We start from the raw sequence: 67,768 nt of genomic DNA on the forward strand, positions 1-67,768 counted from the left end.
ACAGGGTTCTACTTTTATTATACTCAATATGTTCCTGTCTTTCCTGATTTCCTTAGCAGATATGCCTTCTCTCCCTAAAAAAAAAATCTTATCTTTGTATATATTTTATATACAAAGTGTCCCAAACTCTTAGAACAATTTTAATGTTTTTTAATCACATGGTAGGTCAGTGAATGGGACAAGGAATCAGAAAGTTGATCAGCTGTCTCAGACTTTTTCATGATCCCATGCAGAGTTTTCTTGGCAAAGATAATGGAGCAGTTTCCCCATTTATTCCTCCAGTTTCATTTTCCAATAGAGGAAACTGAGGCAAACAAGATGAAGTGAACTGAAACAAAGAAGACGAAGTGTCTTGGCCACCCAACTAGTAAGTGTCTGAGATGAAGTTTGAACTGGGGAGGATGAATTTTCCTGATTCCAAGTCCAGCCCTCTTATCTACTGGGTCACCCAGCTGCCCATAGAGTTAGGAAGACCTGAGTTCAAATCTAGCCTCAGACACCTTATAGCTGTGTAACCCTAGGCAAGTCATTTAACCACTGTCTGCCTCAGTTTCCTCATCTGTGAAATGGGAATGACCTCCCGCAGTTGTTATGAAGATCAAAAGAGCTAAAAGCTATAAAGCATTCTCCATACCTTAACACCCTGTGTAATTGTCAGCTGCTATTATTCATTGTTCTGTTTATTCATTTCTTATTAGAATTCAATCTCATTGAGTCAAATCTTAGTCTCTGTTTCCCTGGGGCCTGGCATTGGTGACTAGCACAGAGTAAGTGTTTATTTCAGAAAGACTTGATGGATGGATGCCTGTCTCCCTATTAGAGTGTAAACCTCTCAAGGGTCGTTTGTATTCTCAGCATGGAGACCCAGTTCAAGTCCCTGCTCTGACTCCTCCTGCCTTTGAGACCTTGGCAAGTAATAAACATTTCAGATTTCAAGGCAGCTCAAGAGGCTAGCTAGCACTAATGGAGGGAGTTCTCCAAGAGAAAGAAATCCTAGGTCCGGACCTTCTCCTTATTTTGTATTTTCTTGTCTACGTCCATGTAATTTCCCCATTGGTTGAGAGATATTGTTTCTTGTTAGTCTGGGCAGAGTGCCAGTCACCTAGGATGGTGAGACCCTCTTCACTATGAATAATAAATCCTTCTCTGGAGGTCAAATGTATAGGGGCTTAATTTTTTAAAAATAATTTTTATTGCTATTTTCTGTTTCTTACATCACTCTAAAATGGAGATGTAAAATCCAAAATCACTAAAAATTAAGAAGAGAAAAAAGTAAACAAATCATGGCTATTGAATTTAAACCCAATCACATTGAGTTCTGTGACAAAAGACCCAAATGGAACAAAGGCAAAGGGGAAAGATCTGAACAGAAACTCCCCAAGAAAATCTGAGCCAGCTTAATTGGATACTTGTCGAATGGAACAGAAATAGATGAGACAGGCCGTGGAAAGAATCTTAAGAGATTTAGTGTGAGACCATGAGTTCTAATCCATCCTCAGACACTTACTAGCTGTGTGATCCTGGGAAGTCACTAGACCTTGTTTTCCTCAGTTTCCTCATCAGTAAAATGAACCGGAGAAGGAAATGGCAAGCCACTTCAATATCTTCACTAGGAAAACTCCCAAATGGGGCCATGAAGACTCAGACACAACTGAACGAACAACAAGCTCTAAAATGAACTTTGAAAGCCTGCCTTTCTCCAGAATACCTCTACCTGGGCCCCCGTGTTCCCAGGGATATGGAGCTTTGCAACATTCTTGCCTGGAGAGCCTCAGAGGGGGGCATTACCTGCCTCCTCCTTGGTCCTTCAGGCCGCACTGTCTCCTTGGTGGCTCTGAGCCAGGTCTCCCTGCAGGAAACAGGCTTGAATAGTGAAAATGCCTGCTCTTAGTGAGCCTCCTCCGACCTAATCTCATGTCTTTGATACCCCAAACTGTGTAAATAGGAGTTTGTAAAGAGAGACTGGAGTTTTCTGATAAGAAGTAATCTTAGCTCGTTCAGATTTTTTTAGACAATTTCTGTCCAGATCTTTCCCCTTCGCCTTTAGCCCATTTGGGTCTTTTATCACAGAGCTCAATGTGAATGGGTGTAATTCATCAACCCTGGTTTGCTTTTTTTTCTTTTTAATTTTTATCCATCTCTTGGGTTCCTTCATCACCTTCATTTTGGACTGCTTCCTTCCCATCCTCCTACTCAGGGAGCTGCCCCATATAACAAGTCAAGGAAGGGAAAGAAATAAGTTTTTCTATAGCTCCCAAGTGCTTTATAAGTATTATTTCATTTGGCTGATTAGAATAAGAATAAGAAAGACAGAGGAAGACAAAACAGTACAGAAAAACTAACCAGTTGTGGAAATGTATGCAATGTGTCATTTACATAGGCCCCACCTTTGCCAAGAAAGGAGGCACATTTTCTCTTCTCTACTTGGGGGGGGGGGGGGCAAACTGGTTACATTTTATTCTTTCAGTTATGTTGTTTGAGTTTCTTTTATTCCAGTCTTTTTTAGTTTTTGTTATAGGATAGAAGAGGGAGGAGAGATATATTTGGAAATGAAAATGTAAAAGCAAAAACTGTTTACAAAAAATACTAATAATAATTACCTGCTCTAGCACATATCTTTAAAAAAATGTCCATGAGCCAGATACTATAGCTCCTAAGGATCTTGGTGGTTATCATCTCCAACTCAGGCCTTTTTTCAGATGAGGAAACTGAGTCTTGAGAAATGAGAGTATCATAGGTTTGTAACTTTAGAGCTGAAAAAGATTCAGGGACTGGTTAATTCAACCCCTTCATTTTACAGGTATGAATGATTGTAGTGAGGAAGGGATAGAGCTGGGCTTGTAATAGAGACTTCCCTTACACTAAGCTTTGATTCTCTATGTCCTATTATGCCACCTTCCATAGTACACTCTGTTCATGGCTTATCTCTTCCCCCACCTAAAGAGTAGGGTGCTTGGATCCTCCATAAAGAGATAGAAGGAATCCCAAAGCCCAACTGTCTCATTTTACAGATGAGGAAACTGAGACTGATACAAGGTCACAGGACATGGCTGAGATTATAGCAATATAGCAGAGGTGAGCTTTGACCTAATAGTTTCTTTCTCCATTTCCAGCATTCTTTCTCAGAAGTTTTTCATCTTTCTCTCCCTAGAACTTAGGGAGCTCTTAGAGCCCCATTTGCCTGGAGGCGGCTTAGCCACTTATGTAATGAGATGATGGTGTGGGATTTTAGTGCCGGAAAAGACTTGGCAATGATCTAATTAATTATCTAAACACCTCTTTTCACAGAGGAAAGAGGCAGGTGACTTGTCCAGGGTCACACAACAGGTAAGTAGAGACAGCATTCAATGACACCAAGCATTGACTCATTCCATTAGTTCATGTTTTCTATAGTAGTAATACCTTAATAAATGGTGGCTGAATTATTGCTAAATTGATCTGCCTTTTGAAGAGCATTTCAATGTGTTTATTGTTTTTTAAGATTTGGGGGTGGGGGGATATGCTTCTTCTTAACAACAATAATCATTTTTTAAAAGCTGTACCAAATACTTTGTTTGAGAATAGCTGCATCTCCCCACAGGCCCAGAGGTCAGGACTCCTCCATCTTTTCCCAGACCACCTCTAAGCTTTCTCAAGGATAATTTCCCTCGCCCTTCAGGGGTGAGGCATAATGGAGAACATTTGCAATACTTTCTGAGAACTTAGTCCTGGAAGCTGCCAATAACTCTATTATGACTTGCACCCTGATGGTTTAAACCCCAGACCTACTGGGCTTCCAAACTAGGCCTTTGGCATCTCTGTGGGTATCGGGGCTGTTGGGGGCTAGAGGAAGAGAGGTACAAGAACTGACCTGGCAAGTAGAAAGCAAATTAGAGGCACAGTACTTGAGTGTAGCCTGGAAATTTAGAGATCATTGAACTAAGAATGTCAGAGCTGAGAGGGTCCTTAGAACACAATATGTCAGAACTGGGAGGACCCTTGGAACACACATGTTAGAACTGGGACAGCTCTTGAAATATAGTGTCAGAGCTGGGAGGGCCCTTAGAACCTAGAATGTCAAAGCTGGGAGGGTTCTTAGAACACAGGATGTCAGAGGTGGGAGGGTCCTTAGAACATAGAATGTCAAAGCTGGGAGGGTTCTTAGAACCCAGGATGTCAGAGGTGGGAGGATCCTTAGAATACAGAATGTCAGAACTGAGAGGATCCTTAGAACACAATGTCAGAGCTAGAAGGGTCCTTAGAACTTAGAATGTTAGAACTGGGAGAGGTCCTAGAACATGGAATATGTGAGCTAGGAGAGTCCTTAGAGCACAGAATATCAGCACTGGGAGGACCCTTCAAAAATTATTGAATTAATTTTACAGAGGAAAAACCTGCAGTGGAGCCCAGATGTCTAAAAACAAAGGGAAGGTGTCCCTCGTGTGATTTCATACTAGATGACTCACCACAAAAACTTTTAAGGGGAAGGAGGAGAAGGGGGAATGGGGAGGAGATGAGAAACTGAGCACATTTCACACAGACCTCATTTAAAATGCATGACTGAACTTTAAAGAGGAGCTGTTTTCAGAGTCACCTTGGATGTCAGGCCCCCCACTTCCGGCCAGCAGACTGGACGCTCCTTGAAGGAAAACCAGTTTGTTTTTTCTCTTGATATCACTAATCCTTAGAACAGTTCCTGATGACCAATAAACATTAAATTCATACAGAAAATTCATAGAATGAATTGGATAGTCAAAGAATCCCAGCAGCTTCTCTCTATGGGAGCAAAGACTAGGAAATGACATGGGGCTTCTCAATTAAGAAATAACTGAACCAGGGCAGCTAGGTGATGCAGTGGATAGAGCACCAGCCCTGGAGTCAGGAGGACCTGAGTTCAAATTTGGCCTCAGACAGTTAATATTTGCCTAGTGCTGTGACCTTGGGCAAGTCATTTAACCACATTGGCTAAAATAAATAAAATTTTAAAAAATATAAAAAAATAAGAAATAATTAAACCAACTCTGATATATGGAGGTCAGAGAATATTTACTGTTCTGTGAAAAATGGTCACTAGGAGGAATTCAGAAGAAGATGGAAAGATTGGTGTAGACTGAAACAGAATAAAATAAGCAGAGGGAATTGTGTTCATGCTGACTATAAAAATAGAAAGGAAATGATACCTAAAAGGCAGATGACCCCTGAGTAACTATGGAAGCAAATGATGGTTTGCAAGAAGAGATAATTCAGCATAATTCTTTCTTTGTGACAAAAAAAGGAGGCATTTAATAGGGTAGAAGAGATACCCACTGTCAGATCTATGACTATATCTGGTGTTTGGGCTTAATTGTATTTATTCACTCAAGGGGGACACTGAAGGGGGTGGGGGGAGGAGGTTCTCAGAAACACCTATGAAAGCCAGAAGACATCCAACATATTTAAAAAACACACACAAAAACCCCTAAAAATTAAAAAAAATAACAATGCATTCTTCTCTCTTGATAAGAAATTACTCAAAATTGGATTCTTGCTAACAGATTTATTGCTAATAGAGTTTCCCTAGCATTGTGATGAGTCAAATGTTAACTTCTGTCAGGTGTTGAGGGCTCAGAAAAGGAAATCTGCCACACAACAATAGGAGCCAACAGACTCTACATTAGGGAGGTGAGGGGTGTGAGCTAACAGTAATGGCCCCAGCTTCTCTCCCTGTGCCCAAAGATGTTCTGCCTTGACTTGCTGAGGATCTCAAAGTACCTGCTGCCATCTCATGACAATGAGCATTTTTAAAAATGCTTACCATACATTTTAAATGCACATATTTATTTACATGTTGTTTCTGCCATTGGAATATGAGCTTCTTAGGGGTAGGGACGTCACTGTGGATAGAAGACCAAGACTGAAGTCAGGAAGATTCCTCTTTCTAAGTTCAAATCTAGTCTACAGAAGTAGTAGTTCTAGGTCAGAGTAGGGGAGAGGAGTTCTAAGAGAGTAGGCATGTAAGAGGAGGGTGGTGAGGTGCTATATAGACTTGGATGAGGTTTGGATGGACTGGTTAAAGGAGGTGAGGGCCATCTTTCCCCTATCAGATGGCTCTAGAGGGTCTTTTATTTCTGCCTTGTGTGTATGCCCCTCTAGTCTGACCACATTTAGACTAAGTAACAATACTCAAGATCACACTTAGATATTTCAAAATAAAATAAAACTACATTTAATTCTCCTCCCCTTGTCCTTTTGGTTGCTTCATCAACCAAGAAACATTTCTAAAATACTTCTCATATACCAGGTGCCTCTCTAGGTTGTAAGGTGCTTGTGATACAAGATACACAGATGAGATTTGGATGGACTAGTTAGATGAGGGATGTGCTAGAGCCAGTTTAAACTGAGCAGAGTGTTGTTTTTGGTGGAAGCATTTACACTTTGGAAATCAGCAAAAGTTACACAATCAGGACTTGATTTATTGCTGTTGGTTATGTAGACTTAAGAAAGTGATGGTGGATGTTGTTCAGTCATGTCCAATCCTTTGTGACCCCATTTTGAGCTTTTCTTGGTAGAAAGCCACTTCATCTCATTGTACAGATGAGGAAACTGAGGCAAAGAGGCTCAAGTGATTTGCCCAGGATCAAATAAAAGTGTCTGAGGTCAGATTTGAACTCAGGAAGCTGAGTCTTCCTGACTTTAGGCCCAACTGTCTGTGCATTATAGAGCCACTTAGCTGCCCCAAGAAAGTGATGAAGAAAATGTAGCTTAAACTAGTAGGTGATTAAATATTAACCAGCACACCCCTGTTTCTGGGGCTATAAAGGCAAAAATAAAACAATCCCTGACCTCAAGGAGTTTACATCCAATTGGTTGGTGGAGACAACACATACACACAAAAGTGACTACAAAATAAGAACAAGTATTGGACTGGGATCAGGAGAGAAGCAGTAGCATCTGATTGATGAGGAGGGGCTGGGTAGCCCAGTGGATAGAGCACTGGTCTTGGAATTCAGTTGGAATACAGCCTCAGACACTTGACACTTACCATCTGTGTGACCTTGGGCAAGTCATTTAACCCTGATTGTCTCAAACTTCAGGGTCATCTCCCTGGCCATTGGACCCAGATGGTTTCTGAGGAGAGACGTGAGGCTGGTGACTCAGCAGCCCCTCACTCAAATCTAATTTATGTGCTTGTCATGGCATCACCTTTCTGATGTCATGGTCTTCTTTGAGAATGAAGGACCAAGCATCATCATTCTTATATAGGAGGTGGAATTGCTATTGTTCTCCTCGAAATACCACCTCCTTCATAAAGATCCTTCTGATCCCTTCCTCTCCCCATCCTCTCTTGCCTCAGTTTATATTTTGCATCTCCCTGAACACACAGCTTAGGAGAAACCTCTTGATTCACCCAACTGTAAACGCTCTCTTCCTCTTGAAATGACTGTTTCTTCATATACATACTTTGCATTTAATTCTTTAGCTCCTTCCTTGAGGGCTTGCCCATAGCAGATTCTTGTTCTGAATTGAATTATTAATAATAGTTCCCATTTCTGTAGTTTTTTCTACCAATTCTCACAACAATTCTGTGGGGGCAGGCAGCTGAAATGTCATTAACCCTCTTATATACACCAGACCTGACGGTCCCAGGATCACACTGTTAGGAATTGTCAGGGCTTGGGTCTCTTTCCCCAACATTCTACCTTCAAGGGCTGGGACCTCATCATAGAACTGTAGTGGCCTTATAAAACATATAGTTGGTAACCCTTATTTTAGAAAGGAAGAAATGGGTCCACAGAATTGAAATAATTTGACCAAAGTCACCATGTTAGAAAGTAAGAGAATGAAGAATAAACCCAGCTCTCTTGACTCCAGATCCCAATATTCTTTCCCTGATGCTGGTGACCTCCACACTAGGAGTAGATTAACCTACCAATCAGCAACCATAGATTGAACAACTGTTGTATACCAGACACTGTCCTAGGCACTGGGGATGCAGATAGAGGTTCTTTTTCTAGAAACTTGCATTCTCCTGAATATTTATATAGAATAAGTGAAGACTAGATCAGAGATAATTCTCCCAGCAGTTGGGAGGGGAATCTGACTTTGTGTCCCCTTACTAGGCTGGATAGAAGGCCAATCCTGGAGTCAGATCAAATTTGAACTGAGACACTTACTGGTTGTGTGATCTTGGGCAAGTCACTTAACCGTGATTGCCTCTAATCCAGAGTCATCTCCAGTTGTCCTGATTCATATCTAGCCACTGGACCCAGCTAGTTCAGGAGGAGAAAAGTGAGGCTGGTGACTTAGCACAGCCTCCCCTCACTCAAATTCAATACACTTGCATGTCATGGCATCACCTCCCGGATATCATGGTCTTCTTCAAGAACAAGGGACAAACATCAAACTCTCCATGACCCAAGGCAGGGCACCTGGGCACCTCTCAGTCCTAGGGGGTTCATTTAATATCCTTGGACCGGAAGTAGTTTATTTCACAAAGGGCCTCTCACCCTTAGTTTCTCTTCTCGGCTTCCCTCTGGGGATTAGTGAAAGGGAGGGTGGGGATTGTAAGATTAAACAGTTAAGGGACCTCAGAAGTTAGTACTCCAATCTCCCCCATCACCCACCCTTTTGAGGCTATGCAAAGAGAGGCCCAGAGAGGTTGTTTCACCCATTAGGATATGAGTTCCTTAGGGGGTAGTGACAGCACTGTGGAGAGAACACCCAGCCTGGACTCCTCTTCCTAAACTCAAATCTAGCCTACAGAAGACCCCAAATCCAGGGTAGTTCTGGGGAGAGCAGGCATGTAAGAGCAGGGCGGTGAGGCCCAAGACATACATGGATGAGGTTTGGATGCACTGGTTAAAGGAGGTGAGGGCCATCTTTCCCCTATCAGATGGCTCTAGAGGGTCTTTTATTTCTGTCTTATGTGTATGCCCATTCAATGTGATCACATTTAGACTGTGACAGTCCTCAAGATCACACTTAAATATTTCAAAATAAAGTAAAACGAGTTTAATTCTCCTCCCTTCCTGATTTGATTTGTTTCATCATACACAGGCAGTAAGCAATAGTTAAATTCGAACCCAGATCCTAGCCACTGCACCCGGTTGGGAGGAATCAAGGTCCCTAACCTTGATGCTCTTTTCCTTCTGCCCTTGAGATTCTGTAATTCAGTTTGTCTGGCAGCTCCCCCCACCCCTCCCCCACCTCCCATTGTCCCTCTCCCCTCCTCCTCCCCTCGCTCGCCAGCTCGCCAGCTCGCTGTCTCCGTCCTCCCCCTCCCCCTCCCTCCACCCCCAGAGGTTGCATTCCCCTTTAAAAGTCCCAGCACATGCTAAGATGCGGAGCTCCTGCAGGCTGGGCTGCGGCACTGGGGAACTCTGCTGAGCTGGGCAGTTCGCGCAGTCCGAGATTCCCAACAATGTCATTGTGTGCGGGCGGCGGGCGACGCGGCCACTGCACCAGCTGCTCAACTTTGCCGGAGCCCCCGAGGCCCGCTCGCCCCCTCTGCCTTCCGCTCCACTCTCCCGGGGGCGTCCTGCGGCGGAGCGACCCCAGCCCCGGGACGAAGCCTTGTGCCTTGGAGCCCCGCACGCCCTGGAGCCCCGTGCGCCCTGGAGCCCCGCGCGTCCCGGGCGGGTAAGCTCCTTCACCGCGGCGGGGTGGGCATCGGCCGCCGGTTCTCCCTGGAACCTTCACCCTGAAGGAGAAGAAAGCTAACCAGCCACCCCACCCCCCTCCCCTGCCGCAGCCGGGGTCTCCCCCGACCTCCTCCCGGGCTCTGAACTTGAGAGTGTGGAATAGACTTGAGAACTCGAGGGAGGGAAGGCTGGCCAGAGTTGGAGAACTCCCCGGGACAGCAGGTTCAAATCTCAGCTAGGTGACCTTGGACCACTCATTAACCTCTCGGGTCCTCCCCCCCCCCATGAAACGATGGGGCTGGTGACTTACCCTCCGCTGTCTGTGCCTTCCCCTTCAGCGCCTTATATTTTCACTTTTTCTTTTCTTTGACTCAAGGCCATTGGGGAAGGAAACAGACATTTATAAAGCACCTACTGTGTACCAGGAACCTATTCTGAGATTCCAAAGTCAATCGTGGAGTAAATTTTTATCCCTTTCCAGTGCGTCCATTAAACGCGTGTGTGTAAGGAGATGTGGGCCATACTACTCCAAGGACTACTACTACTATTACTACGAATAGAAGAGATTAATATTGCAGATTTGGAAACGCTTGTTAGGTAAACTAATTCTTTAGAAAATTCCCTTCTAGACGCGTGGGTAAATGAATAGGGAAAGGGCAATTTTTAAATAGAGAGGAAATTTGAGGTTTCTCCCCCCCCCCCCCCTTTTCCCCAGGATGGCAGTTCAGGACTTTCGGAAAAGTTCAGGTTTGAGGTTTGTTGTTTTTTTTTTTCTTTATGAGAGCCTCCTTTCCTCTGTAGCCGTGATGTGGGGGATCGGGGGAGGCTGGCCGTGTCTTCTGCTTCAGCCCTTGTGTCTGGGGCTCTGGGCCAAGGGCTTGGCCGCATTGGGTCTAGGTTGGGGAGCTGCGGAACCTCGTTCCTTCACCCAGGAGCGGAGATTAGGTAGGGGCGAGGGGCACCTGGGCTGGCCCCGAAGGCCAGATGCTGGGGAGGCGCCCAGGGGACCAGAGTTTGCCCTCTGCGCGCTGCCAAACCGCTGGGTCCGAGGGAAGGAAGATGAAGAGGTTGGAGAGGCTGCGATCGGGCCAGGAGCCATGAGTGGGCTCAGCGGGGCCGGGCCAGATCAATGGCTTGGGTTTGAACCTCCAGTTCTCGGGGCTGGTGGTTTCGTGATGTAATTGCTGCAGTATTCCTCTCGGTCGCCAGTTTTGCTTTTTCCAATCACTAACGAGTTGCGGGTTCCCTGCCTGCGCCAGTGACCCAGGCTTGAGGAATCCCTGCCTCCTTCTACTTTCACCACCAGCCTCAGCCCTCCCCCCCCATCCCTCCCCCACCCCCTCCCTGCTGCTGCTTCTCCTAGTGCGTCCAAGGGAGCTGCAGCCCGCCGCCACTCCTTCCCTCTGGGGCCGGGGCAAAGCGGGGGTCTGAATTTCCCCGGTCTCCAGACAACAGGCAAAAAAAGGTCTCCCTTCCCCGCCTCAGCAGCTGGGCCTGGGGAATGGGAAAGGAAACCTCATCTCGGAGGCTGTGCCTGGGCTTGCCTGGGCTTGTCGAGGCCTCTCCCAAGTACTGGGCAGATGGGGTGGATCTTCAGGGGAAGGAACCAAAAGACTTTGCAGTCTGGGCCCTGAGGCTCAGGGACTCGGGGTGGGCTTGGTGATGAGCCTGGGGGGGGGGGGGGGGGAGAGGAAGAGAGAAACTCTACAAAGTATCCAGTTCAGGAGAGAAAGCTACAAAGTATCCAATGCAAGCTAGAAAATACAAAGTATCCAGTGCGGGATAGAAAGCTACAAAGTATCCGATGCAAGGGAGAAACTACAAAGTGTCCAGGGCAGGAGAGAAAGCTACAAAGTATCCAGGGCAGGAGAGAAAGCTACAAAGTATCCGGTGCAAGGGAGAAACTACAAAGTATCCGGTGCAGAGGAACTGTGATCAGACTCCTGGTCAGTTTCGCTACTTAGAAACTTTGTATCTGTCTGACTCCTTTTGTACAAGCCACCTGGCTCAATCGGAGCAAGAAGAAAGCCCTGTACAAAAACTAGCAGAAGCCTCACGGCTGAAGGGAGTCAGATTAGGGAGAACTGGATTCCTGCCTCAGACTTGTGCCGACTGTGTGACCCTGGGTAAGTCACTTACCTCCATCTGTATAATGGATGGAACCTTTAGCAGCGACCAGGAGTGGGGTCTTGGTGGAAATGAGGTAAACTTTAGAAGGATACTTTGAGAGAAGGGGAGTGGATACCAAACTTGAAGTCAGCAATTGAGGCAGAATGATGATATAGCAGGAAAAATGCTGCGTTTGGAATACGTGATTCTAAGGAGTAGCCAGTTGGTGCAGCCTGTCCTAGAGTCAGGAGGATCTGAGTTCAAATATGACTTCAGAGCTGTGTGGCCTTGGGCAAAACACTTAACTCCGTCTGTGACATGGATGAGATCTTTAGCGATGACCAGGAGTAGGGTCTTTGTGGAAATGAGGCAAACTTTAGAAGGATATTTAGAAAGAAGGGGAGTGGATACCAAATTTGAAGGCAGGCATTGAGGCAGAATGAATGATTCAGTAGGAAAAGTGCTGGGTTTGGAACAAGTGATTCTAAGGAGTAGACTCCCTGGAGTCAGTAGGACCTAGGTTCAAATATGGCCTCAGAGTTGTGTGACCCTAGGTAAGTCATTTTAACCAGTCACCCCCTTCCAAACCTCCCAAATTCGGACTCTATTCCTTTCTACCTCTGTAACCATGGACATTGTGTTTTAGCCCTCTGGACCCCATCTATAAAATGAAAGGATTTGATGAGAAGGAAACTCTAATCTCCCTTCTAGCTTCAAGTCTATGATCCTATATCCTGGATTCAAATTCTGTCTCAGATTATTCCTAGTTAGCCTCTTTGTAATATTGCTTAATAGTTAGATTTCATGTAACATTTTCAGGTTTGCTCAGCAATTTATGTTAATGATGTGATCCTCACAGCAACCCTGGAAGGTTATTGTTCCCATTTAAAGCTGAGGTAACTGAGGAAGACAGAGGGCACTTTATGATTTCAGGTAAGTCATTTGAGCTTTCATTTCAGCTAATTCTAATATTACAGAGACAGTATATCACAGTAAAAAAAAATCCCTGCTTTGGGACCTTAGAAGAAAGAGTTAAGACTTAGTGACTGTGCCTGGAACTCAGTTCTCTGGGCCTTAGTTTCCCCAGCTGTAAAATTGAGGAGATGCAACTAGATGATCCTAGAGTTCCCTTCTCCCTCTAAATCTGTGATCCCAAGTTGGAGATCAGGGTGGAGGGAGTTTCTTTTCTAGGAATTACATACACCAATACAGTGTTTTGGCTGTACCCTAAAAACCACGATGAAGATAGTGTAGACTTAGCACTCTATAAAGAATTCCCAGCCCCGGCGTTCTTTGAACAATCTCTCAGGAGATGGGATTTCTGGGTTTTGTTTTTTAGTTTTACCCAGTGTGGGGGCTTTTCCTCAACCCCAGCACCCTCTGTAAATTTCATTCTATGGCACAATTTTCTGTCCCCTTGGTCTTTTGTGGCAAGTAATAAGTAGAAGAATGGGACTGTTGAGGGGCCAGTGGGTGACTGAGAAGTGTTCTTCCTGCCTTCAGGATGAATATTAGATAGGGAAGTGTGGAAGCTCTGCCATCTTTATCCAGTCCTTGGCAGGAGGATCTGAAGGGAGGGGGGGGCTGTGGGTTTTAGGGAAGCTGGGCTGGCCCTGGGTGCCCTGGCAGAGGGTACTCTGGACCCTTGCTGGGAAGCCAGGAGGCAATCGATGGGAGAATCGTGCCCTGTCTGATCTTTCTACTAGATTAGAATGGTGGCTGCAATTGGTGACCTTCTCTGCTACTGCTCTGTGAAGTGTGCCAAAGGTGGAGGGAATGGGGAAAGGGTAATCTGCTTTTGTCAAATGGAATTCATTTTAAAAAATAAGAAGCAGGGGACCATTACATTCACTGAGGAGGGACAATAATGATTCTGAGCAGAAACAAAAGAAAGTTCTCCTGCTTGCTGTTTGAAGTCAGATCTAGATAAGAGAGAGAGAGAGAGAGAGAGAGAGAGAGAGAGAGAGAGAGAATTCATCTTGAATTATATTTTTAAGAGAAATATCAACACTTTATTCAACATCAGATATAGCCCAATTATTGCCCCTAAAATGTTTTCTGAGTTGGGAAGTAAACCGTCAAAACTGAAGCAGATGTAAAACATGGTGGAGTATAAGAGTGATGATTCCTTATCACTTGATAAATCATTTATTAACCACTTGTCTGTCAGACACTCTGCTAAATATTGAAGATACAGAGAAAGGTAAAACACAGCCCCTGCCCTCAAGTTGCTCCCAGTCTCCTGGAGGAGACAACATGCAAACAACTCTGCACAAATAAGATAATAGAAAGGATAAATTGTCAATGATCAATAAAGACTATGCCCTAGAATGAGGAGGACTCTGGGAAGAAGCCAGGCCCTAGGCACTGGGGAAACAGATTGTGTCAAGACAAGACAGGAGCTAATGGTCTCATTCCAGTGCTAGCCTTTAGAACAGGTATGGAAAAAACCTTTTTTCTGAGAAGGGCCGTTTGAATATTTATAACATCTTTGGAGGACCATTTAAAATTATCTACTTAAAAATTAGCCTGCTGTATTTGGTCAAACATTTAATTAATCTGCCCCTTAAAAAATCCTAGATTTAGGGGCAACTAGGTGGCACAGTGGATAGAGCACCGGCCCTGGAGTCAGGAGTACCTGAGTTCAAATTTGGCCTCAGACTCTTAATAATTACCTAGCTGTGTGGCCTTGGGCAAGCCACTTAACCCCATTTGCCTTGCAAAATCATAAAAATAAAACCAACTCCTAGATTTATTGAATTTCCAGTGCCTCCTGTGATTGTGCCAGACCAAGTGATTTTGCGGGCCTTATATAGCCAATGTTTCCAGTCCTTGCTTTATAAGCTTTGAGGTCCTGAGCATATCTCTTCAATTCTAAGTTTATTTCTGGTAAAATTTGGGATTTCTGAGCATCTGGATGATCCCTGAAGTTCCATCTAGTCCTTTATGAGAATGATCCCCATAGCTAACATTTATAGAGTGCTTTTTGTTGGCAAAATGTGTTATAAGCTTCATAACAACTCTTAGAAGATAAGTGCTATTATTATCTCTACTTTAAAGATGAAGAAACTGAAGTAGGTGGTGGTTAAGTGACTTGCCCAGGATCAAATAGCTAGTATGAGTCTGAGGTCAAATTTGAACTTTTCAGGTCCCAAGTACTGTGTTTTTACAATGATCTTTTAAATTACATGACATGGTTGTACATGTATGGCTTATTTTAGATTGCTTTCTGACTGGGGAGGGGGGAGGGGAGGCAGGGAAAGAGAAAAATGTAAAACTCAAAACCTCGCAAAAAAAATGTTTGTTGAAAACTACCATTACTTGTAATTGGAAAAAATAAATAAATTTTAAAAATAAGACAGAAAAAAATTACATGGCAAGTATAGAATTTAGTTTATGTGTAAGAAATGATGTCAGTTGATCTTTATATAGGTTTTTCCTTATTTCCTTATCCATATTTGTTGTCCTTGTGTATATTTTTTTGAGACTTGGGAATATTTGTTTAAACTAAAATGTAAGATGTTAAGGGTAGGGACTGTGTGCCTTGCCCTGGATCAAGATTTGTGATAATTTCTGGGGTACAATACAAAAGGCATCAAGCCTAGATCCAGAAGTCCTAAGGTGAAATCCAGTCTCAGACATTTCCTAGCTATGTGGCCCTGAGCTAATTACTTAACTTCTCTGTGCCCCTGTTTCTTCATATCTATGATTTCTATGACTTGGCTGCAGCTTGCTAAGACAAAGGGGTAGTGCCCCCTACTTCCCCCAATAAAGAGACAAGCTTCCTGCCACCTTCTTTTTTTAATGTTATTTTATTTTTTCAGTTATAGGCTGTTAGGGTTTTAACATTCATCTTTTTTGCAAGCTTTTGAGTTCAATATTTTTCTATCTCCTTCCTTCCCTCCCCATGACAGCTAGTAATCTGGTATGGGTTATACATATTTGATTATTAATCCTCTCTCATATACAGGATACTATGCAAAACCATACTCAGGTGCCACACTAACTTATAGCTAGATCAGTCCTCTATCTCCCACTTTCTTGTCTTTGCACAGTCTGTCCTCCCTGCCTGGAATACCCTCCTTCCTCATCTCTGCTTCTTAGGATATCTAACTTCCTTCAAAGGTCAACTCCAATACCACCCCCTCCACAAGACCCTCCTTGATGCCCCCAACTTTTAGAGCCCCCTAAAATCACTTTGTTATTTCATGTGAGGTTATATGGACTGAGTTTTGCAAATGCTGAGGTGCCATATAAATGAGAACTACTACTACTACTACTACTACTACTACTACTACTACTACTACTACTACTACTACTATTATATTTTATTTGAATTTGTACATATGGATCCTGCTTTTCCAATAGAATTCAAGCTGTTTCAGGGAAGATAGAGGCTTTCCTTTTTGTCTCTTATTTACAAAACCTATTTCACTCCTTGACCCAGTTGGATGGGAAGATAGGTCTGTAATTTCATAGTGTAGGGAAGCTCCAATGAGTATCATCATATCAGTTCTTCCACCTAGAGAATTCCACATGCCTGGGTCATTGAAAGATCAACATCACAGGTTGCTAGAGAAGGCCCAGAGGGCACAAGAGTAGAAACAGGATTTGGACCCAGGACCTCAAGTCCTGAGCTAGGCCTTTTCCCAGGTCAATCATTTATGATTTGACCCAGGTCACACTGTGACTCAAAACCAACCCTTAAACACTTGGTGTCTTTCTGGACACTGATGATGCTGGATCTTATGTACACTGCCAAACCGCCTCTAACTTGGCACTCAGTAATTTCTTAATCAGAGTTTATTAACTGATTGTTCCTCAGAGTCAAAAAAATACAATGCCATCTTAAGGCATTGCTATGGGATCTTAAGGCAGCTAGATGACACAGTGGGTATATCACTGACCCTGAAGTCAGGAGGACCTGAGTTCAAATCTGACCTTAGATCCTCAACTAGTTATGTGACCCTAGACAGGTCAGTTAACCCTGATTGCCTCACATCCAGGGCTATCCCCACTTGTCCTAATTCATATTTGACCACTGAACCCAGATGGTTCAGGAGGAAAAAGCGAGACTTGTGACTTAGCACAACTCAAATCCAAGTCATGTGCTTGTCATGATATCACCTCCCTGGTGGCACGGTCTTCTTTGAGAAGGAAAGACAAACATCATCATCATCATAGGCTCATAGCTGAACTCATTTTTTTTAATGGCAGATCTCATTTCTTTGCTCTTTACCAAGACCCAGTCTAGTTTCTCATCATTATATATTTTCTCAGAATTTTTTTTAGGATTTTTTGCAAGGCAAATGGTGTTAAGTGGCTTGCCCAAGGTCACACAGCTAGGTAATTATTAAGTGTCTGAGACCTGATTTGATCTCAGGTACTCCTGACTCCAGGGCCAGTGCTCTGTCCACTACACCACCTAGCAGCCCCCTCTCAGAATGTTTTTGCATATCTTTTGTTTTTAATATTGGATGTGTTTCTTTTTAAGAAAGATTTTATTTATTTTGAGTTTTACAATCTCCCCCATTCTTGCTTCCCTCCCCCTACCCCCTACAGAAGGCATTCTGTTAGATGTGTTTCTTTTTAATCTTTTCTATTCACTGCCTGAGGAAGTGGTGGTGATAGTAGATGATTAGACATGCAAACAATAATTTAGCCTCATAGGCCTGGGATTTCCAATTTGATCTCTGCCATTTACTACTGATTATAAATTCATCAGGTCTCAGTTTTACCAAAGGAAGGAGGGGCTTGGAAAATGTGTTGGATTTGGAATTAGAAATCATAGGTTCTTACCACTTATTTTTTCAGTGACTTTGCATTCACTTCCCTGCGTCTCAGTTTCCTCATCTGCAAAGATGGTATAAGACTAGTTTGACCTCCAAAGAGCTACTGTTCTGTGGCTCCAGGTCTAGCCGTCTGGCTGCTACCTTCTGAGAAAAGCAGAGAGCAAGGACCATAGCCTTGGAAACATGATACCCACATTTCAAGGGCCAGATGGAGCCCTTGGAAGAGAAAGGAGATTTATCTTACTCTTAGACCAGAGGGAAGGATGCAAGGGCGGAGAGAATTTTTTGAAGTAGGGAGGAGAGTAGATAACGGATATATCCCAGGATGGACTGGGTCGTTTTGATGTTTTTTCTGTTAGGCTCTTAGTAGATGACTTCACCCCAAATTTGAGGCAAACAGGCCCCAGGCCAAGAGAATAAAAAGGATGCCTGGAATTTCTAACACCGCAGACAGAAGGCCTGATTTAGTCCCATAACATTCCTATGAAGTAAAGAAGAGGGAGGGAGCTCTCACCATTTTTCATTTGGGGAAAGTGAGGCTCAAGACTGGCCATGTGACATGGTCTTTTAGAAGGTGATATTTAGACAATGCCAGGAACAGACTTTATCTCTTTAGCCTAGGTCACAGATTAGTCCAACTAAATGTCTCTTTGGTTGTGGTTTGCTTCAGGGGTAGGTATAATCTGTTATATTTGGGTCAGAATAGATGAACCATAATAAGGGTAGTACACTGGGACTTTTGTATTGGGTTGCCAGCATCTAGGAGCACAATTCTTCCTTAGGGGAAAACTTCCTCCTTATCACAATTCACAACCTTCATAGTTCCTGCCTGGTTTTCCTTTTCCCTTGCCTGGATCCCCTTCTGGGGTGCCCTCGCCATGCTACCTTTCCCTATGATCCCCACAAGGGCATGAAGCCAAGACTCTTTGGAAAATGAAGTACCTTTCCCTCAACAATTGTTTTGCCCCGTGTGAAAGAATTCCTAGTTTGGGCTCTGATGATAGGTCTGATCTCAGACCAGATGGCTTGGATGAGAATCTGGTCTCAAAAATGATGTCTTAACCTACTCTTAAATTTCTGATGTGGTATTTGTGGAGTAGTTTCTCTCTCTCTCTCTCTCTCTCTCTCTCTCTCTCTCTCTCTCTCACACACACACACACACACACACACACACACACACACACACACACACAATACATATATTACACAGTGGTAGCTAGGTGGTTTAGTGGATAAAATCAGGAGATTCATCTTTGGGAATTCAAATCTGGCCTCACCTTCTAGCTGTGTGACCTTGGGCAACTCACTTCACCCTGTTTTATTAATTTTAGCATCCTCATTTGTAAAATGAACTGGAGAAGGAGATGGCGAACCACTCAAGTATTTCTGCCAACCCCCCCCCCCAAACCCAAATGGGGTCATGAAGACTCAGACACAACAGATTGAATAACAATTGATACACAGTAGGTTCTTAAACAGTGTTGATTGATTTATTATGCTCCTAATAACTCTGGAGGAAAGATTGTTGGTTTTTGTTCCCAAGATAAATCTACTTATCCTTGAACTTGCTTTGGATGTATAGATTTCTTTTCATATTGTCTCCCCTATTAGATTGTAAACTCTTTGGGGGTAGGAATCGTCTTTTGCCTCTTTTTTTTGTATTCCTACCCCTTAACATAATACCTGTCTTAGTACGTTCTTAGTAATTGTTAACTGAATTAATCTCTTTGAGCCTCAGTTTCCTCATCTGGGATATGCAGATAATGACACCTACCTCCCAGGATTATCTATCTGAGGCTTAAACACTTTATAAACCTTGCTTCCTATATTTATTGTGATTTCAATTCCATCAAACCTAATAAGCATTTATTAATCTCCCACTGTGTTCTGAGCATCATGGCTGAAGGTACAATGGAAAACAGCTTCTTGTCCTGAAGGAGTTGGCATTCAAATGGATCAGGGATACTTAAGGATAAGAGGAGGGAGGCATCTGAAGAATCATCCCCAGGCTTAAAGAAATCTTAACAAAAGTCAGCTAAAGAGGTCTCAAAGAATAGGAAAGTTTGGAATCTGGATTCTCATAGTATCTTCCACCTCTCTGCCCTGCCCCTGCCCCTCACTTCTTCCTGCCACATTTAGCTTTCAGAATTGGGGAAGGGAATAAGCATTTGATCAGATCTCTTTAAGGATAAGCATTGTATCAAGATCATATCTGGAAATATGACAAAGCTTGGCCTGCTGTCATAACAAAGAGAAATGATTAAGTCTAAACACCCAATAAGAAGACAATATCAGATGATTGAGCATTCTGCCTCAGTAGTTCCCCCATTCCATTACTTTTGCCAAGATGAGGGAATAGGGACCATTTTTGGATTTTCAGTTACTCTGAGTAATTTTCCTTTTGTGATCTTTTCAATTGACTTTTTTGGAGGCTTTGATGCTTATTGTTTTGGGGTTCTGTTTATTTATTCTGTATCAAATTCTAGTCTCAGGAAGGGGATTATATATAGCTTCAGCATCAGGTCCTGACTAACCTGATAGGACTGGGGATAAGGGAGGCCAGACAAAAGGACAGAAATCAAGCAAATTCTCTAACCTTCTTGAGGTTCCAGATATTGCAACTGAGTTTGTGGGGCTAGTGTGATGTCCCTGATTCTCTTCTCCCCTTCTCCACTAAAAGAACTCCCTTTCCCTTTTCTCCTCCTCCTTTCTCATCTTCTGGGTTTTTAACCATTCATTTTCCCTATTAGGTTTCCAGAGAGAACATCACCTTCCAGTCCCTGGCAGAGAAAAGAATGATGCCTTCCGGTTGGGAGTGGAGAGATGGGAATGAACTCAAATCTAGTGGGCACCAGAGAGAAGGGGCTAACTGCTAACCCAGAGGAGCTCAACTTTACTTGGGCATTCATAGGAGAGATGTCCGACTCTCAGCCTGACTGGCCGCCCTTCATGACTCAGTTTCCACCTTCTGCTAATCACCAGTCTCTTGCAGAAGGTAAGTGTAAGTAACTAAGCCAGGAGGGTAGGAAGTGGATTGTCTGAGTTCCCTTATTTACCATGACCATCTCATCTAACTGGAAAATGAAACTTTCATCTCTGGTTTTCAGAAGTATTGAAAGGACCCAATCCCTTGAGCCCTAGGGCTTAGAATTCATTTAGGGACAAGGATTGGACTAAAAAGGGAAGGAGTCCCATTTTTTTTTTTAGATTTTGCAAGGCAAATGGGGTTAAGTGGCTTGCCCAAGGCCACACAGCTTGGTAATTATTAAGTGTCTGAGACCAGATTTGAACCCAAGTACTCCTGACTCCAGGGCCGGTACTTTATCCACTGTGCCACCTAGCCACCCCTAGGAGTCCCATTTTTAAATAGAGTTGGAAAACAAATGACTCAAGTAATATTGTTTGAATATTTTAAATCTATCAATGATTTAATTCATATTTTCAATCATGAATTTATAGAATTAGGGCTAGAAAGGACTTTTAGGTCCCCAAGTTTCACCCTCTTCTTTCACAAAGCAATAATTAGAGACCCCAAGAGGTCATGGGATTATGGATCAGTCCCTTTTGAGACCATCCCAATCTGTATCTTTTTTATGGATAAGGAAACTGAGACCCAGGTTGGTGATAGGATCATAAAATTATTGTTTTAGTGTGGGGAAAGACCTCAGTCATCACTAGATGACTTTTTTAATGGGTGAGGAAATTGAGATCCAGGGAGGTGACAGGATCAAAAATCATTGTTTTAGAGAGGAGACCTCAGACGTTATTAGATGAGGAAACTGAGGTACAGAGTAACTGAAATATCTGAGAACTCAGAGTCTGTAGACTTTCTTGGCTTTAGCCTCATACCCTTTGGCTGCCCTTGTCCCCAATCCTAGAATGAGGGTTGCCCAAGGTAGTATGAGTAGAAAGTGTCAGAGCTAGAATTTGGGTCTAGGTCCTCCTAAGTACAGTAAAAGATATTACTGTAAACAATAATGATACCAACCAGGATTGATAAATCCTAAACACCCTTGCAATGTAGGTGGTTATTATGAATCTCTATTTTTCAGATGAGGAAACTGAGGCAGAGAGGGGTTAAGTGATTTGCCCAGGGTCACAGAGCCAGTAAGTGGCTAAGGAGGATTTGAATTCATGTCTTCCTGATTCCAGGGAGAGAACTTTTATCTACCTCGCCTCCTAGCTGTTTCTAATAATATGAATAATAAGAGGTTGAAAAAAATGAGAACATGATAATAATATCTGGTATTTCCATAGCATATTGAGATTACCAACTGCTTAATACAGATTTCTTTTGAGCCAGTGAGGGTGGAGGGACTTCTATAGCTCCTTGTATCTCCATTTTAGAAATGAGAAAAATGAGACTCCCAGGGATTAAATATCTTTCCTGGAGATATAAGGAGGCTAAATTTTAGAGGTAGGATTTAAGAAAACCATTTGTTTTTCCAGATTTTAGTTTTAGGCCAGGAAGGGACCTCAGAAGCTGTCTAGTCCATTCCCCTCATTTTACAGACCCAGAGAGGGGAAGGGATTTATCCAGGGTCATAATGATAGCAGGTAACAGGCTTGAACTCAGGTGGATTCATGATGTAGTATTCTTTCCTCTAAACCATACTGCCTCCTGGACCCTTTTAAATCTCATATGACATGCTCATTAGAAATAATTTTTCACTGTTCAACCCTAAGGGCTTCTCCTGGCAATAATTTGTTGGCAAATTATTATTAGGCAACCAGGTGGCACATTGTATAGATCACTGGTTCTAGAATCAGGAAGACCTGAATTAAAATCCAGAGCCAAGCACTAACCAGCTGTGTGACCCTGGAGAAGTAATTTGACCTCTTTCTGCCTCCATTTTTAGCTAATACAGACCTGGGTTCCTTCCTCCTGCATGGAGAATAAGCTGGTGTGGTTTCAGCCTGTTCTGGGTCTTTGCTCTGGAAGGCTTGGCTTTAGGTTTAATTGATAACTCGGGTGAGAGATTAATGACTGACTTCAAAAGGCTTTGATGTGGTTCTGTCCGTGTCCTTAAATAACTTTCCTGGGATTATGATCCCCATCTCTGGCAGGATTAATAGGAAAAGGAGCATCAATCTTATCACCTTGAATGATTGCAGTAGCTTCCCGAGTGGTGGCCCAGCTTTTCTTTCTCTAGTCCATCCCCCTCTCCCAAAATTGCCAAAATAATCTTATTGAACTCAGACCCTATTACCTAACGTGTAACCAATCTGTATAATTATACGAAACCCAGACATTGGCATCCTCTCATTAATCCTGAGAGATAGGTGCTGATATCATTTTACAGTTAAGGAAACTGAGACAAACAAAAAAGTCAAGTGATTTTCCCAGAATTACAGTTAGTGAGAATACAAGGTGGGATTACTCTCTTGTCCACTGTGTGATCTAACTGCCTTGAAGAATCAATGGGACCAATGGAACAGCCACAGAAGACATCTTTGGGAAAGGGAGAATGGAGAAAGGTGAAAGACCCAAGAGAAGGGTCTTGGAGTTGCTCCTTTCTCCACCTGTGGAGCAAGAAAAGCCACAAAGATGACAGAGAAGGAATGGTTGGAGAAGGGAAGAAGAAAAATGTATTATTGGGGAAGCTGCAGAAGGAGAGTTTATGTAATTGAGCAAAGGGATCTAGAGATTGGACTGGAAGGGAATGATAGGGTGTGGGGATCATATCAACCAGATCACTGAGAATGTTAGAAAATGCAATTTCAGTAGAGTGGTGAGGGCTGAGACCAGATTGCATGGGAAGGCAGCAGGTACAGATTTCATGGTCAAGTATTTTGGTCTTCAAAGAAGGGTTTGGTTAGTGAGAGCAGGGTGTGGGTACTGAGTACTGAGTACTGAACTTGGGACACTTGAAAATTGCTGATTGGGGTGGCTAGGTGGTATAGTGGATAAAGCACCAGCCCTGGAGTCAGGAGTACCTGGGTTCAAATCCGGTCTCAGACACTTAATAATTACCTCCATGTGGCCTTGGGCAAGCCACTTAACCCCATTTGCCTTGCAAAAAAAAATAAATCTAAAAAAAAAAAAGAAAGTTGCTGATAACTTCAAACAAGTGATCTAACCTTTCTCCACCTCAGTTTCATCTGTAGAATGAGGATAATACCTACCTCCAAAACTATTGTGAGTATCAAAGAGATAGTTATATGGAAGACAATTTAAATTCTTTAAAGCATGGTATTAGTCGACTAATGAGCATTTATTAAATGAGTTTTATTAGTCTAGACTATTTTAGATGACACAGGCATAGTGCTGAGTATACAGTTAAGGAAATGGTTCCTATGTTCTATTGAGAGTGAGAGTGAGAGTGAGAGAGAGAGAGAGAGACAGAGAGAGACAGAGAGAGAGAGAGAGAGAGAGAGAGAGAGAGAGAGAGAGAGAGAGAGAGAGAGGGAGGAGAGAGGAGAGGGCACGGTGTCCTACAGAAAGTAATTTGGGAGGAAATTATATCTGGGGAATCTGAAAAGGCCTTGTGGAAGAGGTGATCATTAATGGAACCTAAGGATTTTCAAAAAAAGACGAGATGGAAGCATTTTAAATGCCAAATGGAAAAATTAGTCTTGATCCTAGAGGTAATAGGGAGCCCTAGTGAGCAGGGGATGCACTGTGTAGGAATGTCACCTTGGTAACTATGTGGAAGATGGATTAGAGTTGTAAAGAATTTAAGAAGGGATGAGAATAAGTATTCTCAGTGTCTTTCTTGTTTGCTGTTGTTGTTTGGTCATTTCAGTTGCATCTGACTTGCCATGACCTTGCTTGGGGTTTTGGGGGGCTGAAATTCTGGAGTGTTTTACCATTTTCTTTTCTGGTTAGCTTCACAGATGAGGAAACTAAGGCATACAGGGTGGATGGAGTGACTTGCCAAAGGTTAAACAACTAGTATGTGTCTGAGGCTGGATTTGAACTCTGGAGGATAAAGCTTCCTGACTCTAGAAGTATTCTATGGCACCACCTAGCGGTCCTTTATGGTGACTACAGTGTACCAAGAGCTTTACAAATATTCACTCATTTAATCACAGTTCTGAGAGGAAGATACTTTTGTTTAACCCCATTTTACAGTTGAGGAAACTGAGACAAACAGAGGGTTAAGTGACCTGTCCAGGGCCACATAGTGACTAAATATTTAAAGCCAGATTTTTTTTAACATTTATATGGTGCTTACTATTGTCAGTCACTTTACCATTATTATTTCATTTGATCCTTACAAGGATCCTTCAAGATAAGTTCTATTATTGTCCTCATTTTGTGGTTGGGGAAATTGTTTTATTGTTTTAAGTGACTTCCCCAGAATCACAAGCTAGTATGTGTCTGAGGCTGGATTTGAACTCAGGCCTTTCTAACTCTGTGCCCTATGCTCTGTTCACTGAACCACCCTGCTGGTCTTGGAAATGGTTTGGGTTTGGGAGAAAAGATCAAGAGCCCTATTTCAGAACTGTTGATTTTAAGATGCCTCCAGGCCATCCATTTAATTTACATCCAATAAAATATAAATATATATATATATATATCTTATTATTACTGAGTCACCATTTTCAGGGAATAATCATACAGTGACTCTCAAATCTCTTAAGTATTTTGGAGTTGTACATCCCTAAAAACAAAAGCTCAAAGTTTCATTAAGGCTCAATTGCCCCTTCTCTGTCCATTCTCAGAGACTCTTGTGGGCAGATCCAGTGGAAAGAGGACTAGATTTGGAAGCATCTTTCCTAACATGAGCAGGCTAGGCTGGATGGTCTCCAGTCCTCAGTCTATGATCCTGTGGATCCTGTGATTTATCCTGGTCCTCTCTGCTGTTGTGCAAGGATGCCTCCGTTTTCTAGGGCAGGGATAACCTGGATTGGCAACTTTGGTGAGGATAACAGTGTAGACAAGTCTAGCTGCTTATACCTCCCAGCTCCTGGGTGCCTATTTTAGTCTTCATGTGGGTTCTTGGGATTCTTTGGAGGAGGCGCCAAGGCCTGGAGGCAGTCTCCAATCCTGGAGACATCTGGGTTTTCTGTCTTCATCCCTTCCCCCCTCAATCAGGATGTTAGCCTTGGTCTGATGGACAGATTGTTCTTTGGGATTCTATACCTGTCCTGGCTAGTCCTTTTTGGGGACTTTCAGGGCTGGGCCTCAAGACAGATACTGATAAGTGCTGTCATCTACTAAGAGACCTCAGAGCCAGGGTGACTCAGCCCTATAGAGTGGGTGAGAGCCATGCAGGACTATGAGGAGAGAAGCTATAGAGAAGCTCTACTTCATAGCCTGTGCAGTCTTGTCAGTGTCTCTGTCTCTGCCTCTTTGTCTCTTTCTCTCTCTCTCTCTTCTGTCTCTTTCAGTCTCTCTGTTTTCATCTGTTTTTTCCCTCTTTCCATCTCTCTCTCTTTCCCTCCCAGCTCTCCCCTCTCTTCTCCCTCCTCCCTCTTTCCTTCCCTTCCTCTCTCCCTTCCTTCCGTACTCTCTTCTTTCTTTCTTCTTTTTTTCCCTCCTTTCCTTCTCACCTTCCTCCTCTGCCTTTCTCTTCTTCCCCCTCCCTCTTTCTTTCCCTCTTTCCCTCTCTCTCTCCCTTTCTTCCTTCCTGTATACTTTCCACCTCTTTTTTATCTCTCTCTCTCTCTCTCTCTCTCTCTCTCTCTCTCTCTCTCTCTCTCTCTCTCCCCTCCCCTTCTCCCTCCCCTTGTTAAGGTCTAGACCTCTCCCCATTCCACTCTGATGGAGTGATGCAGGGAGGGAGTGTAGCCTCTGTGTCTGGCTCCAACCTCAGCCACGGCCTACAGCTCAGAGGCCAAGAATCTCCTCTAAACCTCCCCCAGTGGGATCCAGCCACAGACTGATTAGCCAAACAAAGAGATGCCATTACCCCAAGAACCCTTGCCCTGTCAATAGACGGTACTGATTTTCAAGAAGTTTGATTCCTCCTTAAGCCAAAATTTTGTCTTTTTTGCAATTTCTCCCCATTGCTCCTGATTCTGTGCTAGAAGCACAGAAAGGCTAAGCCCTCTTTGGGTGTCAGATCCTCAAACACTTGAAGACAGAAATGATAGTTCCCATTTAGAGAACACTTGAAGGTTTGTGACCACTCTGGGAGGTGTCATTATTATCCTTATTTTATATCTGATGAAACTGAGGCAGACAGGTTAAATGACTTGTCCAAGGTGACACTGGTTAGGAAGTGCCTCAGGCAAGATTCAAAGCTAAATCTTTTTGGCTCCAGACCCACTGCTATAACCACTGCACTGTGTTCCCCCATTGAGATCAAACCTCTCCATTTCCTTTGTCTGATTTTCAATTTCATTCTCCGCACTGTTCTGAGGACCTAATCTTTAGGAGAAGTTTAAAGAATCAAGGGAGAAAGGTATGTGGCATGTCCATTATTTCTGGACAAATGCAATCAATTAGCCAAGAAGGATTTAATGAATTGCCTGCCATTCACCAGTAATTGCGATAAGTGGTGGGGGAGATGAAAAGAAAGGCAAAAGAATCTCCTCAAGGAGCTTGTAGTCTAATGGGGAGACAGCATGCTGACAGTTGTTTTCAAAAAAGACATAGAATGGAGAAATTGGACTTTTTTTTTTTTAGATTTTTCAAGGCAATGGGGTTAAGTGGCTTGCCCAAGGCCACAAGGCTAGGTAATTATTAAGTGTCTGAGGTCGGATTTGAACCCAGGTACTCCTGACTCCAAGGCCGGTGCTCTATCCACTGCGCCACCTAGCCACCTGAGAAATTGGACTTTGGGGCTTTAGTTGGGACTGAAGGAAACTAGAACACAAAGAAGACAGACATTCCAGGCAGGAAAATGTCCACCTTAGAGAAATGGAATATTTTGTGTAAGGATCACCAGCAGGCCTGGGTGTATAGCAGAGAAGTGGGTGTGCAGGTCTAGGCTGTCTCAGATCATTTTTATTGACTAATTGCATCCAGGAACTGTTTGTTGTGGAAGAAACATTAAGATTTAGAGATAGAGGCCCTGAGTTTCAGCCCTGCTCAGTCACCCTCTCCCCATGGGATCTTGGGTGAATTCATCTCCTTTCCTCCTCTCTGCTTCCTCACTACCATTAATTCTCTGAGCCACAAGGCTTGAACCCAGAATCCAGAGAAAGGTTAAAGGAAACTTGTTGGTGTCCTTGATTCTTCATGGAACCCTGGGTTTGGATCCTAGTAACCCAATCTGCAGGGTCTGTCCAGAGCCCAGTGGAGAGATTGAGTCTGGCCTGAGACAGGAAGTGCCTGGGGAGACTGGGAAATAATTTGTGCCATCACTTGTTGGACTGGAGAAAGAGAAGAGCTCACTCAGCTTCTGGGGACTGGCTAAAGGGACAGTTGGTTCTATATAGACATAAACTCACATGGCACAAGTGCCCTGTCTCTCTCTCTCTCTCTCTCTCTCTCTCTCTCTCTCTCTCTCTCTCTCTCTCTCTGTCACTGTCTCTTTTTCTTTGTCTCTTAACTGGCCTTAGAATGCTCATTAAATGGTGTCCCATCTGGTTCCAGATTGGCTCTGCTTCAAAACTCCCTTTTGTACTACCAGTCTGTTGGCAACAGCGTCTCCTTGCATAGAAAAGTTCAGGAAGCGATCTTTCTCTGGTTGTGTCTTTTCTGCCTGTTAGTCTGTCTCCCTGTCTCTCCTTTATCTGTCTCTGTCTCTTGTCTTTCTGCCTTCTCCTCCCTCCCTCTGTTTCTTTTTCCTGTCTCCCTTTCTCTATCTCCTTTGTCTCTGTTACTATCTCTGTCTCTCTTTTTCTCATCTCCTCCTCCTCTCTGTATCTGTCTACTGGTGTCTCAATTTTCTAAGTGGATTTGTCTCTACCTCTCTGCCTTGGCTGCTGCTATCTCCTTCTACCACTCTCTTATCCTCTCTTTACTTGCCTCTCTGTGTCTGTCTTTCTCTTTATGTCTTTGTCTCTCTCTGTGTGTCTCTGTCGGTGCCTCTCTGTCTCTGTCTCTTTCTTCTCCCCCCATGGACTTCTCCCTCTTCCTCTCCCTGTCAATCTGCCTATTTGTTTCCCCTTCCTTCACTCCATTACAGACAGCCCAGATTTAACCTGTCAGGAGAGCAGAGAGGTCTATCTATCCACTGGGGAACTATCTGGTTGTTCTCTGGGAAAACCCAGAACTTTCATCCGGGGCCTCTATAGCTCCTCTCAGTTCCCATTCTCCCTCTAGGACCTAAGTGTCACCCCAACAGGCAGTGAGCCCAGAATCAGACTTGTTAGCCTCTGCTGTGTCTGAGACTTGGCTACCTTGTAGCCAAGACAATCGTCTGTGAGAGACTGGACATTTCCCTCATGATTTCTTGTGCAGGGAGATTTGTTTTTTCCTTCCTTAGGATGAACTTCTCTGACGATAATTACTTTGGGGGGGGGGGGTGAGGCAATGGGGTTAAATGATTTGCCCAGGGTCACACAGCTAAGTTTCAAGTGTCTGAGGTCAGATTTGAACTCAGGTCCTCCTGATTTTGGGACTGGTGTTCTATCCATTGTACCTAGCTACCCCTTGATCATAATTACTTTGACTGTGAGGCTGTGGAAGAAGTTTTGGCTTTGGAATCTTAGGGCCTGGGTTCAAATGCTCTTAGTGAGCATGTATTCATCTGAATGGTAGGTTTGGGGAAATCAAGTGTAGAGAATGAAATCTATGCTCAAAAGGAGCCTATATGGGGTGACTAGGTAGTACAGTGGATAGAGCACCCACCCTGGAGTCAGGAGTACCTGAGTTCAAATCTAGCCTCAGACACTTAATAATTACCTAGCTGTGTGGCCTTGGGCAAGCCACTTAACCCCATTTGCCTGGCAAAAAAACTAAAAAAAAAAAGGAGCCTATATTCTAATGGGAGATGTGGGGTGTGTGTGTGTGTGTGTGTGTGTGTGTGTGTGTGTGTGTGTGTGATATAAGAATAAAGTGAATAAATAAAAATCTGAAAAAGACAGTTTGGGAGGGAAGCCTAAGTATCTGTGGGCAACAAGACAAATTTCATGGCAAAAGTTACTCCCTACTCCAGGCCTCCATTTCCTCCCCTGTAAAATAAGAGAACTGCTCTATATATCTTCTAATTTGGACTGAAATCCTATGACCTCTAAGCCCTGGACTGAGATTGTCCTTCTATTCAGTGTGATGGGACCTGAGGCTAGTCCTGCTTGTTCTAATCCCTTCCCTTCTCTCATTGCCCTTCTCTGGGCCTCAGTTTCCCTGGCTGTAAAATGAAGGGGTTGCCCTGAATGGTGCTTTACTTCCTTTCTGTCTATAAATCTGTAGTGTTACAGTCCTTTCCCCACTTTAGTTCTGAAATAGTCAACCCCCACTTATCCAACCACTTGTCCCATATGTCAAGAGTCGGGGTTCTTTTCATACATAGGATGGGTCTTCATGGCAGCTGAGGTCTTTCCAGCTCTCACGTTCTGGGCTTTTCATGGGATTTAGACAGCTGTTCACTCCTTACCTCTGACTATTTCCAATGGTTTATCAAATGACCATGTACATTAACGAAAGAGATTTTTTTTTCTTTCTAAATTTAAGATATTTATTCCTCTCTTGTTTTTATATCACCTTCATTCCTGAATATATTCCTCCTTCCTTGCCCTACTCAGGAAGCAGAAGAGGGGGAAAAATAGTTCAGCCAAATGAATCACTACCTTAACTGAGTCTGACAGTATACCCCATAGTCCCCCACCTCTCCAATACTGGGAGTAGGGGAGGAAAGGGTGTTTTTTTCCTTTTTATGAAAGGAACTTTTTAAAGAGAAACTACAGAAAGAAGTCATTAGACTCAGTTTAACCTATTTTAGAACTGCTTAACAGTAGAAAACAACTTTTTTTGATTTTTAAAAATTGAAAGCTTTTGTTACATCTCTCTAACTGCTTCCTGAAATGTCAAAGTACTCTGACTTGGCAGCCAGTCAGTAACTGAGTTAAAAAGTCTCCGAGCTGCCTCTCAAAGAGATCACCCATCTGTGGGGCAGGGGCAGAGTTGGAAGCCAGGGTTTGTGACCCCAGTCCCCAGTCCTCTGTCCATTCATCACACCATGTCGGCTGTCTGAAAGTGGGCCATCTTCCCCAAATATTAACTAGTTTTAGTCTCTGAATGGAAGATAGTCTGAGGAAACATTTGGGTCAAGGTAACACTTGAGAAATGTACTTTGGTGACTGGAGAGGAGGGTCCTAAATGGTTTTCTAATTAAGGGCTTTGACTGAAAGAACGAGTCTCCAAACTGAGTCACTGGGTTCACTGAGGCCCAGTCATGACCCACCCTTGTCCATCAGGGACCTCTAAGAAAGGGCTCCTCTCCTGGGGGGCTGGAGCAGAGCCTCCAAGGGTGATCCAGTGTTCTGCACCAGCTTGAAGCAGGCTTTGAGATCTCCAAATGAAGACTATGCCATTGTGCTAAAGGTGGAGATGAAAGCCTGAATCATGGTGTTTGAGACTTACTCGATAAGGCCCAAGAACTAAAGGCTGAACTGCCCACCTCTGTTGGGCCTGAGAACCCTGAGATCAAACTCTTCCAAGCTGGGTATCATTTTGAGGTCTGATTGGAACAGACTGTGCCTTGTTTTCTCTTCCTCATCCTGTGTGCGTGATGATTTCTGATCTTGGATGAAGAGACCTTTGCTGACTGTGAAACCCCTCAGTTATTAGGGCAGTTCATAACCATTTGCCCTTCTCTTGTGACTTAATTGTCCTGATTTGTAGGGGCCTCCAGGAAATTCCTTTTTATAGAACTTTTTAATTAATAAGTTTATTGATGTTCTTTTAACATCTCCATACCTCCCAGGCCTGGAATCAGGAAGACCTGAGTTCGAAAAATATTAGCCTCAGAAACTTGACACTGACTAGCTATTGGGGCAAGTCACTTAACTGTGATTGTCTCACATTCGGGGCTATTTCCAGCTGACCTGACTCATATCTGGTAACTTGGACCCGGGTGGCTCTGGAGGAGAAAGTGAAGCTGGTGACTTAGCCCAGCACCCCCTCACTCTAATCTAATTCACTTGCTTGTCATGGCATCGCCTCCCTGTTGTCATGGTCTCTTTGAAGAACAAAGGACAAATATCACCACTACCACCATACCCTCAGTGAACCCTCCCCTCTAACAAAGAAAATCAGTTCAGCAATATCAATCAACAAAGTGAATAAGTCTAAGTGTATGCAGTATTCCATACTGTAGCCCCGCCCCACATTTCTGAAGAAAAAAGGGAAGTATTATTCTTCTCTTTGTCTTGTGTTTTCCCTGCCCCCAGTTCAGCAATACCAATCAACAAAGTGAATATATCTAAGTGTATGCAGCACTCCACCCCTGTAGTCCCCACCTCTCTATAGAAAGAAGGGAGGTATTTTTTTCCTCCCTCTGTCTCATGGGTTCCCTCCCTCATGAAATTTAATGTGTTTAATGCACCCTTGGTCTTGTTCGTATTGAGTAGGTTGAATCTAAGGCATATACTGACACACACAACTAGGAGATCCATATTTCCTCTCCCAACCAATTCTGGCATGGGAGTTTTGGAGGTTCAGTACCCAGCTTGATGTACTTTCTGGATAATCTATAATTGTAGTAGATGCTAACATGCCCCAGAAACTTCCAGGTCTCTGGGAATCTGAGGCTGGAGAATGCAAAGGAAAAGGAGAAAAATCAAATGGCTGGGACTTCTCAGCCCTGGGATGGCAGGGAAACAGCTGGGTAATGCTGTAAGATATAGCACCAGCCACCCCATCAGCTGTGCAAGCCAGAGCCCAGGGCCATAATTCAGATTGAGAACAAAGTGTCCTGCTTAGTCAGTGATCCTTGATGATGGGAGATGGAGGGGGTGGGGATGTGCCCAAGAGAGGGGCACAGTCCTGCCTGGTGACCCTTTGGTCATTCATCAGTAGGTGCCAGGAACCGGGAGCAGCCCCCACTGGCCTCTTTCCCCCATTGAGCCACTCCCACAGCTTGTCTACCTGTATGGGGCTTTGGCCTTGGGCTGCCTCTTTCCTGGATTCCTCTGTCAGTGACAGCCAGTCTGTCTGCTTCAGGGATGAAGTCCCTTCCCTAAATAGCCACCCACAGGGAGAGACCAGCTGACAGCTCTGGAATTTGACCCTGTTCGTTCTCTGGCTCCCTGGTGCTGTGGCCTCCTCTCTCTTTAGACTCCTAGGAGCAGATCTGGAGAGCCCTGCAGAGAGCCCTGAATCGATTAAATCAGATGCCATCAAAAAAGTGTTTGCCTGGCTAGTACCTGAATATGGGCAGGTGCTAGGGATACAAAGACAAAATGACTGAGGCCTGGCCTTCAAAGACCTTATTCCCCTGTGGAGAAATACTATCTGCCCAGATAGTAACTACAAAATACAGCCAGAGTCTGCATAAAGCTGCTTGGGGGAAGGGCAGCACTGCTACCTGGGGGAAGGGCCTTAAAGGGATGAGGTGAGGCAGAAGGGTGCTCTAGGGCTCAAGGACAACCTATGCTGATTCCCTGATCATAGACATGGAGAAGAACCTCCAAGGACATTTAGTCCAATCTCCCCACTTTTAATAGATGAAGAAACTGAGACCTGGAGAGATGGAATGCCTTTGAGCATCAGAAAACTAAAGCTGGAAGGGACCTCCAAGGCCATCTAGCTTTATTTTACATACAAAGTTCAGCAATTCCAATGAATATGGTGAGCACAACTGATAGTGTATATACCATTCTGTTCATGTAGCCCCCACTTTTCTACGAAAAGGTAGGATGTTGTTTTTTCATCTGGTTCATGGATTCCAGTGAAATGTAATTTAATTTAAATACCAAAAGAGATCATAGATTTCTAGATTTAAAGCAGGAAAGGGATTTAGGTCATCTAGTCCAACTCCCTCAGAAGAACTAAGGCTCAGAGCTGAGAATCTGAGGCAGGATTCAAAGCTAGGGCATCCTCTTTTCCAAGTCCCTCTGCATTTAATAGAGGCCTAAGGTTCCCATGACCTTCTCTGATCTTTCCTGAACATCCCTAAACTCTCAGGTGGTGGAGAGTAGGAGGGAAGGTTGTTGAAAAGAGGACCTGGGTTCAAGTTTGGTTTTGTCATTGACTTTAGCCAACTCACTTCCCTTTTCTGGGCCTCAGTTTCCTCCTCTATAAAATTAAGGTGTTAGATAAATTGTTATCCCCATTCTTGGTCCTTTGTAGCTCTTAATCTGATATCCTCCCCCCTCCCCTGGTTTTTCCTCTTTCCTCCTTTGTCAGCTTTCATTTTTGAAACCAAGTGACTCATAGGAAAGATGTCTGTGCCTCATTGGTCAGGGCTGGCAGGTGTGGGGGCTGCCTGGAGGGTGGGTCCACCTGAGCACTGAGTAGGCAGGTGTCTTTTGTTGTCTGGCTTGGTGTAGCTGCACCTCCCCGCAGGCAGGGCGGCAGGCGGGCCAGTGCTGGCACTCTACTTGGCAGCTTTGCCAGTCCCAGAGGCAGGTGAATGAGTCCGACAGGTCAGACGGGTGGGGGCTGACTGCCTCTGCTCCCAGCTCCCAGCCAAGGACCTCAGCTGAAGTACAGGTAAAAGCCTCTCTCTTTCTCTCCTTCTCTTTCTCTGGCTCTGGCTCTGTATCTTTCTCTATGTCTCTGTTTCTGTCTCTATCTCTCTTGTCTCTGTCTGTCTCTGTGTCTCTATTTCTCTCATCTCTCTGTCTCTTTTTCTGTCTGTCTCTGTTACTGTTCATCTATGTCTTTGTCTGTCTGTCTGTCTCTCTCTCTCTTTTTCCTGAGAAAGCCTTCCTTCAGGGTTGGAGCAGGAGGAAGAATAAATTTCTAGAAAGGAAGGAAGGAAAGAAAGAGAGGAAGGAAAGAGGGGTCAGATTCAATTTGACAGCTGGGGTGGGAAAGATGAGATGAAAGATTTACTTTTGTTCTTCCGAGGTCTTGGCAAAATTGAGGGATTTATTCCTAGACCTGGTTGCTTAGAGGTGGCTAGTTGTTGGGGCTAAAGCCCATCACCAGGAGATCTTCTTTTTAACCCCCTGGAAATAAAAACCCTCAGAAAACTACTTCAAGGGATGTCTGACTATGTTCTTTTCCCTTTGAAAGTAGAGGTTGAGGGGGTGGAGGAGGAGAAAAGGGAGTGAGGGGAAGAGAAGGGAGCATTGTTTAGCATCTGGGCATTGGGGGATCTTGAGCATGGTGGCTGCTCTCCCAAGGGAAAGAAGGGCTTCTGGAAAGACTAGACAGCTCTAAGTCTCTTTGTCCCACTCCCTGTGGAAGGAGATCTCTTGTGGAGTGGGGTAGATTTGGGGAAAACTTGTTCTTCTGACTTCTGTACCACCCTCACACAAAGTTTACATCTCTCTTTGTTTTTCACTATGTCTCTGTCTCTGACTCTCTATTTCTCTCTATCTCTTAGTTTCAATCTCTGTTTTTCTGTGTCTCTGTCTTTATGCATCTATTTCTATCACTTTATCATCTCTCTGTCTCTCTTTGTCTATGTCTGTCTCTCTGACTCTGTTTCTTTGTCTATGTCTGTCTCTCTGACTCTGTTTCTTTGTCTTTCCATCTGTCTCTCTTTCACTTTTACATCAAGTAAAGAAAGTCCCATAGATTGCAATAAGAGAAAAAAGAATTTTCTTCTCTAGACACTGGGTCTTTGTCATCCTCTTACCTCCCAATATTATTTGTTCTCATATGTCTATCCATCTTTCTTTATGGAATGTTCACTCTACCATGATTCAGCAACTTTGAAAACTACGTTATTGGGGTGTTGGAGATGGGGTGCTGAAATTCCTTGATTTTACAAGGTTTCCCCAAGCCCCCTCCCAAGAGTATTTTCATTTAGACTGGGGGCATGGAGTGTAAGTGGCTTGCCCAGGATGACATAGCCAGTATGTATCAAAAGGTGGATTGAACTCTCTCTAAGGTCTCTTCTCTTTCCGCCATGTTGGACTGCCTCTTCACTTAGGAAAATGAAGTACTTAGGGATTCTAGCATCTGCCTTGGAGAAGCATCCATCCATAAGCAGGGAACCTCCTCATCTGCATGCTAACCAGCTGACATTCAGACTTCCTGTGTTGAGGGGCCAATGGTCAACCCAGTTCATTTGAGACATCTGTTATCATTGCAAAGTTTCTCTTGCATCAAACCAACATGTTTCTCTCTACATTTTCCACCCCATGCTCCAGCTTTTCCTTTGAAACCAGAAGCCCAAACTACTTTTAGGAGAGACAACAAGATGTCAGGATCCCAGATATGGAGCCAGAAGGAGCCTTGGATCTGGAGGTTCTTGGATTCTTGATTGGAGGGCCATGGACTATGAACTTATTTGGAAAAAAACATTAGCTTTGATTTCTGTAATCTCAAACTGAAACTTAGCATCTTTCTATTAAGAATTTTTTTTTGCAAGGCAGTGGGGTTAAGTGGCTTGCCCAAGGCCACACAGCTAGGTAATTATTAAGTGTCTGAGGCTGATTTTGAACTCAGGTACTCCTGACTCCAGGGCCTGTGCTTTATCCACTGTGCCACCTAGCCACCCCTCTATTAAGAATTTTAAAAAGCCCACACACATTTTTATGAGGAATATGCAGTTTCTCCAGGTAGTCAAAGGGGTCTCTGGCCCCTAAAAAGGCTAAGAACCCCTGGTCTGATGGTAACAATTGCTCTTTTACGTAGAACTTAACGGTCCGTAAGCTACTTTACAAATGTAGTCTCATTTGATCTTCACAACATCCCTGTAAAGAAGGTGTAATTATGATTCCCAATTTATACATGAGAAAACTGAGGCAAACACAGGTTAAGTGACTTGCCCATTCACACAGCTAGTAAGTGTCTGAAGATAGGATTTGAACTCAGCTCTTCCTAACTTAAGATCCAAGCCCCCTCTATCTAGTTGCCTTTAGCTACCCCCCCCCATTTTATTAGCTGAAGAAACTTGAATCTCAAGGCAGTCAAAGACAAGCCAAGTCAGCTGCAAAAGCCAGGATCTGGATGCAAGGAACCCTTGACTCCTGGGCTGCTCTTTGAGACCTGCTGTTTTAGTGCTAAAATGGCACCCATGGGGGCAGCTAGGTGGCACAGTGAATAGAACACTGGCCCTGGAGTCAGAAGGACTGAGTTCAAATGTGACCTCAACACTTTATAATTACCTAACTGTGTGACCTTGAGCAAGTCACTTAATCCCATTGCCTTGCCAAAAGAAAAAAAGAGAGGAAGATAAAATGGGGCTCATCATATTTAAGAGTCTATTTCACAGGCTCATTGTAAACCATAAGTGCTGGGGTGACTTCCTACTATATTGTTAACCTAACTTGTGATAGTTTTTACTGACATTAGGAAGTTCCCCATGAGGAAACTGCCTCTGTCAATGCAGGCCAACATCTACTTTGCCACTTAATGAGTTGTCTGAGTCTTTAAGTTAAATGACTTCTTCAGGGTCACACAGTCAGCATATGTCATAGGGAGGACACAAACACGTCTTAACTATCTCTGAGACTGCTGTCTCTCTATTACACAATAGATAACCATCATTATTCTTTATGAACAGCATAATTACCTGAAAGTTATTTCATTTTACAGTGAACTCCCATCTTAGTGTACAGATGACTTAGATAATTGAATTTTTTTAAGCTCCTTGAAACTTGATTAACTGGCTGAATCAGGGAGTTGGTTAAGTTAGGTTCCTCTGAGAACCTGAACAGGAAGAGTTTCAGAATAAATAACTCTTTGCCTTTTGGTTCACCTGTCCCAAAACCCCTGTGAGTATTGAAAGGCAGGGAGAATTGTTTATTAATTTTTTGGTCATGTCTGATTCTTCATGACCCCAATTTTCTTGGCAGTGATACTGCAATGATTTTCCATTTCCTTTTCCAAGTCATTTTACAGATGAGAAAACTGAGACAAAGAGAATTAAATAACCTGCCTGAGTCACACAGCTAGAAAGTGTCTGAGATCAGATTTGAACTTAGGAAGTTGAGTCTTTCTGACTATAGGTTTAGTACACTATTCAACTGCCACTAGGGAAAAATATTTGGATCCTAACTGGGACCCCAGATCAGTGTGCCATCTACACTTATCCTGCAAGGAAGCTGGAACAGGAGAAAGTAAGCTCTTGGAGAGAAAGGACTAACTTTAGTTTTTGTCTTTGCATTCCTAGCATCTGGTATATTGTTTTGGAGTAGACCCATGATTTTTTTCTTCCTTCTACTTTCATTTTTTTGCATTTAAAAATTAATGAATATTGATTTCTTTCATTTTTATATCAACTACATTTCCCATTTCCTTTTCCCCTTCCCCTCCCAGGGAGCCATTCCTCATAACAGATAATTTAAAAGAAAAGAAAACAGTTTCACAAAACTAACCAACCTATCACACAAGTTTGCCATTATATAGAGCTTTCCTTTCAAGAGCACCACCTTATCTCCCCCCCCACACTTTTTTTTAGTTTTGCAAGGCAATGGGGTGAAATGACTTGCCCACAGTCACACAGCTAAGTAATTATTGTGTCTTAATTTAGATTTGAACTCAGGTCCTCCTGACTCCAGGGGCTGGCACTCTATTCACTGTACCACCTAGCTGCCCTCTCCCCCCCAACTTTTGCAAAGAATCTGTTTATGTACCTTCTCCTATCTCCTTTTTGAGGCCATATGTTTTTTCAACCTCTATCTCTGTTTTTTCAACCTGTGTGCTTTCATCAATATAGAGAATTTCCAGTATGAAAACTTCTTGTACCATATGCTAATGGGTTCCTGCTTTACAACATAAAGCCTTAAGGCAGGCAAGTCTTGGAGTTTAAGAGAGCTGCTTGCCTAAGATGTTAAAGGTTTAACTGACTTGCCCAGGGTCACACATCTAGTATCAGAGTTGATATTTGTACCCAGGTCTTCCTAACTTGAAACCAGGTCTCTATTCACTCTGGCATGCTGCCTCATGTCTATGGCCATGATAGATGTTTAATAAATGATTTGTGGAATAATTCAGACCCTGAAAAGTAATTAGTGGCAGGCCAAACTTTTACCTATGACTGGGTTCCTTCTGAATTAGTAGAATAGGAGCTTCTTGTGGACTCACAGAGTCACTTGATAAATGGAATTTAAAGTGAACTGAATTGATAGGTCCTAGAACGCTTCCCATCCTTTAGACTCTTCAGGCCGTGGAAATATTCTGGAGCCTCTATTGTTATAATCAGCAGGATAGTTTAGCTGAGGAACAGCCAAGTAGGTCGATGATCTTTCCTTAAGGACTCTGCCTCTATCCTCCTTCTGTGCTAATATCTGGGAGTGGAAAAAATTCAAAGGGCCCTTGTTAGGAAAAATCTGTCTTCTGGAGAACTAGGTAATCTACTAAAGGAGTAAACAGTGACTTTTGGTTTACCTGGGTGTGGGGAGAACATGGAAAGGTAGGGGAAATGTAGAGGTCAGAGAAGTCCTCCTGGAATAGATCTAGATCTATTGGATGGGACCCCCTCCTTTAGGGAAGCTAGAGATCAAAATTAGTTTCTGAAGTATTTTAACCTGGGGTAAGGGTCTTGAGTCAATATAGCTTTGCAATAGACACATTATTAAACAACTTTGTAAAAGCTCTGAGCCCCCAGACAATCTTTGTATTCCAGGTCAAAATGACACTTTCCCAGCCAGGTAAATCCTATGTAGTCAAATATCATTGGTTTTCTCCCTTATCCAGATTTTCTATAGTAACTGAGAATACTACTAAATTCTTTTTTTATCTAGAAAAAACATCATTAAAATACAAGCCATGAGAAAAACAGACAAACGCTTAATGGTTTTTCTCTCCACAGGATCAAAGCAACAAATCACAGGATCATTGTTTTTTTTTTAAACTTATTATAATAAGTGTTATTGATCCCTTTTAGTTTTATATCAGTCATTTCTGTTTTTACATTCTGTACCCCCACCCTAACTTGTAGAGGCAGCTGAGTGGTACAGTACATATTGTTCTCAGCCTGGAGTTCACATTTGACTGTGTAATCCAGGGTTAGTCACTCGCCCATTGGTTGCCTTAGTTTCCTCAATTGTAAAATGGATGTAATACTATCTACCTTTCAGGATGGTTGTGAGACTCAAATGAGATCCTTTTTGTAAAGCAATTAGAAACAGTGTTTGGTGCACAGTATTCTCTGAATAAATCTTTCCTTCCCTTCCCAGGAAATAAATCCTGTCTCATAGCAAAGAAAAGCAATCAAGCAAAAACAACAGATACAGACACTAATTGTTGACATTATAGGTAGCATTTGCAAGTCAAGAGGAAGGAAGTGTGATTCTTTATTCCCAGGGACCATTATTTAATAAGAGCATAGATTTAAAACTTGAAGGATTATTTGATAATATAACTAGTCCAACTCATTTTATAGATGAGGAAATCAAGGCCCAAGTCCGATTCCTAATCCTACTTTCTTTCTACTTTTTATGTAATGGTAAAAATGACTGAATTATAATCAGCAAAAACAATCAAATGAGATTTTAAAACACTTAAACTAGAGTCTTAAGTTCCTAACTATTTCTGATTTGTTGCCAAGGGAAGCCTACCATTCCGGGCATGCCACTCTTGAATTTGTTCTCCAGAGTCCAGGTTTCCAGCCTCTCCAAAGGCAAACCTCTTTTCTTCCTCTCTGGCATAATCCTACGCTACTGCCTTTAAACGAGAAAGTAATTCCCTCTTCTGATCTTGAGTGGTTCTTTTCATCATTGAAGCTCTTACCACCTTGCTCGCTTCCAGACCTGTTCATTGCATAAAATGGTTGCAGACTCCAAGGGGGGGAAAAAAGCTATTCACTCTTTCAAATGTCATTTTAAAACTTAAAAGGAATACTGTCAACTGGGGTTAGAGGAATCAGATATTTCCTTTCAGAGAGATGAGATGAGTGTGTGTAAGATAAAATCACAAGTTTCCCAGTGTGCCCTGGAACCCTGCTCCTCCCCCTGCCCCAGTATTAGTGTTCAGAACACTCAGAGAGTGCTATTAAGCTTCCCAAGAGAGTAAGACCGGCCAGACATTTGGAGATTTTTTTAAAAATAAAAATTCTAATTCTAAATTTCTAGCAGGAGTGACTTTTTCAAGTGCATGGGTGGGGCATCCCGAGTTATGGGACTTTTAAGATGCATGCGATTTGTTTGATCTTTGAAAAAATTCCCCGATCTCCCAAGGACTCCGTTTCTTCACTTATAAATTGAACCAGAGGGCCTCCAAGAGCCTTTCTAGTTCTAGATCTGTGATTCTAAAATCCAATTTCAATTCAGCTTTCATTAATTACCATGAGCAGAATGGGGCAGCTTGGTCATGCAATGGATGGAGCACCAGATCTGGGAATTAGGAGGGCCTGAGTTCAAATCCAATCTCAAATACTGCCTAGCTGTGTGATCCTGAGCAAATCATTTCACCCTGCTTACCTCAGTTTCTTCATCTATAAAATGAACTAGAGAAGGAAATAGAAAACCATTCCAGAATTTCTGTTAAGAAAACCCCAAATGGGGTCATAAACAGTCAGAGACAACCAGAGAGCACTCAAACAACAACATGCTGTATGAGAGGCAGTGGATAGAGATCTGCTTCTGGAACATACTAACTTTCTTTGCAAGTCATTTAAACTTTTGGTTCTCCCAGAAAATTCCCAAGGCTATGAGTTGCAGAGAAGACACCAACCTTGATTGGTAGAGTAAGAGCTTCACTAGGACCTCCCTTTGCCAATGAAATCACAGTAAACCCTCTCCCCCCCCCCCCAGAAAAAGAAGTCACAGGCCCATTTCCTATCCCTTTTGTGACGAGCCCTATGTTATGTATCAGAGATCCAAAAAACAAAAATTTAAATTGGTTCTTGCCCTCAAGAAACTTAGATGGTAGGGGGGTTGTGATATATTTTGAGCGGGGAAACTTCTTAGAGTCATCTAGTCCAGCACCCTAGCTGACCAGCCCTCATTTTACAGATGAGGAAACTGAGTCACAGAGCCATCAAGTGGCCCACCCAAGGTCAAATGAATGGGGAGGGTTAGAGATTTGAACCCGGGTTATCATTGTCTCTTGGTTATCATTAAATCATAAATCTTGAAATCTCTCAGTGGAAGGGACTGCAATAGCCATAGCTGAGAAAGAACCCCAACTGTAATAGAATCTGATCAGTGGTTAGCCAGCCTCTGCCCAGGACTTCAAATGAGAACAAACCTCAAAAGCCTCCAAAAATAGCCCATTCCACTTGTGCATTCCTATTCCTTGTTGGGCAGTTTTTTACTGATAACGAAGCCTAAGTTGACCTCTTTATATCTTCTATCCATTGTTCCTGCTTCGGTCCTTTGGGGCCAAGGAGAATGGAACTGTTCTCTTTTCTGTTAAACAGTCCCCTGGATGCTTGAAGATAGAGATGTCTGTTTCCCCAAAAGCCAAAGTAAACCCAACTGAACCTCATTGTTATGCTGTGTGTTTTTAAATCAATAACATTGGAATGTCTTCCATTTTCTCCCACATAAAATGAAGTTTTCTATCATCTGATTTCAGTAGTCGGCATGTATATATCAGACTGCCCCTTATTGTTGGAAATATTGAGTTTTTTACTATAATATGTGATTAAGTGAATGCTTTGTGGAATATAAAAGCAGATTCTAGAGACAGAGACTGGCTCATACTCCTTTTTAGCAGCTATCAATTACATGGATTGTGCTTCTATGTTGTTTCTTTTGATGCTCACAACAATCCTGAAAGGTGAATGCTGCTATTCCACTTTACAAATGGGGAAACTAAAGCGAACAATTCAAATGACTTGCCCAGGGTCACAAAGCTAATATGTGTCTGAAGCAGGATTTGAACTCAGATCTTCCTGATTCCATGGGCAGGTATATGAGTTGTGGCCAGTGGGTGATGCTATAATGCATGGAGTGAGAGGCTTGAAGTCTCATCTTCCTGAGTTTCCTCATTTAGAAGATGAGCTGGAGAAAGAAAAGGCAAGCTACTCTACTGACTTTACCAAGAAAACCCCAAATATGACCAGAGTGATTGAACTGACTGATAACAAATATGAATGGAGAAAACAGAATATATATAATATGTATATAATATGTATATGTAGAGAGAACATATATACATGTATATATTCATAGAGTATATATGTGTATATATTTATTTATGTACACACACATATGAGAGAGGGCACTCCTGTTTCTCTTAGCAGATCTTTTATCTATCCCATTGTCATTAGGGTGAGGGGCATATTTATCTTTTTTTTTTAGGTTTTTGCAAGGCAGTGGGGTTAAGTGACTTGCCCAAGGTCACACAGTTAGGTAATTATTAAGTGTCTGAGGCCGAATTTGAACCCGGGTCCTCCTGACTCCAGGGCCAGTGCTCTATCCACTGCGCCACCTAGCTGCCCAAGCATATTTATCTTTAATTGTGGCTTAGGTTTTTCTTTCTAGATCTGTGGGTGCATGGCGAAGAATGTAGACCATTTGACCTTCAAAGACTTTGACTGATTAACGCCCCCCAGAATCTTTGGGATAGAAATGTCTGTCACTTAACCCTGTGACAGTAATACCTTGAATCCTAAACTTGAAAGACTTTTTTTCCCTTTATCCCTAATCTGCATACATAATTCATGAGAGAAGATGCTGAGGCCTGGTGGTTACTAGAAGGAGAGGTGGCCTTAGCATTAGGGTCATCTGAGTCCAAGTTCTGAATTGTCAAGGGCTTTAAGTTTCTCTAAGGCTACTTCTTCCAGATGAGTTGTTAGTTTAGAGGGAGCTTTCACGCCAGGAGTTTTCCACACTGGTGAAATTATGGGTCTGAACAGCCCCCTAAAATTAATTCATGTTAATTCCACGATTATTTGGCTTATATCTTCAGAATTTTTTTAAATCTTCATAGTTCTTAATATCCTATAAGCCACTATAATAACAAATTTTCTCTTCCACTCAAGTGAGTTTGTCATCATTATTTTTTCCTTGATTTTTTCCATATCATATACATTACAAAGTTGATTTGAGGGTGTATTTGGTGCTCCCTGGGCCGGGTAATAAATGAAGAAGCATTTCCCAGGTTCTAATAAGTTCTGGGGACACAAAGAAAGGCCACAAAAAGTCCTGCCTTTGGGGAGTTCCCATTCAAATGGGGAGACTACATGAAAACCAGTCTTAATTAGACATGGAGAAAGAGTATTCCAGAGAGTTGATGGGTTTCAACAGACTCAAGGCCAAATGGTTGGGAGACAATGATGAAAGACCCCATCAAGAAGTAGGACTTTGGGGCAACTAGGTGGCATAGTGGATAAAGCACCGGCCCTGGAGTCAGGAGTACCTGGGTTCAAATCCGGTCTCAGACACTTAATAATTACCTAGCTGTGTGGCCATGGGCAAGCCACTTAACCCCATTTGCCTTGCAAAAAAAAAAAAACCTAAAAAAAAAAGAAGTAGAAGGTTGTGATGTCATTGCTTTTACCTTGGGACCTGACCCTCAGATGGCAGTCTTGAAAAAGGCCCATGGGAAGAAGACAAGCAAAACCATGAGCCCAGCCAGACTGAGAAGTTTATTGGTGTCCTAAGAATGAAAAGAACTTTGAAATCAGAGGACCTGGATTCAATCCCAGCTCTGCCACTTTGGACCAGTCATTTAATTAGGTATCCATTTCCTCTTCTGTATAGTAAGGAGCTGGAGGATTGGCTCTCCAAACACAGATCTCACCAAGTGAGTCCTCTACATGAGGCTGTGCACTGGCTTCCTATTGCTTTTAGAATAAAATGGACAAAAATCATCTGATTAGCTCTTTAAGCCTCACTTTATCTTTCCATTCTCATTGGACCTTACACCCCTTTCGGGTCTCTTTGATCCAGCCATACTGGTGTTCTCTCAGTTCTTCTATATCTCCTGTGACTGGAATGCACTCCCTCCTTGCTTCTTCCTTCCTTCCACACCTCAGACATCAATTTCTTGATTCCCCAAATGCTCCTGCAATCCTGTCTAAATTAACTTCTATTTAGTGACTTTGTTTCTATTTCTATTTATTAGGTTTCTATTAAGGCTATTTATAGATTGATATATTCTATGTATCTGTGATCAGTCTATATCCACATAAATATATCCATATGTGTATCTATTTATAGATCTATCTGTATGCATACATGTGTATATATGTGTAAATATATGTATGGATACACACAGACACACTTGTATTTCCCATTAGAATGTAAGCCTCTGGTGAATAGAGATGGTTTCATTCCTTATATTCCCATCACCAACCCAGTTCAAGCATATAATAGGCTCTTAATAAATACTTGATGGATAGTCTCTGAGAATCCTTACAGTTCCAGTTCTGTTTTCCTGGAACCTTAGAGGCATCTAGATGATTTGATGGATAGACTTAAACCTGAAGTCAGGGAGATTCATCTTTGTGAGTTCAAATCTGCCCTGAGACATTTACGAGTTGTGTGATCCTGGGCAAGTCACTTCACCCTGATTGCCTCAATTTCTTCAATTATCAAATGAAGATAATAGTAGCACTTACCTCCCGAGGTTGTTGTGAAGATCAAACGACTTAATATTTGTAAAGTGCTTTGTAAACCTTAAAATGATATAGATGTAAGCTTTGTTATTATTTCTGGTGAAATGTCTGCAGTCTGATCTCCAAGGTAATCTTTCATCCTTATCCTTGGATATTAAAGAGACTATCAGGGTGGCTAGGTGGCGTAGTGGATCAAGCACCGGCCCTGGAGTCAGGAGTACCTGGGTTCAAATCCGGTCTCAGACACTTAATAATCACCTAGCTGTGTGGCCTTGGGCAAGCCACTTAACCCCGTTTGCCTTGCAAAAACCTTAAAATAAAAGAGAGAGAGAGAGACTATCACCATCACCATAAGGAAGGAAACAAACATCTACTGTGTCTCAGGTCTTATGCTAATCAATTGAAGAGAAGCAGAGAGACCAATTAGAAACTTAACTGAGTCCAGGTAAAAGGTGATGACAACCTCAGCCAAGGTTGGCATTGTTGATCATCCTTCCTTCCTGAAGAGGAGCAGTGGCCACCTCTTGACTTGTTTGTGAATAGAATTTAAGGGAGGCAGAGTTGGGCAAAGTCATCTGCCTCACTCTCTCTTCCATTCATTAAAGTCCAATGGCAGGACAACTGTTGATAGCAACAGAATACAGTGGTGGTGATCATGGAGAGAAGAGAATGATTATGAAGGGAGACCTCCTTACAACAGATTGGATCCTTGTAAAATACTTGGAAAGGTAGAGATAATTCATGACTATGTCCCTGAAGTCTTTGTATTTTAGAGATCCAGGTTGCCAGGGGACATCACAGCATCCTTGGCTGGGTGTAGCAGAGGTGCGCATTGATAGATATTTGTAAATGTCTGCAGTTTTAATATCAGAAAATCCTGCTCCCGTTGGGTCGTGGACTAAGTCACTCATAGCATAATAGTGTCAAAAATCCATCACCTAGAGGATATGCTGGAACAGCATCCAAATTACAGGGACTAAGTTTCAAGTCCTTGACAGCAATGATAACAATGCCCATCTGTCTATCTCTTTAGGGTGCTCTTCGGTCACCTTTGTGAGGTAAATAGTACAGATGGACCCATTGTACAGATGAGGAAATGGAGGTAAAGGGATTTGTCCAGGTTCACTCAGCTAAAAGACTGAGCCTGGGTTTTAATTCTTGTCTTCCTGACTGTTTTTTTTTTTTTTTTTTTTTTTTAGTTTTTGGGTTTTTTTTTTTTTTTGCAAGGCAATGGGGTTAAGTGGCTTGCCCAAGCTAGGTAATTATTAAGTGTCTGAGACCGGATTTGAACCCAGATATTCCTGACTCTAGAGTTGGTGCTCTATCCACTGTGCCACCTAGCTGCCCCATTGTCTTCCTGACTCTTAAGCTAGCATCCTCCCCATTTTTTTTGTCTGGTATTATCCTGAAAGCAGTCTTACTTACCAATTGGTTTAATCTTTTACTTATTGTCTTTTCCCAATGGTCTTTATTTTATTTTTCCAATTATATCTTATGAAAGTTTTTTCAGTATTCATTCATTTGCATATTTATAAGTTACACATCTTCCACTCTCCCTTCCCACCCCCTCAGTGGCAAACAGTCTAATGAACATTGTACGTGTACATTTGTCTCTCACTTATTGTTTATTTAATTAATTGCACAATATGGAGGTCCTGGTAGGAATATTTGGACTTTAAAATCAGATTTAGATTAGTGGGATGAGATTTTATAGGGTGTCCAGTTAGTACTGCCATTTGAAAAAACGAAAATGGGGGCAGCTAGGTGGCTCAGTAGCACCGGCTCTGGAGTCAGGACCTGAGTTCAAATTTGACCTCAGACACTTAATAATTACCTAGCTGTGTGATCTTGGACAAATCACTTAGCCCCAAACACTTGAAAGTAAGTAGATAAAAAAATAAGATAAATGAAGATGATGAGACCCATAGGAAGTGACTTAAGAGTCACACAGCTACTGAGTGATGGAACTGGACACCAAACTCAGGATATGCAAATCCATTATTCCTTCCAAATTGATAGATATTTGTAAATGTCTGCAATTCCACCACTGTTTTATCTGGCCAACTGATAGGAAGGCAGTTCTTTCCTCTTCTCTCCTTCCATCTTCAATTTCCATCCTATCCTTTAATTGTTCTCTTTTTTCTCCCTGGATCTGATCTGATCTGATCTGATCTACAGCTTTTATCCTCCTTTGGGTTTCAGGACCTCAGGAGACTTCCCCTTCGCCTAGGTCTTTCTCCTATTCTCTAATCTCAGGGTTTGCTCTGAGACAGAGAGGTGGAAGTCCAGGAAGTGTCTTCCCCATCCATATTTTGAGATCCTTAACCTTAATGGAACATGTGCATCTTCACACCTGCAAGTTAACATTATTTGCAACCGGTGATGGTGGATCTAGTGAGATAAATCTTGTACAGAACTCTGCAGAACTTATAGAAAGGTCAGTTATTCTTGGTATTAGTATTATAATTGTCAGTGGCATCTAAGGCCAGATCTGGGTACTCTGATATCCCCTTATTGTCTTTGGGGGGGGGGGGTTGAAAGGCAATGGGATCAAGTGATCTGCCCAAAGTCACACAGCTAGGCAATTACTTAGTATCTGAGACTGGACCTAAACCCAGGTCCCCCTGACTCCAGGACTGGTGTTCCATCCCCTTCACCACCCAACTGCCCCCCCCTTATAGTCTTAATAACACTCTGTCATCTTATAAATGAGCAACAAGACCTGATTTGGAAATATATTCATTTATTTTTCCTAATACCTGGGAAGGAAATGGCAAACCGCTCTGATATCTTGCCAAGAAAACCCCCCAATGGAACTACAAAGAGTTGGGACACAAGTGAAGCAATTCAACAACAAAATAATAATAATAATAATAATAATAATAATGATAATAATTGTAGTTTACTCTTATACAGAACTAGATAGAGAGTCTGCCTCAAAACTAAGGAAAACCTGACACTGTCAACCTTAGGTATGTGAATCAGGACAAGTCACTTAACTACTCCATGCTCTGGGTATCTCTCTAAGCCTATCAGTTTAAAGGCCGGTAACTTTCCTTGGTAGAGGGAGTTTCCTGACTTGGAAGGTTACCATAGTGATAAAATCAAATATCCAGACTTCATGCTGGACATACAAAGAGAAAATGGGAAGAAAGAAAAATCACCTTCCCTTGATTTCAATGAGCTTACACTCTACAGTCCACCAAATCAGAAATGGACTTGACTTCCTGGGATGCCAATGACTTTGACCTCCCCTTCCCCCCAAAAAACTATTGGGTGTTATTTGGAAAATAGGAACAAGGGGCAGCTAGGTGGCACAGTGGATAAAGCACCGGCCCTGGATTCAGGAGTACCTGGGTTCAAATCTGGTCTCAGACACTTAATAATTACCTAGCTGTGTGGCCTTGGGCAAGCCACTTAACCCCATTTGCCTTGCAAAAAAGCCCTACAAAAAAGAAAATAGGAACAAGAAGCAAAGAAGGCCTTTGGGGGTCTTCATGCTCAATTTAGATAGGGCAAAATGTGTGTATGCTTGTGGTGACATCTTGGGCTGTATATTGCCTTTGAGATTAAGTCTAGTGGTTGATTAGGTTGTGATATGTTTTTTTCTCAGTTCTCTGGGAAGTTTCTACTGAAATCTTGGCTCTTTCAGACTTTTTAAAGTTTAGTGAAGTTTAGTAAAGTTGACTACTTTAATAAAGTTTAGTAAAACCTGCTATTTTAGTAAAGTTTACTCCTTTAGTAAAATTTCGTAAAGCCTATCACTTTAGTAAAGTTAAGTTTAGAATTTTTGGTTTGTTTAGATTCCAGGTATAGCTGATCTGTTGATAGTGTAGAGATGGGATGTGAGGGAGAAAGGTTGCTACTGAATCATGGCAGTCCTTTATTGTTTTGGTAGACAGGCCAAAATTCCTTCCTATTCCTGAGCATAGTAACAGAAGAAGGGACAGGGTTGGTTTCCCTGATGGTCAGTAAACATTACAGCTAGGTGGTTAAGTGGATAGAGCACTGGTCCTGGAGTCAGGAGTACCTGAGTTTAAATTTGGCCTCAGACACTTGATAATTGCTTAACTGTATGACCTTGGGCAAGTCACTTAACCTCATTTGCCTTAAATAAATAAAATTTAAAAAAAACATTATTGCAGTCCCCTGCTGGGTAGATTGAGAATGGACCTTTGCCTCCTTCCTTGCTGATTTTGCTAGCCATTGGTCCTTCTTTGAATTGTGCATTGAAGACTGAAATTGAGATTTCTAGAACCTCCCGACATTCTAGGTATATCTCCTTCCACATCTCTAGCTCCTTGTCACCCTTGCACAGAGACCTGAGTTAGCTTTCTGCCTCTAACATCTCCTAGCTGTGTGACTGTGAGCAAGTCATGTAAGCGTCGTGAAGGAGGCTTAATGAGGGAGGGAGGAAGTATGCATCTCACAGGGCTGCTATGAAGATCAGTTGAGACAATAACTGGAAAATGCTTTGTGTCTCATAAAATCCTATCAGAGTTCTTTTCATCTTGGGATCCAGGGAAGGGAAGATACTAGGCTAGGCTTTGGGCTCTGAAACTCAAGATCTTTCAGTCCAAGAGGACCTCAGTTCACATTCTGGCTCTATTTGGTATCATGAGCAAGTGTGACTCAACCTTAACTTCCCCATTTGTAAAGTGGTGCCCATCATACTTATATTGGTCAATGTAAGCATTTAGTAAACTGTAAGGCACTGAAGGGGGTTATTTCTGATCGGGGTTTTTTGTTGGGGGGTTTTTAACCCAACCTATGATTTTACTAAGAGAAGGAACTCTGAGTAAAGAAACTTCCTCTCAAAACAGATCAGTATTTCCTCTGTAACAGAATCTTGCAATGTTGTCACGGTACTCAATAATTCACTTGAGTGAAATCATCATCTAGTCACTGGTTTTTATTATTTTTTTGCTATCATCAGTAGGATTGCTTAATCAATACTATAAAAGACTGAAATTTAACAAAAAAAATCTATTTTCAAAAGTGCATAAGGTAGCGGGGACTGGAGAGTTTGTGACAGAGAAGATTCTCATTCAGAGTGGAGGAGATGGATTTGCCCCTAAGCTCCCTTGTAACCCTGAGATTGAGAGAGTCTGTGAAGGCAGAGAAAATTCACAAAATCAATCAATATTTATTAATCCCCTAGAATGTACATGGTTCTATACAAAAGACAAAAATATGAAATAATCCCTGCCCTCAAGAAGCTACCATTTCAGTTAGGTCAGACAACAGGCCAGTAATTGGGTGCTAATGAAATATAGATAGGATAAGTAAAAGCTCAGCTCCAAAGGAAGACACTTTCATTGAAGGGAAAAGGACTTCTTGAAGGAGGGAAGATGTTAGTTGAAGGAAGCTGGGAGGTGAGAAATGAGGAGAAAGAGAGAGAGAACTGCCAGGGATGAGGGATGACTAGTGAAAATTCCTGGAATTCCCAGAGGAATAGGAGACAGGTGTCCCTGGTTCAGAAAACATACTGGCAAGAAGTATGGTGAAAAAGACTAAAGAGATGGGGGGGGTCAATTTGGGAAGGAATAAAAAAGCCTGGAATGCCAGCCTGGGGATAAAAAGGCAAAAATGAAAGAGTTCCTGCCCTCAAAGATCAGAATGTTGCCCTATTTGGTCATATTTCATTTGATGTCCTTAATTTGTTCATTGCATTGACTCTGCTTTCTTGGACTCCTTCTACCAGCATCTAGTCATCCCATGTTTCTGTCTTCTCTTCCCATCATTCCTCTCCAGTCTCTGCACTCTTCTTCAATTTCTCCTTGTGTTTAGAAGCCAAGAAGAAGAGACGTCAGACCCTGGGCAGGCTGGCTGGCCAGCTGTGAGTGTTTCTTTGGCAGTGTCTTAGCTGGTTGTTGTGAGTATTAGACAAGGAAGCAATCAGCAAGTATACTGCCCTAGAAGTGCTGCACGTTGTTAGGCCCTGTGCATGGATGAGGCCAGCCTGGGACGTCATCGTTGGAGATCTGGACTCTAGAAGGAATGGTTTGGGTTCCTTGGGTAAGTGCTACATGGTGGAGGTAGAGGACGGAGCTGGATGGATGTGGGTGTTCCCTAAAGAGGTCTCACTGAGCTAGAGGACCATGGAGGGAACATTGGACTTGAGGACCAAAGGACAGGGGTTCAAATCCTCTCATATTTTTCCCAGGTGTATGACTTTGATCGAGTCACTTTTCATCTCAAGACCTCCACTTTCTCATTAGTGAAAGGAGAAGACTAAATGATATGTAATGATCCTTCTAGCTTTGAATTCTGTGGTGCTGAAAGTGTCAGGGAATAAGTAAAAGAAAGAAAGAAGGAAGGAAGAAGGAAGAAAGGGAAGGAGGGAGGAAAGAGGAAAGAAAAGAAGGAAGGAAAGGGGTAAAAAGGAAATAAGGAAGAGAAAGAGGAAGGGAAAAAGGAAGAAAGGAAGGGAAGGAGGGAGAGAAGGAGGAAGAAGAGAGGAAGGAATGAAGGGAGGAAGAAACAAAGAAAACATTTATTGAGCTCTTACTATATACAAAGCATTGTGTTAAGCCCAGAGGAATACAAATAGACCCAGCATATTGAGATTTTAATATGACTGCAGTCTGCATATAAGTCAACAATGGAAAAGCTGAAATAATGCTGTCTCTGGAGTGAAAAGCCCTGGGTTCAAATTCTCCCTCTCTGATGCTTACTTGCCTATGGGACCTCAGTTTATTCATTTGTAAAATGAGAAGGTTGAACTAGATACTCTGGGGTCTCTCTCAGCTCTAGAGGTATGACCCTGTGTTCAATAAGTCAACCAATTAGCAGGCATATATTAAGTGCCTACTGTATACCCAACTTTATATTAATAAGGACTGCAGAAGGGCCAAGATGAAAATGAAATAGTCCCTTAAGCAAAGCTTATATTTGATCCAAAGAAAAATGTACACAAATTGTAAAATAAATGCTCAGTAGTTTTGATCATATGATAGATGTTACAGTAGCCCTAGTGAAGTTATATGTAATCATTTGTTTTGAATGGATCCACACATATGAATGAGCCTGTACACACACACACACACACACACACACACACACACGGTTTTACTTCCCACAGGACAAATTCCAACCGAGGTTAGTAAGACCGGAAAATAATCATTCCTATGTGGGTGTTGGGAGAGACACTGTAAGCTTTTTTCCCCATTAATTGAAAGCCAGGCCCCAGGACGGTGACTGGGTAGAAGTGAGTATTATTCTCTACCCCAGTGACCCACTGTGGGATAGGTCATCCCAGGCCTTCCTCGGCAAGGTCAAGCCCTCTCCATTCTGGGACTCTGGTCTTGGCTTCCTTCCCCATTTGCTGGGTTCAATTGAGTTCTAAGACCAACTAAGTTGTTATGACAACAAGAATGGAGCCTACAGTGTCCAGATGCATAGCATGAAGGAGTCTGGGATGCTGTTTCGGAGTCAGAATTCATGAACCAGTACAGAGTCACTCTCTTAGTAAGGACGTAGCATCTTCCACCAAGCCCCAAGACCAGTCTCCTGACTTTAGACTCCTCTTGGACATTCCAAGCCTAGTTTTCTTGTCACTGGGGTGGTTCCTTTCCCACCTTCTCCTCAATTTGATTCACACCCAATGGGAATCATTGCAAACCCTATGCACCTGTGTGGTCCTGTACTCTTGCAACTGATACCACACAAGAGTTGCTGGGAAGCCCAGTTGGGATACTGGTTCTGGATCTCTTTTAAGCCCAAGTAAATGGCAGAACCTGCTAGCAGACCATACCCATCCTGCCAGCAATGACTGCTCATTGTTTTCTGTTCCTGTCTTTCATATTCTCCCTCCTCCATCCCAACACAGCCTGGTCCTGGGGGTGATAATGAGAAAAATGACAACAGCTCACATTTCTTAATGAGTCAAGGTTTATAGAACATTTTATTCAACAACTCAGTGAGATCTGTAGAGCAAGGGTCATTCCTATTCTTCAGAGAAGATAACTGAGGTCAGAGGACCATTGATCAATTGCTCCAAGGCTCCTAGAAGCCATTCAATCCAAACCCCTCATTTTCTGGAGGAGGAAATGGAGTCCTGGAGATATATAGTGACTGACCCAAGGTCACACGTCACAGGCAGGATTTGAACCATGGATCCTAGATCTAGAGGGGAAAGCAGCCTCAAGTGATCTTCTCGCCTAAGCCCCTCAATTTATAAATGAGGCTCACAGAGGTCACAAGATCAGAGAGTTAGAACAGACCTCATTCCCCTAATTTTACCCCATTAAACAGAGACTTAGTAGCAGGGTTTGAACCCAGATCTCTGATTCTGAGATATTGCTTTTTGCACTCTCTCCCAGTCCCTTTCTCTAGTCAGATTCTCTCATGAAATCCCAGTCTGGTACAGACCTGAGTTTCCATCTTCTAGGCCAATTCTTCCTGAAAGCATCAGACCAAGAGCATTTCACTGACCCTTGGCTTCAACCCTCAATTTGAGTTGGAAAGGACTTTAGTCCTTTTCTTTCCTTTTTTTTTACAGAAAAAGAAACAGGTTTACAGAGATATATGACTTGTTTAGGGCTACATAATTCAGAAAGTGTCAGATTCAGAATCTGAACTCAGGTCCTCTACTTCCAAATCCAGACTTTTATTTCTTCTTTGGGTTTACATGTTTCTTCCATCTCCAAATAGTGACTACCCCCCCCCCCCCAAGACAATCAAAATACTTAAGAGTTAAAGGGTAGGGAGCAGTAGCACTGAAGACTTTTTTTAGCCAAGTCAAGGCCCTTATCCAGTGGTTCTGTTTACTACCCCCATAGACTGGAGTCCAGGGTGATGCTTGGGTGGAATTCCCCTCAACAAAGCACATGCCTTTCTCTATACCCATGCAGCCCCCCAGGCCCCACTTCCTTAAGCCTTTAGTTGGCTGGAGGTGGGTGTGGGTTGTTCCGGACTGGATGGAATGCTTAGAATGTGGGCTGGAGGGACAGGCCCCACTCCAGTCCCTGATGACGCAGTAGCCACAGCATCTCTGGATCACTGCAAATGAAGGTCTCTGCATTTTTCCCAGTTTTAAATAGGCTAAAGAATGTCATCCCCACCACAGCCTGCCTGCCTGCCCCAAGCTGCCACCACCAAATTAAAGGGACCACAAGTTTTCTATACTAACAGGCCCAGTCAGCTGGAATTCAGGTCAAAAGGTTTGCAAAGAACCTAGTCCTAATTCCCCCCCAACCCCCAGTCCCTTTTCATAGTTTTTTCCTCTATCTGGGAAGAAGAACATTGTTCTCCAAACCTAGTAATGAAGATGCCAACATAAGAAAAACCCCCAAAACTCAGAAAGGAGCCTTGGAGGTTTCTGGGTAACAAGCCAAGAGACTTTCTTTGATTTGACTTGTGACTTTGGAAAAAATGTTGCTTACTCAGCATGAAGTAGTCAGGGCTGACTTGAACTCACTGGTGGGGACCCCAGAGAATCTGGGCTGTGTTTGGGCTAGATGTTACATGATGGCATAGTCATGCTGTTTTATCTAGGAATTGGAAGGAGTGGATGGGATGGGGAAGACCCTCACTCCTGCATTCTACACGACTCAGGGCAAGTTGCTTAAAGTTTCCCTTGTAAAAAGGATGTGATTATTTGTAAGAATGACAGTCTCAGTTTTTGGAATAATTTTGTGAAAATAAAGGGTTTTTTTTGTAATAATGAAGGTCTCTTTTTTGGAATAATTTTGTAAAAATAAAGGTTTCCTTTTATAATAATTTTGTAACAATGAATGGTTCTTTTTGGAATAATTTTGTAAAAATAAAAGTCTCTTTTTGGAATAATTTGGTAAAAATAAAGGTTTCTTTTTGGAATAATTTTGTAATAATGAAAGTCTCTTTCTTTGGAATAATTTTGTATTAATGAAGGTCTCTTCCAGCTCTAATAGTTATTGGTATCAATTTTTTAAAAAAATTAAATTTTAAAATCATTTTGTGGGATGCCCTTTATTACTTTTGCATCTGTCATTTCTGGATCCTCCCCTACCAGGATTGAAGGCTCTCTTGGAGCAATTAAAAAAGTTAAATAAAAATAACGGGTAGAGTGATTCTGTTTAATAAGGTATACAACATTCTCTCCTGGTAGTTCCCCACCTTTCTGTCAGTAGGAGGCAGGTATTCTAAGACTCCATTAAACTGCAGGTCTGCCCAAAGCTGAAAGGGGTAAAACCTTCCCCAGGGACAGGTCCAAACAAAACTTTTTAAAACAAAGTTTTCAGGGGCAACTAGGTGGCACAGTGGATAGAGCACTGGCCCTGAAGTCAGGAGTATCTGAGTTCAAATCTGGCCTTCAACACTTAATAATTACCTAGCTGTGTGGCCTTGGGCAAGCTACTTAACCCCATTTGCCTTGCAAAAACCTAAAAATAAAAAACAAAACCCAAAGTTTTCAGACTAATATGGTTGGGAGAGGGAGAGACCTTGAGGAAAGATTCTAGACCTTGGGGCTTTTGTGTCTCTGTGATGTTTGTCCTTCATTCTCAAAGGAGACCATGACATCAGAATTGTGTCATGACAAGCACATGAATTGGGTTTGAGTGAGGGGGAGCTGTACTAAGTCATCAGACCTCACTTTCTCCTCCAGAGCTACCTGGGTCCAGTAGCCAGATATGAATCAAGAAAATTTGAGATCGTCCTGAATGTGAGGCAATCAGGGTTAAGTGATTTGCCCAAGGTCACACAATTAGTAAGAGGCTAGTCCTTCTGACTGCAAGACCAGTGCTCTATCCACTGCACCACCTAGTTGTCTCCTCGTCTCTGTGGATGGAACACAGACCCAGGGTTGACAGGAGTCTGCCCTACTCATGAAGCCACAACCATGCAGACTACCAGGAGGGGAAGAAGAGAGCAGGAAGGGGCTAGACTGGGGAAGCATAACTTCCTATTTTAGTAATTATATTGCTGTCATTTAGGGGACACCTTAAGATATGCATCGTTCTCGAAATATATTACAAATATAATGAATGAAACAATTCTTGCAACAGGCCTTGAGCCTCAGCTTCCTTACTTGTAAGAGGTGAAGGACTCTGAGGTCCTTTGTGCTCTAGGTTTAGGAGCTAGGGATGTGAAGATAGTAAATGGCCTGCCCTTGGAGGAGCAGCAAATCCTGAACATGCTCTGCATTGTGGGAAATATTATTCATTAAATTACTGCTGTCCTAAACATTTCTGCCTAGGGAGAGAAATCAAAGGAAAGAAAAAAAGGCAGAGTTTTCCCTAAGCCTTTATATTCCCAAAGATAATTCACAACACAATATACTGGTTGAAGAATTTAAATAAAAGTTGTCAGTTGACTTTTTTTCTTTCCAGACTACTCACTTAAAATGTTAGTCATCCTGGAGAGGGCAACTAGGCCACATGAAATGAAGGGTCTAGAGTTGGGAAAACCTGAGTTCAAATTTGACCTCAGATACTTCCTAGCTGCATAACTGGGGCAAGTCACTTCGCCCTGTTGCCTCAGTTTACTCATCTATAAAATGAGCTGGAGAAGGAAATGGCAAATCATTCCAGGATCTTTGCCAAGAAATCCCAAATGGAGTCAAGAAAAGTTGCACATGACTGTTATAATTCAACAGCAACAACATCCTGGAAAATCATTTTCCTAAACCATTCAATGTAATCCCCAAGAGAGTCAGGCAGTGATTTTAATTAGTTGATATTCTTCCTCTAAATTCTTCCTCTAAATTGATTTAATTTCCCAGACCTTAGAGTTCCTTGTAAATTTATTTCCTGCAGTTTCCTCACAGATCTGGTTGGTCTTTCAAAGGAGCTACAAAGATTTGGTTGCATGGGACATTCTTTTCCTTCAAGTGTGAGTCAATACTGATAAGGTTTTCATTTTGATAAGTCTAGGAATGACTTGAGACTGGAGAAATATTTATCTCTTAATATTTTTTTAGAGAAAGGGCAAAAAAAAAAAAGGGAGAGACAGAAAGGGCAGCCTTTGTATGCTCCCAGAAATGTAAAAAGTGCCACACAGCAAAGTCAGTGAGAACACAGGTCTGGAACCTTTCTCCTAACCAAAGATTGGTCTCTCATATGGCTTTGGCTCCTAGAAAAATCTAGATCTCCACCTCTAGTTTTTCTCTGGTTTCTGCTTGTACTTGATGGAAGTTTGGTTGCTCTTCCCCACCCCACCCCACCCCAGGTATTTCCATATCAGGTTTTCAGAATGCCCTCCCCAAGTCTTTCCAGTCCAACCGGGTTGCAATTTGCTTGAGAGAAAGTATACAAAGAGAAAGGGGCTCCCAGGTGTCCCTTGAAGGCTGTGGTAAACTGTGGAATGCCCAAGAGGAGGGATAATTGAAAAATTGTAACCTCAAAATGGTGCCCAGACACAGAGATGAAGGTCAGCTGCCTAGGGAAGAGGGAACCAACCGTTTTCTCTCTCCCAAAAGTTATGGGCTGTGAGGTTCAAGTGAGATAATGGATTCAAAGCCCTTGGCAAAATTTAAAATACTACCCAAAGCCTGTAGTTGTCCTGCATGTTGTAAACCTACAGGTACCAAGCCAACAGTCTGGTAATGACTTCATTCCCGGATCTTTCCTTTGAAGCAATCCTGTGTATTCAAACAATGTTTATTAAGCAAAAAAGGAGTTCTGGTCTTAGCAAGAAGGAGATGTGGGAAATCATGCAAGCATCTAAGTTTATTATTTTATTATTGCGTATTGATTATCATTAGTTAATTTATTATTAACTAACTATTAACAATTTATTATTGATATTTTGTGAAATTCCATAATCAACAAAATGATAAACCAAGGTCTGATTTCTAGCAAATGTAAATACTTAAGGAGTAAATACTTAAAAACTGTAGTTTCATGAAAGAGAAATTCAGCCCATGCCTACTATGTGCTAGAAATTAGGCAGGATGCTGAGAGGAAGGAAGAGAGATCAGTTCTCACGGAGTACATTAAACCGGAGAGAGATGTATTATATGAAGGAAATCTCACTTGTATACAGATGAAGTATTTGGATGTTGATTATTTTGTGAGACCTCTTGATGAGGAAACTCCCCCTGTCAATGCCAATATCAATAGATGTTCTGCTTAGTATAGTCTTTGAAAAAAGTTAATTTTTATCTTTTATTGTTATTACCTACATTTCTTCGCTCCTAAGGATCCATCCCTTATCACAAAGAATAAGATGAAGAGGTAAGAGTGATATGCTCAACAAAACAAAGCAATATAGCAACCAGGTATGACTGGGTTCCATGCCAATGGTTCCCAGGCTTTTGAAGAGGAATGGATCTTCTCATTGTAATAAGAATTTCTAGTTCAACTTTACTACCACCATTTACTTAAGATGAGTAGACCATGGGTGAATAGAGCACTGACCTTGGAGTCAGGAGGACCTGAGTTCAAATCTAGCCTCACACCTTAATAATGACCTAGCTGTGTGACCTTGGACAAGTCACTTAACCCCATTGCCTTGCAAAAACCAAAACCAAAACCCATCAAACAAAAAAAAAAGATGAGTGGATCATGCAATTAGCTAAAGTTTGAAAAATCAAATTGGGACTTCAACTGAAACTGTTATTTTTTTTTTTTTTGCAAGGCAAATGGGGTTAAGTGCTTGCCTAAGGCCACACAGCTAGGTAATTATTAAATGTCTGAGGGGTCGGATTTGAACTCAGGTCCTCCTGACTCCAGGGCCAGTGCTCTATCCACTGCGCCACCTAGCCACCCCTGAAACTGTTATTAAATGGTTAGTTGCTTCTCTGTCTGCAAATTTACAGCTTGAGCTATCAGCTATGGCCCCAGCTCTGACCAGCTAATTTCCTGGTTTACCTTATATAAATCTTCCTCTTTTGCCATCTGTTCTTAAATTTAAAAATCAACATCTTCCCCTCTCTACTCTTTACAGTTACACTGTACCCATCCTGCATATGTAATCAAAATGTATGTAATGTAGCTTAAAATTGTTGCTCAGGGCTCATTCCTTTGTATACATAGTTCTGCCTGTCCTCTGAGCATAATAAATACATTTTTGCAATATCTCTGTGTCCTTGATTATAAGATAGATAGGCTGCAAGACCTACCCAACCAAACTTCTGGCAAGTTCTATCGAAATATTTCTATCTTCTGAATGACAAATTTGGGTGTTATCAGCATTTTACTGCCTCCAGTGGTTCTTTCTTCATGTTCTCTTGGTTGTGCTTATTTCACTCTGATTCATATAAATCTTCCCGGGCTTCTCCACATGATTTTCAGAATTTCTTATTTTTAATTGATATTTTATTTTGTTTTTCCAATACAAGTTATGGTAGTTTTTCAATATTCATTCATTTGGAAATTCATGTTTTCTACCACCTTCCCTCCTCCCCTTGCTTGTGAACAGTCTGGTAAAAGTTGCATGTGTACATTTGTGCTTAACATACTTATTTATTAGTTATTTTTATAAGAGGAATTACAACTAAGGGAAAAGAAAGAAAACCATGGGATATGAAGGGAAAATATAAGAGAAGTTTTAAAAAGTGAACATAGGACAACAACGGGAGACTTGTTATGGACCACGCCATCCACATCCAGATTTAAAAAAAAAACACAATCTGCATGAACGCTATGTTAATTTTTTGTAAGACTTTTCTTAAATTTTTTTTCCTTTAAATCCCATGGTTTCCTTCCTTTTCCCTTCATCCTAATTCCTGATACACAAAATGACTAATATGTGTAAAATGCAATGTATAATGTTCATTAGATAGTTTACTGCTGAGGGGAGGTTTGGAGGAAGGGAAAGTAGAAGAAAAGTATGAAACATAAATATGCAAGAAGATGAATGTTGAAAAACTTTCATATCATGTAACTGGAAAAAATAAAATAAAATATCAATCAAAAAAAGTGAACATAGTATACATTCAGATTCCATGTCTCCCCCACCACCACCATGTGGATGGTTTCTCTGGTTTTAGATGGTGATTTTCATTATTTCCTTCAGTAAAGGAATACTGTACAACATTATATTCATGTCCCACAGCCTATTTAGGCTAAATATGGGGTATGTAGGTAATGTAATGGATAGAGTAATGGGCCTGGAGTCAGAAGACCTGAATCAAATCAGCAGCAGACTAGCTGTGTGACCCTGAGCAAGTTCCTTAACCTTTATTTACCTCAGTTTCCTCATCTATAAAATGGGAATCATAGCACCTACCTCCCAGGGTTGTTGTGAGGATCACAAGATATTTGTACACCACACAGTGTTAGGCACATGGTAGATAATAGATAGAATGCTTATTCCCTTCACGCTCTGTGATATGGAGGAGGAGCTTTTCTCCTCTAGATAAGCCTCTCTTGGGGCTTTCATTTTGGGGAGGGGCCCAGACTGGCCAACTTTCCTTCCTGTGCTTAATCTCCCTACTTCATCCTCTCTTACTCTGTGTTGGCTCCCATTTGTGTGTTGCCTTCTTCCCTTAAAATGTAAGCTCCTATTTGGATCAAGGTACAACATGGAAACAAAGTAAAGACTGACAGATTGCTTTCTGGGGGGGGGGGGAATAAGATTGGGGGGGTTGTAAAACTCAAATAATATCTTTAATAAAAATAAATTTTAAAAAAAAGGAAAAAGTAAGCTCCTTGAGTCGAGACCAGGGCTATCTTTTTTTTTTTTACGGTTTTTTTGCAAGGCAATGGAGTTAAGCGGCTTGCCTAAGGCCACACGACTAGGTAATTATTAAGTGTCTGAGGCTGGATTTGAACTCAGGTGCTCCTGACTCCAGGGCCGCTGCTCTATCCACTGTACCACCCAGCCGTGGCACAGACCCTAGCCCCTTATAGATGCTAATTGCCTGCCTCCCTGTCTGATGGGACCCACCTAACTCTGGCTTCTGTACCCGCCTCTCTAAAACGAGGGGCTTGCACTGTGAACCTCCTATTGTAGCTTTAAATCCGTTTTCTTGGGACTGAGAGAGCATAGCTGTCGTTCTTATGTGGCACAGCGACATCTAGTGGCGACGGTCTTGTATTACATGTACAAAAGGTTTTTCTTTTTGAACGTGGCTATGGTCCATCCTAAGAGAAATGATGTTCTGGAAAATAGCCGGTCCATATTTAATGAATTCACTGGTGTGTTTAGCAGCATAGCTAACCTTGAAGCTAGGACCTGCTTTGGACCTCTCCGGGCTGTGTGACCAGAGAGTCATGCTCCTTCATTTCTCAGGGTTTTCAGACTATAATTTGCAGAGAAGGTGCTACTTTGCCGGAACTGTGTGGGCATAGGAAGCACTTAATAGGGGTTTGGAGAATTTTATTTATTAAAATGAATTTTATGGCATCTGCAAAAATCATTGCTTTGTAAAGTTAGAGTTAGTATGGACTTTAGGATTCCTCTAGTCCAACTCTCCCATTTTACAAATGAGAAAAACTGAGACCCAGCAAAGCAAGTAACTTAGGATCAAAGAATCGAGAGGTGGGAGGGGAGCTTGGAAGTCATCTACCTCCCCCCCACCTTAATTTTAAAGATGAGGAAACTGAGGCTCCCAGAGATGAAGGAATTTGCCTAACGTTTCATGGACTGTTAAATGCTAGAGCTTGGGATTCAAGCTGAGATCTTCTGGTTGCAAATTCAATACTCTTTGCATCGTATCATATTGAGAAAATACAGAGGAAAAATAATACTTTCTATTCTGATTTGTTTTATTAAAAACACATTGTTATTGTAAAGTCCTGAAGTAAATCAGAGCTTGGAGGGAGGGATTAATCATCTGTAATGAGATGACAGAATGTTAAACCTGAGTCTAGGGTTCAATGGATGTCCCATAAGTCTAGAGCTCAAAGAGACTGATGAGAAGTTATTGATACTTTTAGGAGGGAGTATGAGTTAGCCAGGTCTGCCCTGATCATGAAACCCCAGTGGCCCTTGGCAATCTGGACAGAGAAAACTACTTCACTCTAACTGTTTTTGCCCTTCCTACCAAGAATTCAATGAAGAAGACAAGGACATGAGAAGCTGAGATCTAGCTTGAATTTGATTCCCCTTAAAGACAAAAATCTCTGGATAGGGACTCAGGGTATAGTCCAACTCAACACAATCCACAGTATCTTAAGGGTAGGAATATAAGGATGCTATTGCAATTCAAGACATTGCTAGAATGATTAATATTATATTTTATAAGAACATTTTTATCTTTCACAATGCTGATGTGAAATGAGGAAGACTGAAACTAGAACCCTCCTTCTATGACCAGCAAATCACTAAACATATGTGAGCCACAGGTGACGATACGATTATGTTACAAACAGTTGTCATCTGAGTTGGTGGAGGGAGTTCCCACAGCTCCAAATTCACAGCTGCTTAACATATTTAAATATTATTTTTGACACAGCCAACACATTCCATCAAATACTGAAACTGACCCTTGCCCTCCTCTCTCATGAAATGTTGGATGGATAAAGCATATCTTTGACAAGGAAGCCAATAGCGAGAATTCCCACCTCTCCAACCCCTGCAGGCATTTCCCTGAAAGTGATTATAGATTGTCAAATATTTATCCAGCCATCAAGATAGATTTGAAAAACCTGGTTTTCTTTGAAGATGATGAGGAAATCAGTGGTTAGAGCCCTGCCCTGCAGTCAGAAGGACCTGAGTTCAAATTTGACCTCAGACACTTAGCTATGAGACCTTGGGCAAGTCACTTAACCCCATAGCCTTGCAAAACTAATTTAAAAAAAAAAGATGATGAGGAATCATAAATTAGGGTATATGAGCTAGAAAGGAAGACCCTTTTGGGGGGGGGGTTGCAAGGCAATGGGGGTTAAGTGGCTTGCCCAAGGCCACACAGCTAGGTAATTATTAAGTGTCTGAGGCCAGATTTGAACTCAGGTATGCCTGACTTCAGGGCCAGTGCTCTATCCACTGTGCCACCCAGCTGCCTCCTAGGAAGACCCTTTTACAAGGTTTCCTTTTCAGTACCCTTTCACTCAAATTCGATTCACATGTTTGTCATACATCACCTCCCACACACATCATCAGAAACCAGAACTAGGAAAGTCTTCTGGATCTGAGTATGTAGTATGACCTAGGACCAGTTTCCTCATTTGTAAAATGACAGGGTTAGACTAGTTGAACTTGAGAGTCCCTTCCAGATCTAAATCTATAATACCATAACACTCAGAGCCTGTTTTTCTCATCTACCAAATGGAGAAGCTGGAGGCTTTTAACATGGGGTCCAAGAATTTTAAGAAATATTTTGATGATTTTAATCTAATTAGTTTTCTTTGTAATACTTTATTGTTTGTGTTAGATATTTTAAAAAAAAATTCTGAGAAGTCAATAGAAAAAGGGGCACGACAAAATAACCCAGATGATATCTAACATACATTATTATTCCAACTGTTATCATCTCTGATGATTGCTAGGCAAAAATTTAAACTCTGAGTGAAGAAATGTCCATCACTGGGCTACTGAAAGGAGAAGGAAGCCAATTCCAGAACTGTGAAGAAATCACCCTCTTTTTCAGTCTTTCCTAGTCATGGGTAGCAATCCATCTGTTGCTCTGTCAGCCCCAGGGTTTACGGATGTCCATGAAAGGAAAGGAGTGTTTCCTCTCTCCCTCTAGGGAGGAGACATCTGTTTATTTTACAACAGAAGAGGAAAGAGTTCTTTCAGAAAGTTAATCCCAGTTGCTCTGAGAATTGATTCAATTCAACAATTTGTTAAATTGGTTTCTTGCCCAAATATTGATCGAGGTACTAAAAAAACAAAGATGACCCCCTGCACAAACAGTCCTTGCCATCAGAGTTTACTTTCTACTTAGGGCTGGGAGGGGGAAAGTAAAGGGAAGAGTATGGTGGAGACATCCCATGAATACACACATACTCATTCAAAATTATTTTGAGAAGATTGAGGGAATTGAAGGGTCTTGTGTAGGTAATAGATAACTGGTAAACTAAGGCACTAATGGACAATGTGACCAAGTAGAATGCTGGATATGGTGTCAGGAAGAGGTGGATTCAAATCCTACCTCAGATATTTGTATGTAATGTAATAGCTCTGGGTCTCAGTTTCTATATCTGTAAATGTAGATAAATGTAACTGTGTGACCCTGTACCCTTACTTCACTTCTGTTTCCTCTTAGCTTCTTCCTCATCTGTAAAGTGAAAAGAATATTATTATCATTAAAGGGTTTTTATGAAAGGGAAAAAACCCGTGAGATAATGAATGTAAAAATATTTACAAACCTGAAAATGCTACATAAATGTATGGTTTTGGTGGGGCTTTTTCTTTTCTTTTTTTTTCTTTTTGGTCCATATCTGTGATTTCTCCAGTGTTGGGGACTCCCAATAAAGAAATCCCCTTCCAATAAAGGTCACTTTTGTAACTTTCAGTCTCAGAGTGTTGCCTGGGATCAGTGAGAGGATACTTGACTTGCCCAGGGACATACATTCAGTGTCAGAAGTCAGAATTGAGTAGAGTTTTTCCTAACTCTGAGGTCAGCTTTCTACCCACAATGCTATTAGGTGGGGATCTCTTCACAATAGTAATAATGAATATAGGCAAAACACCCAAAGAGGAAAATTGGACCATCTACCTTCTTGTTCCACCATTTTCCTCAATTCCAGAAGTCTTCATGGTTCATTTTTAAGCACTGGGGTGGCACATATGAGAGCACGATGAGGATAGGGGTGAATTCAGAAATTGGAGAATTCTCTAGTGAAACTTGTAGAAACTGGAGAAGGGATATGATCCTGTGCCTGGTTGGACCCTGTCCCATTTGTGTCCCTAAAGCTGCTGAGAACAGAGTTTCTTGTGTAGGCTCCTACTGGGTGTGTGTGTGTGTGTGTGTGTGTGTGTGTGTGTGCATGTGTGTGTATGTATATGTGTTTGTGTGTTGGGGGGAAAATGATACCCAAATAGTATGAGTAAATGTCCCATTTGCCACCATGATGGGGTATTAATAGGTTATGTCTAGCCTGACAAATGGGATACAACAGTTGAAAGGGGAGATGTCTTTTTGTCACCTGCTGGTTTTGACAGCCACAGATAGGGTGGCATCTGGTGGGCACATGAAAAATCCATCCTGGCTTCCTGGGAATTTCCCCCTAGAATGATGGAGTGCTAAGACTATGAAAGAAGAGATGGAAAGAATGTAGCTATGTAAATGGAATCCAACTTCAAAGGGAGCCAGAACGCCAGAAACATTGGAGAGTTTCTGGTCTCCCATGGGTCCCTTCTACATTCCAGTCAAACTGACCTACTCATTAGTAGTTCCTCAAGCAGGATGCTCCATTTCATCCTCCTTGCCTTTGTCCCTCTGGACCCTAGTCCATCATCAGAAAAATGAGGCAGTTGGAATCTTTGATTTGTCATCCAAGCTATGGGTAATTCACTGTCTCACTCTGACTTCACTTTCTTTCTCAGGAAAATGAGGTGGTTAGAAGTGACCTCTGGGGTCCAGCCTGTGCATCACCACACCCACCTCTGCCTCTGAGAATCCCTAGCTTCCTCCAAAGCTCTGCTTAGATGGTTCCTATATGAAACTTCTCTTTATTGTGGAATTAGTTATTCATGATCCTTCCCTCTTGAAATGACTTTGTCTATATTTTCGCATTTGAGAGGTCCTATGACTTAGTAGATAAAGAACCCAAACCCAAACCCAAACCCCAGGTTTATCCCACCTCTGACATATACACAGATTGGGTAATCCTAAACAGACAGTTCTCTATTTCTCTAAGGTCATAAATTGGCAAGAAGGTGACAATGTGCATTAGTAGAGGTTCACTATCTGGGAGGTCCCTAACCAATGAAATCAGAGAACCAGGCTCTCTCCCTATGTTATGATTATCTTTATGTACATTCTCCTCAAGTAAACACCTTGGAGACAAGGACTGGTTAAGTTTTCCTACTATTTCCATGTTTGCCTGCCTATATTTCCCTAGCTTGATAGAGCGGATGATAATAAATGTTTTCTGATCCTGAAGAGATCATGAGAAGGGGTAAAAAATCCCACATTACAAAAATATTCATAGCAGCTCTTTTTGTAGTGACAAAGAAATGGAAATTGAGGGGAATGCCCAAAAGAAACCATGAGGGATGGGATTTCAGAAAAGCCTGCAAAGTCTTGCATGAATTGATACAAAATGAAATGAGCAGAACCAGAAGAATATTATATGCACTAACAATAACATAGGATGATGATCAACTACCATGAAGTTATTCATTTTAGCAATACAATAATGAAAGACAATTCTAAAAGACTTATAATGGAAAATGCCATCCATAGCCAAAGAAGGAAGTGTGGAGTTTAGTCGAAGACCAGAGCTTAATATCTTGAATTTTTAAAAGTTGTCTTATGTATTATGTCATTTTTTCTCTCTATTTTTTCTTTCATGTGTATTTGATTCTTTTTTTCACAATGATCAACATGGATCTAGGTTTAGCATGGATATAAATATAGAATCAATATTAGATTGCTCTCTGTCAGGGCTAGAGAGAAGGGAAGGAAGGGAGGGAGGAAAATGTATAACTCAAAACTGAAAAAAAAAAGATTGGTAAAAACTGCCATCACACATAGTTGGAAAAACAAATAAATAAAATATTTATAATGAAAAAAATAATGTTTTGTGAATTGAATTTCTATGTGTGGAGTGTTTGTTGGGACCACTCCAGACTTTTCATCATAAAGGAAATATGAATGGGATCTGAGTCCTGGCTTCTCTGCTGGGAAATCCTGGTTGTTTGCCCAAGATACTTTGCAGAGGGAGATAATCCATCATGGTTAGAGCCCACTGGCTGGTCTGAGGTCACATAATTCATAACTAATGCCTAAAATAAGTTCCTAAAACATCATGATGCAATAATAATGGAAAACAATATCAAACTTTTGGGGGAGGCATATTAACTCTCAACAGTTAAGTTAGTCCATTTCTTTGCAGGCTTTTAAAGAGGGAGAAGGTAATGATAAAGATCTTTACTAATATCAAGAATCAAGGGGTCTCTCTTTCACTCCCTCTATCTTACAAAGCCACTATCTTTCATCTTCAGAAGTGGGCATGCCAAAGTGGTTTCCAGCTTCCTTTCAAAAAGGCAGAAAGGAAGAACCCAGATCAGTGATTTGATAAGGTGACCTAGGATATGGGATTAGCCTTGGAGTCAGGCAGTCTGACCTCAGAAACTGTGGGGATCCATCTCTGGGCCTCCTTTTCTTCTTCTATAAAATGAATGGACCAGATAATCTTTAAGAATCCTTCCAGCAAAAAAAAAAATTGATATCTTGTTGTCTGATCTTGCTATCTTTTATACTTTATGTTTCTTCCTTAAGGATGTGATTTCTCTCTCATCACATTCAATTTGGATCAATGTATACCATGGAAACAAAAAAAAAGGAAAATGACTAATGAGGAAGGGGCAGTGGAAAAAGAAACGAGTTAATTGTTGTGTTGGTGGATCTGTGAATTGATCCAGCTATTCTAGAAAAAGCTTTGGAACCATGCATAACCTTTGTCATAGAAATGTCATCAAGTGGGCCTCTAATTCAAAGAGATCAAGGAAAAAGGAGAGGATTCATTTGTTCAAAAAAAAATTACAGTAGCTCTGTCTGAATGGGCAAAAAACTGGAAAAAAAAAAGAATGCTCCCAGCTAGAGGAGGTTAGGTAGCGCAGTGGATAGAGCACTAGCCCTGGAGTCAGGAGTCCCTGAGTTCAAATCCGACCTCAGACATTTATTAATTACCTAGCTGTGTGGCCTTGGCCAAGCTACTTAGCCCTATTGCCTTGCAAAAACCTAAAAAAAAATCCTTCCAGCTCTAAATCTGAGATCCTATCATTCCCATTGTGGGAGTTGCCCTTCATTGATAAAGATCAGGAACCCCTTTTGAGCGATCATCTTAGAGCTGCCAGAAGCCACCGAGAGATCCTTGAC

General features: G+C 42.1%; 1 long non-coding RNA gene across 1 annotated transcript; it reads left to right on the forward strand.

Annotated features, from left to right (window-relative positions):
- Positions 1–11,271: 11,271 nt before the first annotated feature.
- LOC141509189 (uncharacterized) lies at positions 11,272–54,612 on the forward strand. Its single transcript, XR_012474599.1, has 3 exons — positions 11,272–12,641; positions 20,251–20,495; positions 50,665–54,612. It is a non-coding gene; the product is annotated as an uncharacterized LOC141509189 (long non-coding RNA).
- The last annotated feature ends 13,156 nt before the right edge of the window (positions 54,613–67,768 follow it).

This window comes from Macrotis lagotis, chromosome 1 (assembly GCF_037893015.1).
Source record: "Macrotis lagotis isolate mMagLag1 chromosome 1, bilby.v1.9.chrom.fasta, whole genome shotgun sequence".
Taxonomy (NCBI): domain Eukaryota; kingdom Metazoa; phylum Chordata; class Mammalia; order Peramelemorphia; family Peramelidae; genus Macrotis; species Macrotis lagotis.